General features: G+C 40.1%; 1 long non-coding RNA gene and 1 pseudogene across 1 annotated transcript; both read left to right on the plus strand.

The window, feature by feature from the left end:
• The first annotated feature begins 9,452 nt into the window (after window positions 1–9,452).
• LOC109273018 (uncharacterized) lies at window positions 9,453–14,036 on the plus strand. The gene is made up of 3 exons (XR_002082707.2): window positions 9,453–9,647; window positions 10,974–11,254; window positions 13,679–14,036. It is a non-coding gene; the product is annotated as an uncharacterized LOC109273018 (long non-coding RNA).
• A 290-nt stretch (window positions 14,037–14,326) lies between these two features.
• LOC109272690 (rhomboid domain-containing protein 3-like) lies at window positions 14,327–21,401 on the plus strand (annotated as a pseudogene).
• The last annotated feature ends 50,688 nt before the right edge of the window (window positions 21,402–72,089 follow it).

A 72,089-nucleotide genomic window follows, 5' to 3' on the forward strand; every position in this document is an offset into this window, starting at 1 on the left:
TGCTTTATTGTTCTGGTCCCAATCTTCTGCGGATGTAACATGAAGAAAAGTAACAATAGATGAAACTGGCATGATGTCACTGTCAATATATGAGCCAAACCCAGGGGACTCTTTGTGTGAAAGGCAGGCCCGTACCCCAGGGAAGCTCTCAGCCCTTGCTCCTTGACCCTGTGCCCTTGTGCAGGCACAACTTACACAACTATGCATGGCAGCCCTGGACCCTCACAGTCCCTCAGAGGTGCCATGTTTTCTCTTGAAGCAGGAATCCGTGTCAGGCTGGAGCACTCCCTACACCTCCTCCAGCCCTTTGCTTGTCTATTGCACACTCACCTCTTAGGTGTCTGCTTAGACATCACTTCCTTGAACTGCAGCCTGGATTAGATGCCTATTTTAGGTGCCCCCACTTTACTGCTTCTTGCCTGTTCTTTGGATCTTTCCAAAGATTGAAAGCTCCAAGAGGCCACTGATGGTATGTTTCTCTTTCTTCAGTGCTGTCCACAGGGCTGGGCACAGAGTGGACACCTGGCCAGTGTCTGTGGCAAAATGAAGGGAAAGGTGATGGGAAAGGAAGGTGAAAAAGAGAAAGAAGAGGAGACGAAGAGAAGGGGAGGGTGGAAGAGAAAGTGGAAGGGGAAGAGACACAAGGAGAGAGAAGGCAAAAGGAAGAGAGCCAAGAAAAAGGAGAGACACCCAGCAAGGGGTGGGGGGGGGGAATTTGGCTGCCCTGGAGGTAAAGCAGGGCTTCTCCCTGGGCCCTGCCTGTCTCTCTGGTTCTCTGTTTCCTCCTAGCTTCTCACCACCATCAACACCACAACTTAATTAAAGTCGGTCTCTCCAAAAGAACTGGCTTGACCTAAGCCTCTTCACCGATGAAAGGTCTTCCTTTCTTGCCAGGTCTTTCTTCTCTCCTCTCCCAGAACTATGTTCTGGGATTTCTGTCAACAATATCAAGGCCTACATCTAGGGTGCGGGCTCAAGCCAGCTAAGACCCCTGGTCGTGAGGGTCTCCTCATTCAAGTTTAGTAAGATCCTTCTCATCCATGGGGAGCTGTGTAGGTTGGAGACTAAATTGTTTTCCAAGCTTATTCAAAGTGCTTCCTTGGGAAAATGTCCTCTTCCTGCCAGAGTTGGGGCTCACAACTGTGACCTCCTATTTAGTGATATGTTCTGGAAAAGGGTTTGGGTTCTGAGATTTCCTACCAAGTTGCTGAGAGAGAAATGTGCTTGGTTGTTGGGAGGTTGAGAATTGCATTTAAAATTTCATTTGTGATTTTTTTTAAAGTTTATTTATTTTGAGAGAGAGAGACAGAGAGCATGAGTGGGGGAGGGGCAGAGAGGGAGAGAGAGAATCCCAAGCAGGCTCCACACTGTCAGTGCAGAGCCTGTTGTGGGGATCAAACTCACAAACCCTGAGATCATGACCTGAGCTGAAATCAAAAGTTGGATGCTTAACCGATTGAGCCACCCAGGCGCCCTTCATTTGTGATTTTTAACTCGGAACAGCGTTACCTGGGAAGCTTGTTTAAAATGAGTAGTCTAAGGTCCCAACCCCATAGATTCTGATGCAGTGGGTTTGGAGAGGGCCCTGGGTCTCTGCCTATTTAACAGTCATCCTCCTGCTTCATTCTGGTGCAGGGTCACAGGGCCCTTGGGGAGGAGTCTGGCAGGAGTAGGGCCGGGGGAGGCTGTGGACTGGCAGCTCTCAGGGCAGTTGAAAACTCTGTTGCTGACTTGGATCCCACCGGGAGCAGAAAAGAGGCCAGTAGAATTTCCACGCATATAGTATCGGGGAAGTGACACTGGCCATTTTTCATTTGGTGGCCAGTTCTTGGTGCGTTTGGATTTCCTTGTTTGGGCCTTCCTTTTCTCTTCTCCAGAAGGATTCCTTCTTGCTAGGGGCACTGTCATTGGGAATTGGGCCATACCACATTCTCATTACCTTCTCACCTCTACCAAGGGATGGATCCTGCTGCTTCCCAGAGAGGACAAAATGCTGAGGGGTGAAGCAACTCCACGCTGAGCTGGCTTCTTCCATGGAAGCTACAGCCTAGGCAGTAAGTTGGCCACTTTGTTGGAGAAGGGTGTTGGGAGGTAAGATGCCAAGGATCCTGGTGGCAGTTCATAATCCTGCACTGACAAGGACAGACTGGGCAGGGAGAGGGGGTGGCAAGGAACGGTGGGAGGAGGGAAGACCCAAAAGTGAAGCAAGCAGGAGCAAGAGTCCCTACATCCTAATCTCCTCTCAACTTCTGACGAGCTGTGGGACGGGTACCAGCCCTTGTTCTCAAGGCTTCCCTTCACTCCTGCGAGTCGGAGAACCCACCGCTGGTGAACTCTCGGACTGGAGTTGTTTTTTTCCAACACTTGTCTTCTCTGATGCAATGCTTTTTCTTGTGGTTTGTTTCCCCCTATTGCACATTCTCCCCTCCAGCTTTGTTTCCCATTTCCTGGAGACTGCTCTTGAACTAGTGAGTTCTCTTAAGAAAGTAACTTCTTAAGAGTTGTGTGTTCTTCCACAGTCTATTATCCGGTCAGTTATTCATGACTTCATCTCTTTACAAAAACCAAGAGAAGCGATCACACTACGTGGACTTGACTGTAGGAAAGCAAGTAGAACATTCCTCCGAGGCACTGCCTCTGTGGCGTGGGACATGCTACCAATATGTTTTCTACCAAATCTGTTCCTGCTGCCCCAGCTGGTTCTTTACCTCTGCCCCTGGGGTATTTTTCATTTGCTCTTCCCTCTCTGCTTCCCATGGCTCCAGTGCTCTCCTGCTTCATTTAGATCTTAGCTCAAATGTTTCCTCTTTAGAAAGGTTTTCTGCATCTGACACAACTCTCTCATTGTTCTAGATTCCCCCACCCTTCCTTATGTTTCCTTCAGAGCACTTTAACCAGTGATTCTTTTTTTTTTTTTTTAACGTTTATTTTTTATTTTTGAGACAGAGAGAGACAGAGCATGAACGGGGGAGGGTCAGAGAGAGGGAGACACAGAATCTGAAACAGGCTCCAGGCTCTGAGCTGTCAGCACAGAGCCCGACGTGGGCTCGAACTCACAGACCATGAGATCATGACCTGAGCCGAAGTCGGCCGCTCAACCGACTGAGCCACCCAGGCGCCCCTAACCAGTGATTCTTAAAATCAGCTGCAAACTGGAATCACTTGGGGTGTTGGTCAATCATGTGGATCCCCAAGGTCCAATCCATGGTATTTAATTTGTCTGTGGTGGAGGATGTGTTTTTTGTTTTTGTTTTTGTTTTTTAAAGAAGCCCTCCAGGTAATTCTTATGTGGAACCAGGATTGCAAACTTCAGCCTAAGCATTATTATATGTTTGCTGTTTGTCTCAACTACTCAAAAATATAGTAGATTGAAAAAAAAAAAAAGGGGGAGAGGGAAACAAATTTCTTCCCAAACTGTATACATGCAATTTGAAGTATTCCCATCAAGAGATGGGCTGGGCTGAACTTGTGATTGGCTTTGGCCAATAGAATGTTGTAGACATGACACGGTAGGACATCTGAGGCGAGCCTAACTGGAGGAAGAAAAGCTATGTGGAGCAGACATAAGGTGTCCCAGTGGAGGTACTCTAGACCAAACAGCTGATAGCTAATACCACCTGTCAGCTGTGAGTCAGGCCATCTTAGACCATGCGGCCCCAGTAGAAGCACCAAATGACTGCGGTTACATGAGTGACTCCAGGCGAGACAAAAAGGACAGCCGAGCTGAACCCAAATTGCTAGTCTACAGAACTGAGAACAAATGGTTACTGCTCTAAGCCAGCCAGTTTTGGTATCACTTGTTATGGAACCACAGATAATGCAGAATGTAAGCTTCCTGAGGGCGGAGACTGTGGGTTTTTTTGGTTGTTTGTTTCTTTTCTGATTTAAATTTTTTCATGTTTACTTAGTTTTGAGAGAGAGACACACACAGAGCATGGCGGGGGTGGGGAGGGTGGGAGGGGGGTGGGAGTGGGGAAGAGAGAGATGGAGACACAGAATCCAAAGCAGACTCCAGGCTCTGAGCTGTCAACACAGAGCCCAACGCAGGGCTTGAACCCACAGACTGTGAGATCATGACCTGAGCCAAAGTTGGCCGCTTAACCAACTGAGCCACCCAGGCGCCCCTGCTTATTTTCATTACTCTTTCCTCATTACCTAGATCAGTGCCTGTCAGGGCAACTAGTAGGTGCTCATTATATATTTTCTAAATGAATCAATGACATCTGATAGACCTTTACAAAGGGCTGTTTTGCACTATGCTAAAAGTCCAGTTGTCAGCATAAAGACTTTCCTAAGTACTTAGACTCAGATAATGAGAAAGATTACAACTTGTCTCTTCCCCCAAGATATCTCTTAAGCTGCTACGGTGAAGCTGTCCGTTCTCAGTGGGTTGTTTTGTGAAAGGATTCTTTACCCTAAACCTTTGCTGACTCAGCAGATCTGTTTTGTTTTTTTTTTTCTAAATCCTCGGCTCAAACACTTTTTAGTTCAGAAATAATATAGACATTGACTGCTTTCTCCAGTCCTCTCCTGAGAAGAGCATCAGGATAACCAAGGGTGTGAGGACCCCATGCCGCACAGGAGGCCAGGGTTGGGGGCAGTGGAGAAAACATTTGTGAAAAACTGGTAATCTGGCTGGTGACACTGATTCAGTTACAGTCCCTATTATAAGCAAACTGGGTGTTTGTTTAATAAGCTCTATTCAGAAACCAAACAAGCTGTCATTATAAGTCCCAGCGGGAAGAGGACTTATAAACAGGTGTCATCTTATTTGATATCACAAATAACACTTAGAGCACCACCTATGCACTAAGCAAAGATTATGTCATTGAATTCCCAACAACATTGTATGAGAGGGCTTGTCATGAAAAATAGTTTGTATCTGGGAGAACAGGTACAAGGAGATAAAATAATTTTCCTAAACCTCATAGTTAGAGGAGTTCAAATCCCAGCTATGTCCCCAGAGCCCACTGCACTCTTGACCTTTACCCTATGTTGCCTCCTTGTAACAGAGAAAATGACAGAGTTTAAGGTCAGACATGAATTGCATCCTGGGGCAGTCTCTGTTTAACTAGATGTCTTTGAACAAATCATTCAACTGCTCTGAAGCTGAATGTTCTCATCTATAAAATGGGCTTAAGAATCTGTCCCAACAGCTCATGCGAGGAGTAACGAGAATGTGTGTTTTGGTGGCTGGCACATAGGAGGTACTCCACAAAAGTGTGCCCCCTTCATCCTCCTATGATTCAGCCTTCTCTGAAGGGAACATCTTTCTTAATCTCCTGTGTGGTACTTAGGGGGAACCCCAAGGCTTGCCCTTATTTTGTGCTGCTTAGAGATTTTTGATCCAAGAGTTTATGTAAATCTTGCAGTTAGTTGGCAGTGAGTTTGTTAACGCAGAAAACTGAGTTTGACCTTTTGTTAATTTTTGCCCTTATATTCTCTAGAACATGGGTTTAGTGCTGGCATCCAGTGAGTGCTTGGTAATGACTACTGATGCCTCTTTTGGTTAATAAGAAAATTAAAAATTTTGAATATAGAAGGGTGCCTGGGTGGCTCAGTCAGTTAAGCATCTGACTTCAGCTTGGGTCGTGATCTCATGGCTCGTGGGTTTGATTGAGCCCTGCGTTGGGCTCTGTGCTGACAGCTCAGAACCTGGAGCCTGCTTCAGATTCTGTGTCTCTGTCTCTCTGTGCTCCTCCCCAACTTGCTCTCTCTCTCACTCTGTCTCTAAAAAAAAAAAAAAAAAAGAAAGAAAGAAAGAGAGAAAGAAAGAAAAGAATTTTGAATATAGAGAAATGTACGACCACCTGATTCTGGTATCTCTGGAGGGTGTTTTCTGTGTATGCTGGGCTCTGTGCCAGACTTCAGTCTAAGTGGGGTTTGTGATCAACAGTAAGGACCACTTACTGTCACCAACAGTAAGGACCACCAACTGTCATCAGCAGTAAGCATCCACTGTCACCAAGTTGGATTCTTATGATACATGTTAGTCTTTGCAGTCAACTTGAGGAGTTTCACTGATTCTCCTAGAACCAACAGCTTTATCAGTAGGGATACTGCATACTGTTAACAGTGAGCAACAGTTACTGGGCTCACTGTGGTAGAAATTTTATAGATATTGCCTTTTTAAATGCATACCCCAATCCTAAGATGCAGGCAGTATTTTTATAGTAGAGGGAACCAAAGTAAGGGAGGGTGAATAACTGGCCCAAAGTCACATAGCTAGGAAGGAGCAGAGCTAGATTTGAAATATGTCTCTCCTACAGTTTTTACTTTTGTTTTTATTTATTTGATTGTTTTATGGGCTCTGCTGGTATTGGGCTCTTGTAGCACTCCCTTTTCCATTCTTCTGTAACTTCCTAACCCCCTCCCCTCCTGGTGGGTGACACCTTCAATCCTGGAGGTGAAAGCAGGAGCTTGTAGAGCTGGAGATGTCCATTCATGTCTTTGCTGAGAACCGTTGTGTCAGCTCCTAACTGACATTATGGTAAATATTTATTTATTTGCTTATTTTCTTTCTCTCCTTACTAGAACGTAAGCTCCAAGAAATGTTTATTTTGTTAAGTGCCATATCCCATTGTATAGAGCAATTCCTGCCACATAGTAGGTGTTCCATAAATATCCCTTAAAAGAATCCATTGTTGATTTCATAGTTTAATTATCAGAGAAGCCATCTTGCTTCCAAGCTATTTGGAAGCACCTCACACCTCCCTGCTCTCTCCCTAAAAATATACATCATCCCTACGTTTTATCTTCATGAGATTGTGCTTAACTGGTGAGATCACATATGTGAAATCATTAAGCACTTTACATGTGTGACTATCATACAAGCAGGGTCCTTAAATGTTTCAGTCTCTGCAGAATTGTAATCTGAGAACCCAGTCCAAAACGTAGAATATTCTAATAGGAATCTCAAATTTTTACTTATGTCCCCTGAAGAGCATTAAATTTGATCCAATTCATCATCTATAACAATGTTTCTGAAAAGCAGTTCTTCTCTCCTTAATTCTTTCCTACCTGCTGTTGCTCTGGCGTCCCTGAAGTTTTTCTTGATTCCCAGTTCACTTAGCTTTTCTCCCGTCCTCCCTCACCACCGCAGGCCGCTGGTATGTGGACTGAGCCTAGTTGCCTCAGTCTTCTGATCTCTCCTCCAGCTTCTCCCGCATGCTATCGCTTACAAGCTGTGTAACCACAGGCAGGTAGTATAGACTGTTTATGTCCCAGCTTCTTCATATCCAATGTGGGAATTTAATCCTGTGAGCAAAATGCTATGAGGATTAATGAGTTCATACTTATCCAGTGCTTAGAACAGTGCCTGGTACACAGTAAGCACTCAATCTTAGCTGCTATTGTTATTAGCAGTAGTAGTCAAGAGTAGTAATAGTATCATCTGTCCTTGATTTACACTGCTAAGTGTCTGAGAATCAATGGACTAAAGTGGAAACTCTAGACATAGGAAAGGGAAGGTATAAATCTTAGCAAGGTCAAATACCTATGTCTCTTTTTGTTTCATCTATGTATGGGGAGAGTGTTGTATAGGGAGATGTGGGGAGAGGTGGAAACTTCATTACAAAATCCTGCACCTGTCAAACAGACACCAAGTATTATTAAGCATTTAGGTGTTAGAAAAATTCTCTTTGTCCTGCAGTTCATGGTACATATTTTCAGTTTTGTCTATTCTTTAAAATTATTCCTCTTTTTTTTTTGGACCATCCATCTTCAAATCTTCATCCATTTTAAATCTTCATCTAACACCCTCTTGAGACTCCCTGTTTGTACTGTCTGACCTTCTGTTTTGATTTTCTTCTTTCATTTTTATAGCTTTCCATCCGATCACAGTATTAAGTCTCCCAGCGACTTCTGAAGGTCTCTTCTTGGCAATTTTCTTGCCATGTGATACCAAAAACGTCCTGAAAGGCCTCTGTGGCACTGGAGAGAGGCAGGATGAGGCCAAGCCGGTCTGTTTTCTTTTCACCTGTGTTCCATGTTCCAGCAATGACAGGGCACAGGACAAACCATGCAGAGTTAATTTCCTGAGTTGGGGCAGCCGGCAATGCCTAGTGCTGTCCGACCACATCTGCGAAACCCACCAGAGAAATGGTGTGATTGCTATGCGCATGAGGGAGGCAGAGCTAGGAGACCCAATTTGGTCTGAGCCCAGGGTGGAGACTAGATGAATCTTAATTTGGATAATTGAGTCTGTCTGGGTTCTGTTTCCAATATATAAATTAGAAGCAATTTAATGGAATTTAGCATTTCAGGTTTAAAAGATATAGTCAGAAGAGGGGCTAGGATTTTTGCATTATGAACCTTGAATATCCTATTTCTCTAATTACAGGATTTCTTTTTCCAATCATATTTTGCTCATAACTCAAATTCTGTCTTGCTTTAGAAGGAGTCATGATTTAAGAAAACCCAAAGTTACAAATAAGATAAAAGCAGAAAGTGTTGATTTGCTTCTTCATTTGATTCTAAATTTTATTCTAACTTTTTAAAGCTGCAAACTCTCCTGGGTGCCTTACAGATCTGTTTCAGAGCATTAAGTCCCTGTTCAAGTCTTACAGGAATTAGGGTGGTGTGAAGGAAAGAACAGGGAAACTGAAATCTGAGGCGGTAGGAGCCACTGCCAATAGAAGCTCAAGGTGAAATGAAGATGAAAATGTGCCTGAATTTTAACTTGACACAAAAGGGAAACACAGGGAGCTCTGGGGGGGGGGGGGGGGAGGAGAAGAGAGGAGGAGGGAATTTAACACATATCCTTGTTAATCTTGCAGGGAGAAGTACAGCCTTTAAGGCTCCTCCTGCTAATCTGATGAACTTTCAGAGAAGCTCACATTTTCTTGAGGTCTGGGGGCAGGTGGAGGGGAGAAAGAGAGAGATAGATCTTGGTGAAGTGCCCCAAGGATGCCCAACGAGATCTGTTTCCCGAGTCCTCAGCATGATGGGTAAGACCATCATGCCCTTTCTCGACACCTTCCCAGGTATTTCCTGAACGTTTTACTGCATTGCTCTGCCCAAGAGGCAATAGAGTGAGGTGGTTAAGAACCTAAGTTCTGTAGCCCATCAACAGGGATTTGAGTCTTGCAGACATGGATGACAGTTTGTATTACTTTGGTCAAGTCATTTAAAATCTCGGATCAGTAAGATGGAGGTATTAAATACCTCACATTACTCTTAGGAAAATTCAGTTCTTCCTATGAAGCACTTAGCATAGGGCTTGGTATTGGATAAGTGCTGCCATTTTTTGATGATAATAATGTTGGCTATTAATATTAATTTCCCCTGGAAAATGAGGATTTTTCGTTGACAAGCAGAAGTTTCGATGGTTATGTCTAAGTTGGGCGTTGGTTTGCAATCCCATTGACCTCAGGTGGTGTTCATGCATCGAATGGAAATCTGAGCTGCAAAACCCCAATTCCTCTGCCTGTACCCACCTTTTGCAGGAGGAGGATCTCTGTCAAGATAATGGTGCTTACACTGCCACCACGGAATGAGAAGCAGGTGACTCACTACTGATCATCTGCTGCTCACTCACTTCCACTGCAGATGAACTGTGCTCCCCACAAATAGTTGGCTCCCAGCACAGAGCAATGGGGACTGGTTGGAGAGTGAGCTCATTGGGAGCCGAGACAGAGCTGAACTTGGTAAGCCCTGCCCAGCAGAAGCCAGTCTCCATGCCCCTACTGAAGACTCCCTGTATATTCCCTCTTCTGCTTGTGTATCTACTAGAGTCAGACATACTGGACCACAAGTCCACTTACTAGCTCAATGAAAGCCATGAGTTCATCTGTGAAATGGACGTAATAATGGTATTTATCTTAATGACTTGTAGTGAAAGTCCAATAAGATCTTGGCACAGTGTAAAAAATTCAGTTAATAGTAGTAAATCTTGTGTTGGTCATTTGGCTCGGAGTTCCCCTCCCCTGTCTTCTCGTCTCATCTTCAGTGTCTGGCTGCATCCTCCCCAGATGACACTGGTCACAGTGAACACCCCTCCCTTCATTTCACTCCATTTCTTCAGGCCTCAGCATTTGTGGACCTTGTTGCAAAAGCGCTCTTGTCTATGGGTTTTATGATATCAAACATTAACTTACTAAAAGTTATATTATGAAAATGTTCATTAAGTAATGAATTCACTCACTTGCTCAAAAATAGGCATTGAATATTGGCTTTTTATGCACCCTTCTAGATGTTGATGGTCTGGCGATAAACAAGTAAAACCTTGCCTTCATGGAGCTCACATTCTAGGGAATGAGACAGACACAGACATAAAAATGTCTACAAAAACAGGTATACAATTTAAAGAATGAGACAGACCATTTGGTACCTACCTCTCAAGGGAAGACACAGAACATTTTCTCCTAGAAGCATCTTATGTGTCCCTTCTCAGTCACATCCTTCTCCATTTCCCCTGATGCCAAAGGAAGGAATCATCTTGGCTAGTAGCTTGTGTCCCTCTAGTTTTTCCACCTATGTAATGAACACTAAATATTATTCTATTTGTTTTATTTTTATATTTCAATGCCATGTAAATATATGTATCACCTGCATTTTTTTGTGCCTTACTTCTTCCACTCTATGGTATATTTTAGGGTTTATATTCATTGATACCTAGAGTTATAGTTCACTCAGATGTCATTGCTGGGTAGTATTACTTTCCCACACGTTAGGTGTACATTCTACTATTGATATATATTTGGGTTATTTCACTTAAAATAATTATTAGCTTGCTTCATTGACCATTCTTGAAACTGGCTCCAGGTTCCCAATTGCAAGAGTTATTGCAAAAGGGAAATTTCTGGATCATTGTCATCTACTTGATAAATTTCTAGAGGATGGGGTCTCTTCTCTTGGGTGCTTATTATTGCCTCCCACAGAGTGCATGGTCAAAGCTGGTTTAAGGGAAACATTGGAAGGAAATTGGTTAATATTGAATTTCATGAGTTTCTGGTTGAATTTGGCCTTTACAGGAAGAAGTGAAGTGCAAGATAAATCATCCATAGATTTCATTTCCTGAATAAGAAGGAAGCTTTCAGAAGAAGGGAATATGAAAGACGCAGGTCTTTAAAATAGGTGGAAGAAACACAAATCGGTGTGTCGGAGGAGAACGTCGGACTGCAAACTTAAGGCCAGAACCATACGTTCTCATCAGTGACGGCAATAATGAGGGGAGATGATGTTCGCCTCAAGTGCGAGTTGGGGATTGAAGGGAAGGTGCATAGAGTGCTAGTCCCACATCACTCATCATATAGTAAGTGCTGTGTCCAGTCTTGTTTTGTCCTTGGCTTTCTAGCTTGGCCACTGTGAGGCATCTGGCTCATCTCCCTGTATCTGAGTTTCTTTATCTGTGAAATGCCATCCACGAAAATAATTCAAGTAGCCAGGCGATGAAGTTTAAAGGAGGTTCCCTGGTATCTCAAAGTCACTATCATTGGTAGGAAGTTGTGGGATTCAGCAAACCAGCAAAAGGAAAACATGCCTTTTTTGCTGACACGTCGGCATAGGCTCCAAGGCCAAATCGGGAGCAGGATTACATTCTGCATCCACTGATTCCTTACTGTTGGGCTATTCAAAAAATTCTTCATGTTTCTCTGGTCAAGAACGGTGGGGCCAAGTATCCCTTTCCATCCTGGTGCCCAGATGGAAAGCTTCAGAGTCCCTCCTGCCCTGGGTACTGGACTGGGGTTTCTGGCACCAGCAGCGGCAGCAGACTGCAGGCTTCAGGCAGCTCGGAGGCAAGTTAAGCCATCCACGCAGCCAGGCAATAAGGAAGGGATTACAGGGATTGATGGAGTGTGCAGAGAAGGCCTCTGGCAGAACAAAGTGGAATCTAGAGGATTCGCCAGGCCGTGCAGAGCATTTCGCATTCGTGATCCAGGTCAAATGGCAGGGCTGCCAAGGTTTGCTGTTGCTATGGCTGTGCCAGCACAGAGGAAATAAACCTGGCTGGCTGGCCGCCTGAACCCACTAGAGTCCCCCACCTTGAGGTGCGGTGTTGAAGAGCTCTGAAGTCCCCATTGCCCTTGCAGAGAGGCCAGCAAATCATTTCCTCCCAGAAATGGGATTTCCTCAGGGGAACTGTGTCCCTGGTGTTCCACGGTAGGTGACGTGCACTGACCAGGCGTAAAAAAGCTGCAAGTTGGCTTAGAGGGATTTCTCCCACTTTGGAGCTCAGAGGATGGATCCGAAAAGTCCTTCTTGGACTCAGAGTACCTTAGGAGCTTCACAGATGGGGTATCTTGGCTTCACAGATGCTCTTTAGGCACTTGCTCTGTTTGGAATAAGCAACAGAACAGGTTGGCTTTCAAAGGGTAGCCAAGGCCTGGTTGAAAGGCTCTCCAGATGGTGACAGGGTAGCCAGCAGCAATCCCAGCATGAAGCTCTGGTGGCTTAAGTGGCTTGAATGTGCCAGATCACAGGGCCCCAAGAACACCAACCTTCTGTTGCCTCTGCTCTCTGGAAAGTATGATGGGTTCTCCCTTTAGAATGGAGGAGCTTATTCTCCAGAGCCTTCTGCGGCTCCTATAGAATGGGGCAATACTTCCTTCATCAGATGGGCCAACAAGATTTATAGATGGTTAACAGGAAAAACCATCTTCAATGAAAGAGGAAGTACTCCTGTTCAGCTCCAAGACCCTTGGCCTTTGGGTTTGCTCTATGAGGCATCTCTTTGACCCCTAGGACTCAGCACAGCAGGACTTGACTCCCTCAGCCTCAACTGTCCTTCCTTAACGTCTCCCACACTGTGGCCATCAGGGAGGACCTCAACACTCCAACTCTCACACCTTTTCCAGGAAGTGGCCCCCATGTTGCCCGAGGCCTCTTCTACAGGAGCAGTTAATGCACATTTGGCATCCTTCACCACGCATGTCTGACTCTGGGGTCAAGGGAACATGGGGGTAGGTGGACCGTGATCTTAGGGGTTAAAGAGAGTGGTGACAATTCTGGTTCTTCTGCTTCCTAACCATGTGTCTTGGGCAAGTTACTCAAAGATAAAATAGAAAAAGACTCATGAGCTTCAAGGTTGTTGTGGGGATTCAATGAGATTTTCTAGAGGGAGGAGGGAAGAGAAAGGAGAGACAGAGAATGAGCTAAGCATAGTACCTAAGTGCCTAGATGGTAGTAAGTGTTTGATAAGAGGGAACCATTATTATTCTGATAGGAAATGCTCTTATGCACCATGCAAATTTTTCAATGGTTTTAAACATTTTCAAGAGGACTCTAGATTAAGGACTGTGATCACAGATTATCAGATCCAATAACCACTTATTTTAGATTAGGAAAGTGAGGCTGAGCCCCAAGAGAAGTGACTTTTCCGCAGTCAGTTACTTAGGAGCAAAGCCAGAGCTGGGACCTGGGACTCGACTCCAGTGCTCTCTCCCTGGCTATTGCCTTGGAAGGTGCCAAGCAGGCCTCACAGTGTCACCTACCATCTGCTAAATGACGGTGGTTGGCAAAAGATTCTCCTTACACTGCAGGGAACAAAAAATTGCTCAATTCATTTCCTTGTAGACAGTGAAAATCTCATTCAGAAGAAAAATGGGAGTGTGTGAATAATCAATCTGATGCCACCCTGATGTACCTAACAACCCTCACAGAGGATGGCCTCAGTGTAATAAGCTTTCTGTGCCTTTGGGCTCCATTTGTGCTGGACATCTTCTGTTTGTCTCTCCAGATCTGCTCTCCACTGTCTTCACCCTGTTCACTGTCCCTGGAGACTGACTTGTGTGGACCACACCAACAGGCACCCTTGCACTTTGTCTGATGGTTTAGTGCAGCCAATCAGGACCTCCAAAGGGAATCAAAGAGAGGAAGGGAAGTGACGGTAAGGAATGACTTCCCTTCTCATCTTTCTGTAGGGCCTCCATCTAGCTCTGCTACCCAACGCAAGGTCACTGCTCCTCACATGGTGACCAGTTCTAGATGACTTTTTCCTTCAGGATTCACACAACTCTTCCTCCCTCATCTCTTTGGGCTTAGGGGTGGTGACCCTCTTTCCATATTAACCTTAGGGTGTTGCACCGTGCTTTGTGTTTTTCCTATGCCCCATCCACATCTTTGTAAATAATCTCTTTGTAAATTAACTATCCTTGAATTATCCTGAGTGTGCCATCTACTTTATTTTGGGACTCTAACTGATATACTAGTCTCACATTGTCCAAATCAAGATCCAGCTACAGTGCCCCCAGAGATGACTTGTGCTGGCTAGAGAGAAAATTCCCCATCAAATAACACTTAACTTTCAGAATGTGCCTCCATTCTTGCTATATCCCCTTTAGGTAGCCCTTTTAGGAGCCCAGCTAGAGCTTTGCTGATGGTAGCAATGGGGTCTGATTCATCTTCCATGCCATGGGAGATGTGCACAGTGACAGAAGTGACAGATAAAGAGATCGATAAAAGTGAATAGAAGCAGGGGGGCTTGGTCATCTGGCCAACTGCAATCTCTTTTACCTTGTGAACTTCTTGGGGCTCCTTTCAGATTTCTGACATGAGCTGAGCTTCACAAAAATGACCTGGCCTGAGTCTAAATCCTATCTCAATAATTAGGAAAACTGAGTCATTGAGATGTCGAGATATAAACTCTCATTAAAGTTGGTAGAAAAAGTTGATGTTGAATTAAGAACTATCACGGAATCCACAATCCATGATCTTTTTGTTCTTACTCTACATTTTCCTCACTTAGTCTTCCACAAAAATCAAGATGGTGAGCTGAAGACAAAAAATACATTTTAAAAATGTTAAATAATTATTTTTTGTACTTACAAGTATTTCTTTGGCACCTACTATGTGTCAGACACAATCTGGACCCTGCTCCAACCTTAGCAATGGTTACTAAGAAAGAGATGATCACTCTAGTCAAGGAACATAGAGTCTAACCTTGGGCAAACTATGGCTGCAGGCTGTTTTGTTAATAAAGTTTTATTGGAATGCAGGCATGCCGATTTGTTTATGTAGTGTCTATGGCTGCTTTCCAGCTACAAGGCCGAGTTGAGTAGTTGCAACAGAGATTGGGTACCTTGCCAAGCCTGTAATATTTACTGCCAGCCTTTTACAAAAAGTTTTCTGACTCCTGTCCTAGCCACATACCTTCCCAGTACATGGTACCGACGTAGACACATTTTTTTTCTTTATCGTTAGATCAAGAGACTCTTCACAGCTGAAAAGCATTGCCATTGTCTTGATAGTAGGAAACAATCCTCAGTGGATTATTTTTAATCTTTGCCTCTTAAAGAATTTGCTGAAATTTCTAGAGCTGTTGACATAGGAACATGTTTTTTGCCTTTTTTTTTTTTTTTTTTTTTTGGTGGAGCAGTGTGAATTCAATACACCTGTGCAACTGTGCAAGAAGTCTCAAAGGGGAAACTATTCTGATGCACGAGGGGTAGGGGGAATGGATTGAATAGAACCTTGATTGCTCCCGTTCCAGAATGTGTCATCTGGTTTTCTGCTGCTCTTAGCCTTCTTCTAGATGCACTTATGCTGTGAATTTCTTTCCAACTTTTTGTTCATAAATACTTGAAGAAAAGAAATGAACTCAGAAATTCCTTTTAACTGTTTCCCTTTCATTGGTATTACACAGCACAAATCTGTGGCTGTGGGACTCTCTGGGATTGAAGCACAGTTAGATTGAAGAGCGTAAAAGCCTTGTGATGGTCTGGCAGTGCCCACCCTCTGTGAAGCATCTCTAAATAACACTCAGAATGACATTTAAATAGGTGCAAACCGCTTTCTCTGGGTCCTTGAAGGCTTACATTGTTTATCTTGTTCTGGGAACTCATCTGGAGGATTCTTAAAATTTGAAAAGAAAAGAAATGTAACTGATTCTCCAAGTGAATAGGTGGGTTTTGTTTTGTTTTCATTAAAATTAAAACATGAACAAAAGAAGCTGGGGCATTCTCTAAAGATAAGGAAAGGGAAGGACAAGGTTGTAGTTTTTTCTAGGAAAGAGAAAAACGCAAGGACAGGTCTAGGCATATCTGTAAGAAAAGCTGACAATTCCTACTGTGATTTACTCAGTGTCTAAAACCAGCTTATACATAGTCTTCTGGACCATGCAGACAAAATATTATAAATGGAAATTAACCCAATCCATGGGTAAACTTAAGACCTCTAATCATCTCAGTTTATTATCTAAATGATCAATTCAATCCAGAAGGTATTTACAAAGGCCCTCCTGTGTGATAGGCATTGTAAGCACTCCTAAGAAAATATAGCAATGATACAGGTAACAATACCTTCCTCAGAGTTCACAATCTAGTGAGAAGGATAAGAAATATGGCTACACACACATAAAACACAGCACTGTAACTTAATTGGCACACATACTTTAAATCGCTGTAAAACCCAGTGAAAGGCAGAATTAATGAGAGATGGAAATAATGCAGAAAATTTTTTGTTGTTGGAGCTAAGCCATGGGATAATAAAAAGAGAGGAAGATATTCCAGTAGATATAACAGTGTGAACGGAGGTAAAGACTTAATTGAACACTTATGTATGGTTGGATTATAGAAAACCAGCTCTTTGTAAAAAGGTGGAAAAGGTCACCCAGGATTTTAAATGCAGTGTGAAAACGGAAAGTCATTAATCCTGAGAAGTGGATTGACATCCTTGAAGTTTCTCTGTAAGCTTGAGATGGTAGCTGTGTATATGAAAGCCTGGAGAGATAAGAAATTGAAGATGGGGAAGCCACTTAGATGGGGACTGCGATACTCTAGGTAAGACAAATGTTTTTATAATAATGAATGGAGATGCCCTAGGCCACCTGGGCACCTGTCAGAATGTGAATGAGAAGGAGATAAGGATATGCGTCTGAATATGTGAAAGTGATTTACAGAGAGGGCATCAATATGGGGAGACATGTGGCAATGTGTGTCCCAATCCAGATTGCCGCTAATGAAGATAAATTAACTAAAAAATAAACACATTTTAGACCTTAAATACTGACCTATGTCTATAAGGCCCTTTAGGACCTAATTCAAGAATGCCCCTCCTCTAAGAATCTCCTAGCTTTCAGAAACAGGTCTTACATTTCTTGTGCAATTAGAATACAAGCAATTGTAGGAAAATTGGAGAAAGAAGGCAATGTCTTCTATGCTTTTGTTATTCACTAAATATTCTAGTATAGAGCCAGGCTACAGTAAGTGATTACTATATGGGTGCAAGATGAATCACCTTGATAGACAACCTCTGCAAATACAGGTCATATACACATCAAAGCTAGCTGCTTAGAATGGGGAAATGGGGAAAAGAGAGGTTCTCCGGGGTCAAGGAGATAACCATCAGGCCTATGTGGACATAGCACAGGAGATTTCTTGAAAAATTTGAAAGTCATTACAGTGGTGGTAGAGGGATTCTTAGGGGATTGGAGGCTGGAGCTCATGCCATGAGGACATCAGGGTGCTTTAAAGCTGCATAGAGTTGAAGTGGTTACAAAATTAAAACCTAGAAGGAAATGACACATATGAAGTCCATTCTGGTGATTTTAATCAAAGGGGAATAATTTTTATTTACTTGTGGGTTAATGGGAAAACAACTTGAGGCATTAAGGAGCGGTAGGATATGTTAACCCGGGCTCTCTTCACCAAATACTCTTGGGGACTCGTTAGATTGATGTGACTGAAGGTTAGGAAACTGTAAAATTAATTATTTTCCAACACTTTCCATCAGACTAACGCCGACGCAAACACACACATTTGGTTTTATTCGGGGGATATACAAAAACTTATACCTCAAATGCACATATTACTTAATGTTGAAATATTAGAAGCATTCTTACTAAAATCAGGAATAAGATAAGTATGGCTATTATGATCACTACTACTGAACATTATAATGAAGATTCTAGAATAATGCAATAAGACATGGAAAATAAGTAATAGTCACTAGACAGAAAGAGACACAGCTGATATTATTTGGGATTTATAAAAAAATCTAAGTAGTTTCTCAGGTAATCTTTGATTTTTCTATTAGAACTCAAGAAAATTCAGCAAGTTTGATGGATTCCATCTATCACTTATTTCTACACACCAGGGACAGTTAGTTATAAAGCATAATTTTCTAATATTAACATGAAGAAAAGTATAAAGCTTACTGGGAGACAGAAAATAAGTCTTGATAAAATAGAAATATGCCATGTTTGTATTTAGGAAGACTCAATAAATTCTTCATAAATTAATCTAAAAATTTAGTTGCATTCCCAATCAAATTTCTATGGGACTTGACAAATTAATTCTAAAATCCTCGTAGAATAGAAAATGTTACGTGAGTAATTTTTTTTTTTTTAAAGAAAAAGAAAACAATGTTGGGGATAGGGCTTGTTAGACATCAAAATATACTATACAGCTGTGGTAATGTACCAAGACACCGAATTGGAATAGAAGTAGATAAAAAGGGATCAGTGGGACTCAAAAGAATTCAAAGGTAAATATATTCTAGAGATAGCATTTCATATAACCGAGGAAAGAACTTGGGACAATTGGCTAGCTGAGAAAAAGGAAAATTAGATCCATATCTAAAACAGTATACAAAATTAATTGTAGAAGGGCCCCGGGCCTAGAGCACCTGTGGACTAACCAGTGGGGGGGCAGGGGAAGGGGTGGGACACCTGCTGGTGGGCGGGGTCAAGCCCAGTGCCAGGCGAATGGGCCGCGGGCTCTTGGGCTTTGCAGGGAATCTGGAGTCCTGACTCCCAGCCCGGGACTCCACCTGGCATTCGCGGGGCGGGGAAGGGGGGAGCGTAGGATGCTCTGAGCACAAACAGCCCCAAGACTACCCCTGACACCTTCAGCCAGGCGATGCATGCCCAAGGCCACTCCCCCCCCCCCCAACGCCCCGCCTACTGTGCCCAGCGCTGCCTTTAGACTCCTTCCTGGTGCTGCTGCTGCTGCTGCTGCTGCTGCTGCCGCTGCAGAGTCTGCAGTCTTGCCTTGACCCCGAACTGCTGCCGGACCCTTGGCAGGCACACGGGCTGCTGACTTACGCCCTGGGCCGCTCGGCCCTACCCGGCCGGCTCCTGAGCCTGCTGCTCCCGCCCACACTGGGTTGGTGGCTGGAGAACCACCTGGGCACGCGGCGGTTCCTGCGTGCCTCTGCCCTGCTCGCCCTCGCTGCTGGGCTAATAGCTGTGCTGCTGGCACGCCTCCGGGTGTCCAGTGCACTGGTGGCTGCGGCTACATGCCTGTCCCTCTGGCCCTGTTACTGCCCTAGACAGCCAAGGGGGGGGGGGGTCCTGCCCCCATGACTGCTGCCTAGATACCACTGCTCAGCGGGAGCCACCCTTCCTACAGCTCTTGTGAGTCCTCCTTGCTGGCCTGGGCTGTGCAGCCGGGGCCTCCCGGTGGCTGGCGCTCTCTGAGCAGTGGCTGCGGGCAATGCAGGAGGGCGTCTTTGGCAGGGCCCCGGCCAGGTGCTGGTCAGACTCCTTCTTACCCCAGGCGGCTTGGCCAAGCTGCTTATCACCCATCCTTCCATCCCTAGACCTCCTTACATGGTCACCCTTAGCCTCTTGTCCTGCAGTGAAGACTCATCCCAGCTCCCTCCCTGGCCTGGGGTCTGTGCAGCAGACCTGGGTGGGCTCCTCAGAGGTGGGCCTGGCCCAGCTTCCGCCCAGAGACCCTGCTGTGGGCGGCCCTGGATGAGCAGATGCCGCAGGAGGGGATCCAGGCCTCGCTCCTTGAAGAGCCCGCCCCGTGTCCTGAGAACCCCTGCTCTGGCTGCTTAAATCTTCCATCACTTCTCTGGGATGAGGTGGGCGGGCAGGGGTGGGGTCTCCTGGCTCGGGGTCTGGAGGTAGCCTTGACCAGTCCCTCCCCGTGCCCCACATCCCACAGGCTGGAGCACATGGGCTTCCTCACAGAGCAGGCAGTGGTCGCACTAGCAGCCACAGGCCATGTGGAAGGTGCCCTGTCACTGCTGGTGGGGGGAAAGGCGGGCACTGAGGTGCTGGTGACTCAGGGCAGGGGCAGCTTGCCCACCCTGAGGGCTCCGGTCCCCCCAGCACACGCAGGCCTTCAGGTGACAAGAAGCTTGGCCTATGGGTAGGTAGCCCAAGCCCAGCCCTCTCTGCTGAGAGTCACAGTGGGGTGCAGGAGAAGCCCCCTTCGGCACCTCCCCCTTGGCAGTGTTTAGAATAAAAACCAGTTTACTTTTCAAGCCAGACCTTCTTGGGGGCCAAAAAAATTAATTCTAGATAAGTGAGAAATAAAAATGTAAAAAGCATCAATGTAAAAGAAGAACATACAGGAAAGAATTGACACTAGATATTGGGGCAGAGATTTTTAAATTAGATACAGTTTGAATAACTGGACGGTACAGAAATTATCTAGCAAAACACATTAACTAAGTTAAAATATAATACATGTATGTTGCAGATATTTTCTTTCAGTCTAGCAGGTAAATATAAAAAAGTTAAAATATAAAAAGTTTCTATTGATAAATAAAAAGATAAAGAGGCAAAGAATATGAGCAGGTAGTTCACAGGAAAAGAAATTCAAATAGCTGGAAATATATGAAAAGATATGAAACTTCATTTATAGGCAGAGACATACAAATTAAACAAGGATGAAATATCAGTTTTGCTCCCATAAATTTGGAAGACAAAGGGGAACAAGTAGCAGAAGAATAAGGAGCAGAAGACAATGGAGACTTCTACACATTATTGTTGGTGCTAAAATTGATCGATACAGCCTCTTCTGGAGAAGAATTTCACATTGTTTATCAAGATTTAATTGGCAATTAGATTTAAAATAGTATTTGCCTAGAAAAATATTCCCATGTGTACACAATGTATTATAAACATCATAATGTTGTTTATTACATGACTAAGTAAATGTCCATCAAGTACAGTTAAATAAAGTGTTTTATCTAGTCCATGGAATATTATGCAGCAATGAAAAAGAATGAGGTACATTTATATGTACTGCCATAGATCTCTAAGATATACTGCCATCTGAAAAAAATGATTTTATAAAATAATGCACAATATAATTCCTTTTATGTAAAAACAAGTGAACAAAAATATATAATTCTAAATATAAACATATATACATGTAATGTATAGAATAAGATCTGGACATATGTACACCAAACTGTATAAAATTATATCTCGAGAAGCCTGTGAGATTGGTGTGGCAAAGGGGCTCTATTTGTAGAATTATTGATCTGATTGACTATTTACAAAAATGTATGAATTGATTAATTGTATGATTAACAATAATAAATAGGTAAAAACTAAAGCAAAAATCCAAGCATACAAGCACACAAGATTATATCTCATGCCTACAAAAAGCTTGATCTAGGTTTTTTTCTTACATTGTGTAATTGCACAATCCTCCTTCCCAGCAAACTTCTTATTCTCCTTTTTAGGATTTATCCTTGGAAATGTCAATGCCAGAGACTAATCCATTAGCTAATTAGGCACATTTCTGAGTATACAACTACCTTAAGGGATAAAAGATGCTGCATCTCAAGTCCAGACCTTGGCTAATATGCAGATCATTAACTCAAGCCTGATTAATTAAATTTTGTGAAGATATATAGAAGAGCCCTTCTTATTGTTTTTAAATAAAGTGCTAAAAATTTCAGCTCTTCAGTGATCTGAATTTATTGGCCCATATTAGCTTTTCACCAAAGTTTTACATTATCTTGAGTTCTCTATATAACATTGCTTATATCACTGGCTAGAATCTAGCCTTTAGCCATAACCAATGGAAAAGAATTGGACTTTTAATTATATAATCAAACAAATAAGCCATAATGGATACCCTGAAAAAATTATTTTTTCTCAACATTTTCTCTGGAACACAGAAAAGTGATGAAAAAATCATTCATGGTGAAACTGAGCTGAAGTAAAAGGTATTTTTGTGCGGATGTCTATTCTAAAACATCTTGGTGGGTCACCTCCTAATTCCCACTCCTTATTCAACAAGTATTTCTTAACCCTTTATGTGTCAGACACCATACTAAGCCTTGGGGATATAAGCCTTATGTAAGACCCTCTTGCCATGGTGAGTTTACAATCTTGAGAGGATAAGACCATGAAAACACGAAAATGTTGTGTGAAATGTGCTGTGATGTCCTGGAAATACAGCATCCTAGAAGGGGCTTCGGAGGGAGGGGGATGGGTAGCAAATCTGTGCTCTAGGGGATCAGGAACGGCTTCTTTGAGGAAGAGAGATTCAAGACATGCAACCAGATGCTTGAAAGATGAGTAAGACTTTGCAAACCAAGGGATGAGGGGTACAGGAATTACGGCAGGCATGCCCTGTGCCAGGCACTGTGATGGGCACCTGGCGGCCCCACCCTCACAAAGGCTTGCCTCCCATCTCCCCTTTCCCTCCCAGGCTAGAATTCTTCCGCATGTCCTCTCCCCATTGCCTCTGGCCACCATCACTGACTCCTGAGGCCGCTCCACGTACACCCCGTCACCCATCCAGTAGACGGACAGGCCCTGGACTCTCTTCTCCGTCTCCGGCTTCTTCTGTTAGCGACTGGCCGTCCTCCCTCACCCTACCACCCTCCAAATGACTGCAAAATAACTGACAACACTCCAGGTTTAGGTAATTCCCTTTTCAGCCTCAGATTCTTGTGCACCAAACCTGCTCTTGTAAAAGCAAGGGTGTTTATCTTCCTGAGACTGTTCTGAGATGCTAAATCATCTTAATAGCCTCACTTACTGTCCTTGCTTTCATAACCACGCAGTCAGGAAAACCCTCCCCCAACAACCTTTTTTCTCCTGCGGTCTAGGAGACACTTTTTAATTTGCAATTGAATTTGTCATAATTTGCCCTTCTTAAGGGCTACACTTCACTAGGGAAAGTTCCCTAGTTTATTCCAACAACCGCTTATAGTGAATAGTGTCTATTATACTAAGGAGTTTTCCAGAATCCTTACTTTTATGATAAGCAGAACTCCCAACCACCCTTCCAGCACTCACCCCCTGCCAGTTAAAATAAATACATATGCATAAAATATGCTGAAGGAATAAATAAATACGTGTGCTGGAATTTGGGCATCTGCTTGATAATTATTCAGCAACGTGACTCAGCGGTTTGGAAGGAGGTTGGGGGAGGGGAGAAAATGTGCCCTTGTCTGAGGCAGAGAAGGAAGAGAAGAGCTGAGGAAACTTTTATCTCTCCTTCCTCAGAACACTGGGAGTTCTTCTGGCAATTATTTTGGCAATTTTCTTCCTACGTGTTAACTAAAGTTTAAGCTCTCCCACACCGGTGGCTGTACTGCATATTTAATTGTCCCCAAATATCATCAAACATAAAGCCTGACAGTTAGTGGACAATTTTTGTTCATGATGATAAGAAAAGTGGAGAGAAAAATCTTAAGTAAAAGAGGTAAAAGTATACGTGGGAGGAAAAAGGCAAGTGCTGATATGACAACTTAGATCTTTCAAAATGTATCAGAATATTTTCTTTTAAAATAAATAGCTAATACTCAAAAGTATTGCTGGATCGTATGGTAGTCCTTTTTTTCATTTTTAAAGGGATCCTCGTGCTGGTTTCCACAGCAGCTACACCAAGTTACCAATTGTGAACAATGGTGTAGAGAAGTTCCCTCTTCTCCACCTAACACTTGTCCTTTGTTTTTTCTGATAACAGTAGTGAGGGTCAAGACCCGCTGCCCCCAAATAGGTACTGATAAGGGAGCGTGGGACAACTGAGGGTAAACAGGCTGGCGTGCGCGCGTGCGCGCACACACACACACACACACACACACACGCATACCCCAGGTGGAATATGTGTGATGCTCCTCGGACACTCCTGGCTATGCAAGAAAAAAGGAAAGGGGTTTTAAGTGCTTGCCATGGTGCCGTGGGGAACTAAGGCAAATTAAATTCCCTTACTGCCTACAGCCCACTAAGTCCTTGAAACAGGCAGACTGACCTCTCTGTAGAAGCCCAGCTGCCTGATGATGACACTTTGCTAGGGGCAAAAGAGAATCTTAGCTTAACAATAGCCTGACCTCTCAAGGATCCTGTAAGTCTACTTCCTTTATCTCAACTGCCCCAAGAAATATGCTGGCAATCTTACTCCAAGCTTATGGCCCCCTGATATACATCTGAAGGGTCTCAAGACTGAGGTTTGATTAAATTGTAATAAATGGCATTTCCCTAGCAACAGCTAGCCCCTCAAGGTCCTGGAAACCTTGCTTCCAAAATACCTTAGAGACTTACGCTGTCCCTGACCCTCTCCCAACCTGAGGCTATATAATGAGTTACCCATCACAACCCCAGTGCAGCTCTTTCTGCCCATGTGTCCTGTCTCTGTGCTTCAATAAAGTCACCTTTTTGCACCAAAGACGTCTTCAAGAATTCTTTCTTGGCCGTCAGCTCCAGACCACCCCACCAGCACCCCAAAACTTCATCAGGTACCTTGGCATACTGAATATTTCAAACTGAAAGAATTTGAGAAATGGTATATGTAAGACCAAATTTCTGACCTTCCCCTGAAGCAGGTCACAAAAGCCTCTGGTGAGAGGTCACCCTCCCTAACCCTAGAGAAAGGAAGCATTTCACAAAGACAAAAGGACACAGGGAGGAATCTGAATGAACAGGCCTTGCTAAATTTCCTTCAGTTTACTATACTTAGCTTGCCTTTGTCCTCTCATATTTTTCTACAACTCTTCATCAAACCTAGCATAGAAACTCAGGTTTAACCATTTCTTTGGGTCTTCATTTCCTTATGAAGCTTTCTGTTTCATGTAAAATGCATATGAAACAAATTTGTACACTTTTCTCTTGTTAATGTGCCTTTTGTCATGGGAGTCCCAGCTGAAAATTTAAAAGGATAAAGTAAAATGTGATTTTTTCCTTCTACAATAGCCATCCTGACAAATAGGAGGTGATCTTTCATTGTGGTTTTGATTAGTATTTCCCTAATAATTAGTGATGTTGAGCACCTTTTCAAATATCTCTTGGCCATTTGTATGTCTTCTTTGGACAAATGTCTATTTTAGTCCTTTGCCCATTTTTAAATTGGAAAATTTACATATTTTTCTGTTATTTAGGTATAAGAGTTCCTTATATGTTTTGAAAATCAACTCCTTATCAGATATATGGTTTGCAGACATTTTCTCCCTTTCTGTTGGTTGTTTTTTTAAATCTGTTGATTGTTTCCTTTGCTGGGCAGAAGGTTTCTAGTTTGATGAAGTCTCACTTGTCTATTTTTGTTTTTGTCACCTGTGCTTTTGGTGTCATATCTGTGAAATAATTGTCAAGACCAATGTCATAAAGCTTTCCCCCTATTTTCTTCCAGGATTTTTTATAGTTTAGGATCTTGTATTTAATTCTTCAACCCATTTTGACTGGATTTTTGTGTAAGGTGTAAGATGGGGGTCTGATTTCATCCTTTTGCATGCGGTGATCTTCTGGGTATATATCCAAAAGAATAAAAATCAGGATTTTAAAGAGATATCTGCACTCCAAGTTTCATTGTGGCATTATTCACAATAGCCAAGATATGGAAACCATCCAAATGTTTATTGGCAGATGAACAAAGAAAATGTGGTATATAGATATAATAACATAGTATTTAGCCTTAAATATGAAGGAAATCCTATCATTTGTGACCACACGGATAGACCTGGAAGAGATTATGCTAAGTTAAGTTAGTCACAAAAAGACAAATGCTACAAGATTCCACTTATAAGAGTGAAAATATATAAAATAGTCAAACTCCTTAGCAGCAGAAAATAGAATGGTGGTTACCTGGGAATGCAGGGAGTTGTTATTCAATGAGGGCAAAGTGATACAAGATGAGTTAAGTTCTATAGATCTGTTGTACAACATTGTGCCTGTAGTTAGCAATCTGGTGTTGATGAAGTTTTGGGGTAATGGTGTGGTTTGGAGCTGATCGCCAAAAAAATATTTTTGAAGAGGTCTTTGGTGCAAAAAGGTGGTTTTATTGAAGCACAGGGACAGGACACGTGGTCAGAAAGAGCTGCACTGGGGTTGTGATGGGTAACTCATTATATAGCCTCAGGTTAGGAGGGGGTGAGGGACAGGGTAAGTCTCTAAGGAATTTTGGAAGCAAGGTTTCCAGAATCTGGAGGGGCTAGCTGTTGTTAGAAAAATGTCATTTATTATTGCTTAGTAAAACCTCACTTATGAGACCCTTCAGATGTATATGGGGGCCATAAGCTTGGAGTATGATTGCCAGCATATATCTTGAGGGAGTTGAGGTTAAGGAAGTTTCCAAAGGAATTTTTATATGTTAAAGTAGACTTATAGGATCCTGGGGAGCCAGGATAATGTTAAGCCAAGATTCCCTTTTGCCCTTAGCAATGGGTCATCATTAAGGCAGCTGAGGTCCCAGAGGAAGGTCACTGCCTGTTTCAAGGACTTGTCAATGGGCTGTGGGCAGTAAGGGTATTTAATTTTTCATTTGCTGTGGTTTCCCACACCACCATGGCAAGCACTTATACCCCCTTACAGCTCAATGAGGGTGATATTAGGGCTCCGGGAAACAGAGTCTACAGGTTTCTGGAGATTAGGCAATGGATAAGATTGCCTTTTTCTTGCAGTTTACTAAGTTATCTGTAAACTGAAGGAGACTCCCGTCCTACATGACTGCGATCTCTATCAGTCAACTATTTGCTTTCTTTCCTTTCCCTTGTTCTTGGGCAGCCAGGAGTGTGAGAGGAATATCACACATATCCCACCTGCAGGGGTGGGGGTCCTAGCTTATACTTTGCCCTCAGCTTGCGTTATGCTCCCTCATCAGTGTTGTACATTGAAAATTTTAAGAGAGTAGATCTAGCGGTTCTTACCACACACACAAAAAGCAAAGGTACATAAGGAAACTTTCAGAGGTGATGGATATGTTTACTACCTTGACTATGGTGATGGTATCATGGGTGTACATGTTTGTCCAAACTCATCAAATTGTATACCTTAGATATGTGCAGTTTTTTTTTCTATCAATTACATCTCAATGCAACTATGAAAAGTTAGTTAATATTTTTCATCTGTAATTTAATAGGGGGAAAAAGTAAGGAACTATTAACCTAAACCTTGACATAGGCAAAAGCACTGTAAGATGGGACTCTAAGTGGGGAACATAAATTTCTTGCAAAAGAAAATTACACCTTTGAGGGGGTGACATTGAAGTCACATTAAATGGTTTATGTCCTTTGATCTAGGAATTCCATTTCTATGGTTTATCCTAAGGAAATATTTAGTTAGTATTAGTATGTGGTTAGTGTTAATATAAATAATACTGAGATAGTCGGTATGATGCGGACCTATTTACTGGTCCTAAAATATTTATTTCAGTGTTATTTATAATAGGCAATATTAGAAAAGAGCCAAATGTTCAACTCAATGGGAATGTTTGAATAAACCAGAGGACATCTACTTGATTAGAACTTGTGTAGCAGAGTAGGGTTCACAGACCCCTGGTGGATGAATTCCACAGCTGCACCTTCTAGTTTACAACTTGTAGGGAGGTTGCTCTCTTGCTTATGTTTTTTTTATTTGGAAAATGGTTATAAAATCTCTTTCCTAATACGGTCATTGTGGTATCTAGCTAAGACTAGACCATCATGCTTGGAATATGGCGGACACTTCATAAATGAGAGCTATCATTATAGAGCCATTAAATATTCATAAAGTCTGCATAAAAGCAAGGAAGAAGTGTTTATGCTATCTTAAAAGTCAAAGAATGTAGGCATTCACATTAAAAAAATAACGATGGTAAATACAAAAGATAAGGCTGAAGGATATACAAAAAATATTAAGTGAAAATATATGATTAATAGAACAATAGTGAACTCTTTGTATTTGTCTTCTGCATTTTCTAAAATTTCTTTAAATAAGTGAACACAATTTTTTAAAGAAAAGCCTCTTCATTTATTGAAAATAATCCATCCCTACTTGTTCTCATCCTTTTGGTGGGTGACCTTTCTGGGAATCCACTAAATTAGTGCTACTGGTAGAAGTAAAGCATGAAGTGTAGGGATCTGTTCTGGGTGGTAATAAAAAGAGCACTGAGACTTGAGAGATTTAGGTCTCTTCCTGCTCCGTGACCTTGGAAAAGTCACTCAACTTCTCTGACCTGTTATTTCTTCCAGGAAATGGGAATAACAATACTTGTCTGATACACATCTCCTAAACTAACAAGAATACCGTGCACATAAAGACTTCGAAAAATGTTAAGTGCTTTACAAATGTACATGACTTTGTGTTTCAGGTGTTTATCTTTTCAAAGATTGAACTCTACTCTTTATCCCTTTTTTTTTGCTGATGAAGTCAACTGAGTCGGAAACCAAGTTTCATCATGTACCACGCCCACTTTCATTCTTATTCTTTTCTTATCTCTATCTCTTACAAAGAAAATCAATACACAGATCTTACTTAGTATTTGTTTTCTATTTTTTTTTCTTCTTTCTAAGTGAATTTCAACCAGAAACATCTGCTGTCATATTAGGAGTAGAGACTAAGCTTGATGTGACTTTCTCAATTTAGATATTTAGGATGATCAACTTTTGCTTTTTGAATCATTTGCTGTTAACTGATCTTACAAAACCAAACAAGGGGCAGGAAAGAAGAATGTAAAATACCATGGCCAAAGGAAGTCATTACCCATTAAGTCACAAGTGTCCAGGTAGAAAATTGCATTTATGTCATGAGTAAAGCAGTAAATAACACACTTGATGACTGGACAATCATTTCTAGATGTTAGTCTATACTTCCATGCCAAAAGCTACCAAATAAGTAATCCTGAAGTGCTCGTTATCTCTAAAACCAGACACATAGCTTTGTTCATCAAGAAAACATTTGTCTTTGTTTTTTTAAAAGAAATTCTAATTGCCACCTCAAAGACACCATATTTGGGGGGGACTTAGAGTATTACATTTTCATTTTCCTTTGCCTGGTACATCTGCCTCTCCTTAATCTCTGTGTCTACATTAATCTTCACTCTTTGCCCAAAAAAATTCTCTGATGTCAGTTTCTCCTAACTGACGTCATATCTGAATATCTTTCTTCTTGAATCCTCAAACAGAACAGATAGTCTGACCTTTTCTGTATTTAATTAACAAGGGTAACTTTTAAAACAGGAAAAATTCACCATATTCAAAAAGTAGTTCCTTATTGCATCTGTGTGAATAAAATACATATATGTCTATATTGTGCGTATATCTATATAAGTGACATTTATATTTCTTCAAACCATCACTTAGAAAAAAGTAGTTATTTCATATTTAAGTCCTTATGAAGTCTCTTATGTTAAGATCTGTCCTTCTCCCAATTATTTGATTTTGAATAGCAAAGAATTGCTTGGGGAACATAATGGATTTTGACTTTGGCTGCACATTTGGATTGCCTGGAGAACTTTTAAAAATTTCCACATGCAAGCTGCATCCCAGACCATTACATCAGAACCTCTGGAAGTAGATCCAGGCATCTGTGTTTTTCAAATGTTCTCCAGGTGATTCCAATGTACAGCTAGGTCTGAGGATCACTGATAACTGAAAATAACCTTAGTACTAGGGTTTGATGTTTATAAAATTTATCTGCGGAAGCAGGGATTCAACAGACTTAATGAGTATTCTTCAGAGGAAAGTCTTCACCATTGCAAATAATGTCTATTATAAAAATATATTTCTAACATCATTAAAAAAAGATCCATCGTCATAAGTTGTGGGATTCCCAAATATACATCTATAGGATAAATGAAAAGCATGCTCTTCTGTTAGTGGGTTCTAGTGGCATAGGACAAAATTTCCAGTGACAGAATTATGCACAGAATCAAACAGTGCTATAGTTGAAACAACTTAGTCAGCAGTGAATATGATATGCAAGAAAACTTTACTAGATGATTCAAAAAGGGACTCTAGTGATGATTAAGACATTGACGTCAAAGTTGCATGTGAAAAGTTTGAATCAAATTATTCCATGAAATTTGAGAGTAGAAAAAGTCATATTTCTGGATCACTATATTAGGTAACATGAATTTAAATACCTATTGTAAGTAAAGTAAGAAATGAAATATTGATTATTCCAACCACATCTCTAAGCACGAATAGATTAAAATTCACCAAAAAAAATTATCAGTGGGAAAATGGAAGGACTGCTTTATATTTGGGGTCTACTTATTTTGTTGTACTTATGCTATTTTTTTTCACTTGCTGACATTAATCTTAGAGGACAGAGACTCTCTCTTATTGATTTGTTCTTAAATATACCCAAATATATGCATAGGTTTTGTGGGAACAAAGGCATACTCAATTTGGGTAGCCCTTTTTGCAGAGCAAAATGCAGAGTGACCATGGGACATTGCTAGGACTCCTCCCAAGGCCATGCAGGTGATGGACCCTGAGACTTAAGCCTCATGAGCTTCATGGGAAATTCATGTCTGTATCCACCCTAGTGCTTAGCACCAGTGGCTGGCTTAACCAGGCATTGCACAGATATTTCTTTCTTTTTCTTTTTTAATTTTTTAACGTTTATTTTTGAGAGAGAGAGAGAGAGAGAGAGAGGAGAGAGAGAGAGAGGGAGACACAGAATCTGAAGCAGGCTCAGGCTCTGAGCTGTCAGCACAAAGCCCAACAAGGGGCTCCAACTCATGAACCCTGAGATCATGACATGAGCTGAAGTCGGACATTTAACCAACTAAGCCACCCAGGAGCCCCTGCACAGATGCTTTCTTAAGTTGCATTGCTTTTCTTAGTCAAATCATTCAAAGATGATTTAGAGCATCCCTTGTTGGTCTCTATTTTCTAAGAAAGCAGAGGCAATTTCTTATTCTGGAGTAGAGTGGTCAGTTAGCACAATGCTGGCAGAACATTAAATGGCAAAGACGGATGTAATTTCACTAGTGAAAACTGAGCAAGAACAAATGAAGAGTCCACATCTGAGGGAAGGATGTGGCAAATCATGTTTGGGCATTGGAGCTCTTGGAATGGAGGTGAGGAGGCATGAAGCATCTGGCAATATTAAAAGAATGTGGTCCAGTAAAGGGATTTCCTGTCTGGAGATTCCTATCTCTTGTAGAGTCAAAGGACTCATTAGAAACAGTTTTAGGACTGATAGTTTAAACTACTGAATTCTGTGTGTACTCTTTTCAGGCAAGGTTATCATCTCATTCATCTCAGTGTCCCTAGCGCGTGTCTCATGCTGCTTGGCCAGCACTAAAATGTTTATTGAGTCTGCAGCAGAAACATGAATGTAGTCAGGGAAGATGGTATCATTATGAATAATCAGGTTCTGCATTTTAACATGACACGTAATATTAATAGCTGGGCGTTCCTTATTCTCTCTTCAATCTGGAAACCCACTGAGGGTGTGGTAGGAGGGGAAATAGCCCCTGAGAATGGGCTGCCCAGATTGGAGTCTAGTCAGACCCCAAACTCAGGAATACTGGGTCTGGCTACATTTTCTGGGCAGAAGAATTTGCTGAAACTTCACAAAAGTTCTTTCATTTCACTATTGGCCACTTGGGGCCTTTTGGCCTTTGGGTAGAACTTTAAATTTCTAACTCAATAAACTGGAGGTGTGAAAAAAAGAAAACCTACCCGTCTTCCATACACATTAGAAGGTCACCTAAAGTTAACACCTGAAACCACTTAAAGGTGACTAAGATTCTCATTGAAGATGAAGGCAACTGAGGTGATGAGCTGGTGAGGACTCATGCAGCCCCCGGAGAAGGAAGAGGGGCAGATAAGAAGCAGCAGCACTAGAAGAAAGAAAGATCAAAACATACTAGCTACATGATGAGCAGCAGGAAACACTAATGATATACAGATCCGAGGAGCCCTCTTGACATTTCACAGCAGTCCTGAAGCCAATAGACAACATCCTCTTGGGAATAATCCTTTCGAGAACATCAGCATGAAAAGAACACAAATATTCTCCATGCTGGGGAAAGAGAGGGGTTTTAGGGAGAAATGGGATATATAACTTAAATCCCAGTATGAACTCTGGTCCATGCACATAAAGCATAGCAGCTCAAAGGGAGGGGACTGAGAGGTGGGCTCTATTTCTGTCCCATGTGATAGGAAGGCTTAGGATGATATCTATCTACCTCACTTTTGAGCAAGGATGGTTTTATGGGGAGGACACTTCTATGGTCTTCTTCTTGGAGCTGAAGCAAAAATAAAGTCAAACACTAGAGATTTCACATATATACAACTCATCAGGCAGAGAACCCTTGATAAATTCTATAGTCTTGCTCTCGTAAAACTGTAACGACAGTGACAGCTGCTTCAAAATCCTTAGTGACATTTCCTGGAACACAGACTGCACTCTGAGTTGAAATTTCATTTGACACATTTTAGGCCTGGTGGTTTTAAATGAGGGAGAAAAAAAAACATGTTGTTAAATATTACTGCAAAATTTCACTTTGCTTAATGGCCAATAAAATAACATAGTGTGTTCAGGTGGCTCAAACTTCCGGTTTGACCATCTGGCCTGATGAATATACCCAACATCTTTCATCTTTTGTTGGCTTTCTCTCTACTGTCTACTGGTGAGTATCTGGCTGTCAGCATAATTAGCTCCTGCCTGAAATCTGCTTAAAGGAAATGTCCTGATACATATCCAATAATACCCTGGGAGTAAAACAAAAACAAAAACAAGAAACATCATAATAGAAGGGACTTCAGGCAGTCAAGAGTGTTGGCCTTATAACTTGAAAAACCACTTCAGAAATATTAGTATTTCTTATTCAAACAAAATGGTCAAAAGAGACAGCCACTCATTTCTTCTACAGCATTGTGGATTTAGCGCTAAGGAAAGAACACTGACGTCTTGAGTAAGAGGGCCTTGAATTATCAAAGAAGGAAAATGCTATTGAAAAGCTAGAAGAAGCTACAAAAATAGTAAATCTGGCCGCTTAGACTGATGGAATAGAATTTCCAGAGAAGATTGACAATTGAAAAAACATGAGTCACCATATGGAACACTTATAGACTGTCTTGCCTCAGAAGATGGGGTACACATATAGAAACAGTCATTTTGAGGTTTCAAGCCAAAAATGTTTCTCAATTTTCCTTTTTTCTTCTCATAAGAACATTTTGATCATCTCTTCTTATGGTTTTTTAGAGTTTATATGCAAACAATTTGAAGAAGTAGATAGCAAATGCATAACAATTTTTATTTGGAACTCCTCTAGACATAGTTTTCCTTAAAATACACACACACACACACACACACACACACACACACACGGACAGAAAACTCAATGACATATATAATGCAACTCTTTTCAGGATAGGAAATAGGCATGGAAGAATGCAATTCCTGAGATAAAGGAAAACTTACAAAATGAGCCCCAAGATCACCCAGCTGTCTCCTGGGTACAATTTTCTGACCTCAACACAATGAACAGAGTGCAGCTGGTTCACTAAGGGGGAAAAAAAGCTTAGAATTTAAGGCAGCTAAAAAAGCTATATTCTGCAAGGAAAGAGGAGCTGCATCCTGCAGGGGTGGTGGTGGTGAAAATTGGCATGGAGGTTCCTTGTGCATCCTTGGTTGAGGTCTAGGCTGCCCATGTGCAGGGCAACATTACATGGAGGCATAAGAGAAAGTGGCTGTTAATGGCATTGGGAAGGAAACAAAGATTCTAGACCTCAACAGTGCTAGAAAACATTGGAGGTCCAGCCCAGGTAGAATGGATAAACTTCATCAACACTCCAACATCTGGTTAAGACACCAGGAAGACTTTACCTTAAAATTAACGGTCATACTTTAGAATAAGGCTCCTCCCAGATCTGCCTCAACAGAATTTAAAATAAAAGACTGAGGGGCACCTGGGTGGCTCAGTTGGTTGAGCGTCCGACGACTTCAGCTCAGGTCATGATCTCACAGCTCGTGAGTTTGAGCCCCGCTTCAGACTCTGTGCTGACAGCTCCGAGCCTGGAGCCTGCTTTGGATTCTGTGTCTCCCTCTCTCTCTGCCCTTCCTCCGCTCATGCTCTGTCTCTCTCTGTCTCAAAAATAAGTAAACAGTAAAAAAATAAAAAATAAAATAAAAGACTAAAACAAAATTAGCAGCACATTAGGAACTTTTGGAATAATATCGAGACCTTATCAAACATGTAAGTAGAGTCTGAGAAGGATGAGAGCAAGAAAGCAGTACAAAAACTTTGAAAATTAGTAGCCAAATATTTTCTATATTTGTTGAGAAACACTGATTTACAGATCCAAGATGTTCGGTGAATCCACAGCAGAAGAAAACACAAAGAAAGCTACACTTAGACATATTAAACCTAAACAGAAGAAATTTAAAAAAATAAAGAAATAAAACATCTTGAAAGCAGAGAAAGCATTATGGATACAGGGAAGCTATGAGGATGATGGTGGACTTCATCAGAAACAATGAAAGCAGGAAGATAATGGAATTGCATATTTTTAAATGCTGATAAAGAAAAATCTGATATCTCATATTCTATATACACAGAACATATCCTTCATTAACAAAGATGAAATATAGATATATGACAAAAATAACACAAAGAATGTGGGAGTGTGTAAATATATATTATTATTTTGAAGTACCAAATGGGAATTGAGGAGAAGAAAATGAGAACAAGCAGGTGTGAATTGCGAAGATATTGTGAATTACAATATCAATTTGTAAATAAATATCCATACATTAATTTTGCATACTTTTAACCCCAAAGTAATGAGTACAAATAGTAAGTTATAGCTAAAGATACAGAAAGGTTACTAAATGGCTCACTAAAAATAGTTGATTCCTTGCAGGGGGGGAGGGGGGGGGTGGTATGGGAAAGGAGAAAAGAAGAAAAACAAACACATTGGACAAATAGAATAGAAAACAAATAGCATGATAGTAGACTTTAATAGAGCTATATCAATAATTACATTAAATGTAAGTAAACTAAAGATTCAAATTAAAATGCAGATACTTGCAGGTTAGATCAAAAAGCAGGCCCCAATTATATGCCCTACACTAGAAACATATTTGAAATATAAATCCACAGATGATTTGAAAGATAAGAAATGGAAAAAAGATATATCTGGCTAAAGGTAAGCACAAGAAAGTAGTTATGGCTATATTACTATTTGAGGAAGCAGTTGTCAAGATAATAAGTTTTACAAAAGAATGCATAAAGATGGACATTTCATAATGATTAACGTTACAATTCACCAAGAAGACAAAATATTTTTAAAACATTAATTTACCCAATAAGAGAGCAACAACAGTCATGAAATCAGAAATCAAAAAAAGAATAACAAATCTGCCATCACAGCTGAAGATTTTAACATAGTCTCTTAGGAGTGTTACTATAGTTGATATAATAAGTAGGTGAAAAAAATTGGTAAGGGTATAAAAAAATTTTAAAAATGCTGTGAAACTTGACCCAGTTGAGAAATTTGTAGAACATAATACCCAAAAATCACAGAAAATATGTTCTTTACAAAAGTACATGGAGTATTAATAAAAACCATATACTTGGCCATACGATAAGCCTCAGTGATTTTTAAAAGACAAAAATCTTATAAAATATGTTCTATACCCAAACATAGTTAAATTAGTAATTTATAAGAATATAATACCTCAAAGAGTTTCTAAATATTCATAAATTTAACGACCTACTTCTAAATAACTGATATGTTTAAGAAGAAATCTTAAGGTGAATTAGAAAATATTTTTAATTGAATAGTAATGAAAATACAACATATCAAAAGTTCAAAAGTAACCTGATTAAGGGCATCTATGAAAACTTTATAGCTAATACCATCCAAAAATGGTGATATATTGAATATTTTTTCACTAAGCTTAAAAGCAAGGCAAATATGTTCACTCTTATCATTTCTATTCACCATTGTATTGGAGATCCTAGCCAGTTCAATAGGCAATAAAGAAGTATACAGATTACAAAAGAAGAAATATAACTGCTTTTATTTATAGTATAAATATCTATGTAGGAAATGCTAAATAGTCTTTAGAAATAGCTATGTGAATGAATGGACAAATATAATGAAGTCACAGAACACAAGGTCATAATACAAAAATGGACTATTTTCTACATATTAACAACAATTAAAAGTTTCTTAAATTATATTTACAATACCATAAAAATATCCAAACGTGCAAAAACCCTACACCAAAAATTGTAGAACATTGCTGAGCGAAATTAAAGAAGTTTTGAATAAATGGGGAAATATATCATGTTCATGGATTGGATGATATAATATTGTCAATATTGTTAATTTATAGATTCAACAAAATTACAATAATAATTTTAACAGGCTTTTAAAAAATTTTACAAGCTGATTCTCAAATTTATATGGCAATGCAAATGGTTTGGAGAAAGAAAAATGAGTTGGAATGCCTGCATTATATGATTTCAAGAGTTACTACAAATCTACAGTAATGAAAGCAGTGTGGTATTAAGTAAATATACACATTTAGATCAGTGGAACAGAACAGATATTCTAGAAATAGATTCACACATATGGTCATATAGTTGATTTTCAGCAAAGTCATTAACAAAATTCTATACAGAAAGAAAATTATTTATTCCTGTGAGAAAAACACAAACCTCAGCCACTCTCTCACATCATACAAAAAGATCAATTCAGAATGGAACACAGACTTAAAAGGAAAAGCTGAACAATAAAATACTTGAAGTTCAAAAATACCGTAGAACAGGTTCTTAACTACAGAGAAAAAACTGAGGGTTGCTAGATGCGATGCGGGTTGGGGGATGGGCTAAATAGGTGATGGGGTTTAAGGAGGGCGCTTGTGATGAGCACTGGCTATTGTATGTAAGTGTTGAATCACTAAATTGTATGCCTGAAACTAATATCACATTGTACATTAACTAACTGGAATTTAAATAAAAAGTTGGAAGAAAAAAAAAGTCTCATGATGAACTAAGGAAGCCAGGTGTAAGACAGTACATATTGTATGACTTCATTTATAAAAAGAGAATAACAGGCCCCAAACAAGCAAAGCACTCAGAAATAGATTTCAGAATAGGAGTTTCCTATGGGGTAGGCATCGTCGGGAAAGGGACACTAAGACTTTGAGGTGGAAATGGGAAGTGTTTTATATCCTGCTTTTGCTAATGGTTGTGTTCATTTCTATATTTTTCAAAGCTCATTGATTTGTGCATTTCAAATGTGGGCTTTTTATTGTTTGTAAATTACATCTTAGTATCGTTGGTTTTAAATAGCTAATTTAGAATGTTTCCTGTGGAAGAATATAAACGAACCTTACTTCTACAAATCTCTTTGGCACTTCTAAGTCCATCCCATATTGACCCCAGAATTCATGGAGACCATTGAGCTTAATCTTTGTGTTCAGTGTAGTTTTCCAACACACTCCCAATGACTGTAATACAAGATACAGATAGATAGAAAGACAGATGATAGATAGATAGATAGATAGATAGATAGATAGATAGATATTTGTTAGAAAAAATGGAACACTGTCAAAAAACCAAAGACATTGGGTTTATTTGCCATAAATTATCGATCATCATTTACATGGGCCTAAAAGCTGTGAAATAAAAAATAGTACTTTTATTAGCTGTGTTTCATGGCTCCTCTTTGGTGGAAAGAGAAGAGAGAATCATGTTTTGGAAATTCCAACAAACATGTCATCATAGCATATAGTTACACTGTGATAATAATATAGCCCAAAGCAACGTGAAAGACGGCCATTCTAAGCTGGTTTTCTATCAACAAGAAACTGTGGAGATAAATCCATTCTAGTTGGTGAAGTAATATGTAACAATGGGAGGCAGGTTGAGATTGGCTGGAGGGAATTATTGCCAGGATTATCCTCTTTTTTCATTGACTTTAACTTTACCATTCACATGTTGTTTACAAATGAATAAAATTAATCTGGACATGGGATAATGGTGGCTGGAATTGTATTATGGTTAGTGGCTGGACTGTTTGCACTTGAATGTCAATTCAATTCCCACCAAGGCTTAGTGAGAAGTGGATTTAGTGACAGATCCATCATCTTGGGAACAGACAATGGCAAATGACATTAACAAATAACCAATACAAGGTTCAGCAGTTTAAAAGGTTTCCGTTGGCAGAGAAAATAGAAGGAAAAGGGTGGGTTGTTTTTTATTTACTTGGACTGTGTCCAGGTGTCCAAGTACAGGGCAGTACAGAGTTCCACAATCATAGAGGACTGTTGATGAGTGAATTTCAAAAAGCAAGTATTCAGGTTGGCTTCAGCAAGGAGGAAGATCAAATGTTTATCTTGCAGATGATTTGCCTCATCTCAAACTCTGAAGCCTGAAAAGCAGGCCGGGATTGCTTTGGGAGAGCGTTTTGCAGCTGACATTTTTCTGGCAATCAGAATTGCAGTTCATTTGACCATTTGGACTAGAGCTCAGCATGGACAGAGATGAATGAAAAGCGAAACTTTCAGAGTCTTGTATTAATTTTTTCAAAGGCACATGTTTGTCCCTTAGTGGGGTATAAATATTTCCAGAACTGTTTCTTGCTTAATTTGGGGTGGGGGGTGATAAAGGGTAGGTGTGTAGGCATTAGCAATTGGGTGGAGACATGCTCTACGTTTTACCCTGGAGCTTATTTCTCTGCATTATTTCTTGGACTAGATCCCTATGAATATATTATTATATGTTTTGAGAGAATGAATATCTTGATGAATAAATATGAGAAATGCAACATATGTTTTCCCCTTTTGGTATGTCAGAAATGAAGTCAGCATATAAGGGTCTCTTTAAGAAGCCCTGCAGTAAGGAAATCTGTTTCCTTAACACTTGTCACCATTCTTGAAGGTCCCAATATCTGTGCTAATTTTTGAACAATATCTAGACTCTTTATTTCTTTAACCTTCTCATCTCTAGTGATCTTTTTTTTTTTTCCCCTGCTCCACCACATTTTCTTATGTTCAAACCCTTGGACTCTCTATTTTAAGCATATCATTCTCTGACCACCACCTCCTAACTGTCCAGCTCACCTACTTCACAATATCCACTCCAAAAATTATAAATGAAACTATGCCATTAGTGCGTTAGTGTAGACCTGTGTTGTCAGGGTCCCAACCCAGCATTTAACAGCTGTAGGGATGTTCGCAAGTCCCTTAAGCTTTCTGTTCTTTACTCACCTTTAAGAGGTAAACAATAACAATACACCTCAGGGTTGTCGTAATGACTCAGGAAATACATATAAAATGCTTCAAACAGTGCCCCAAAACATGGCATTTGCTCAATAAATATGAAGGCTGTCCAATCCTTCGAGTTAAACTCTCTCTCTCCATTCCTTCCCTTCTACATGTTCTTACTTTCCTCCTTAGCTAGTGTAAATTCCATCCATCCTTATAATTAGTCCCTTCTGAACGTGTTAAGTCCCTCATTTGATTATTCTCAATATATATGCACGTATGTTGCAAAGCCCCAACCTGGTTAGAACCAACTACCGTCCTCATGCCTTCACCTGAACAACTGCTGGAGGAAACCACCGAGAGTTCTGATGCTTCTCAATTGCAATTAATAACTGAACATCTCTAATGAGTTCTTAACCCCACTTGGCAATCTAACTATACTTTTCCCTTCCCCAATGATCAATTTCATGTAGTCTCCTTTCTTCTCCCACCTTTGTTGCCACCGTGGACTACTTCTTAGCTGACAAGTTCATTTCATGGGTCACTGAGAAAGTAGAATAAACCTAAGGGAGAGGTATTTTCCTTTCCAGTGCCAAGTCCACTGGCCCACTTGCCAACTTTTTTTCTCTTCTCAAAATTCAGAGGCCAATGTTTGCACTTATAATTGATAGAGTCCCCTCTGGTCTCCTTAGATACTTGGAACCACGACTGCTCCATGTCTTTCCTGTATCATCTACTTCTCCCTCTCTCTTGGATCCTTGTCATCAAATCTAGTGTTTCTTCTTTAAAGAAAAATTTAAGAACTTTCCTTAAGACCCAGATGGCTTCCCTGGTGAATTCTACTAAATATTAAAGGAAGAAATTATACCAATTCTCTACAATTTCTTTCAGAAGACAGAAGCAGAGGGAATACTTCCTAACTAATTCTAGGAGGTCAGTATTGCCCTAATATCAAAACTGGAAAGAGACATTACAAGAACAAAAACTATAGACCAATATATCTCATGATCATAGATGCAAAATTCTCAACCAAATATTACCCAAACAAATCCAACAATGTATAAAAAGAGTTATACATCATCCAAGTGGGGTTTCTTCCAGGTATGCAAGGCTGGTACAACATTTAAAAATTAATTAATAGAATTCATCACATCAGCAGGCTCAAAAAGAAGAATCAACAATCATATCAATAGATGCAGAAAAAGCATTTGACCAAATATAACACTTATGTATGATAAAAACTCTCCGTAAACTGGAAGTAGAGGAGAACTTCTTCTACTTGATAAAAAGTATCTACAAAAAACCTATAGCTAACATCATTCTTAATGGTGAGAAACTTGAAGCTTTCCCACTAATATCTGGCAGGAGGCAAGTTTGTCTCCTCTCACCAGTTCTTTTTAATATCATACAGGAAGTCCTCATTAATGCAATTAGACAAGAAAAGAAAATGTACACAGATTTGACAGGAAGAAATAAAAGTGTCTTTTTTTTTTTTTTTTTTTTTTTTGCAGATGACACGATGGTCTATGTAGAAAATCTGAAAGAACAGATAAGAAAACTCTTGCAACTAATACAAAATTATAGTAAGGTTGCAGGATATAAGGTTAATATACAAAAGTATACCTATATACCAGCAATGACTAAGTGGAATTTAAAATTAAAAACACAATACCATTTACATTGGCACCAAAATAATGGAATAGTTAGGTATAAAGATTAAAAAAAAAGATGTACAAGATCTATATATTTAGAAAACTACAAAGTTCTGAAAAAACTAAATGAATAGATATTCCATGTTCATGGACAGGAAGATTCAATAGTATTAAGAGTTCAGTTCTTCCCCATTTAATCAATAGATTCTTTGCAATCCAAATCAAAGTCCCAGCAAGCTGTTTTGTGGATATTGATAAACTGATTGTAAAGTTTGTATGCAGAGACAAAAGACTGAGAATAGTCAACACAATACTGAAGGTGAACACAGTTGGAGGTTGGACACTCCTGGACTCTAAGAATTACTAACTATAAAGCTATAGTAATCAAGACAATATGATATTAGTGGAAGAATAGACAAATAGATTAGTGGAACACAATAGAGAGCCAAGAAATAGGCCCATATATAGTGACAAAGGACCAAAGGCAATACAATGGAGCTAAGAGTCTTTTTAACAAATAGTACTGGAACAACTGGACATCCACATGTAAAATCATAAATCTGGACACAGACCCTACACCTACCACAAAAATTAACTCAGTATAGATCACAGAACTAAATGCAAAATGCAGAACTATAAACTCAGAAAATAACATAAGGGAAAACTTAGGTGATCTTGGCTATGGCAATAATTTTTTAGACACAACACCAAAGACATTCTCCATTAAACAAACAAACAAACAAACAAACACACAAACAAGATAGATTTTGTTAAAACTTAAAACTTTTGCTCTTCAAAAGTCAATATCAACAGAATTAGCAGACAAGACATAGACTGGGAGCAGATATTTGGGAAAAGACATATCAGATATAGGATGTTTATACAAATTATACAAAGAAGTCTTAAAACTCAACAGTAAGAAAGCAAACAGCCTGATTAAAAAATGGGCAAAAGAGCTTAACAGAAACCCCAGCAGGGAAGATATAGAAATGGAAAATAAACATATGAAAAGATGTCCACATTATGTGCCATCAGGGAAATGAAAATTAAAACGATAGTTAGATACCACTACAAACCTATTAGAATGGACAAAATCCAAACACTGACATCACCAAATGTTGATGAGGATGTGAAACAGCAGGAAACCTCATTCACTGATGGTAGAAATGCAAAATGGTACAGCCACTTTGAGAGACAGTTTGGTGGTTTCTGACAAAACTACACATATTTTACCAGATGATCCAGCAATTGCACTACTTTGTATATATCCGAAGGAGTTGGAAATGCATGTCCACACAAAAACTTGCACAAGGATGTAGCTTTATTTATAATTGACAAAAAGTAAAAGCGATCAAGCTTTCCTTCAGAAGGTGAAGAGATAAACTGGTACATCCATATAATAAAATATTTTTCCATGCTAAGAAGAAATGAGCTATCAAACCATGAAAAGACATGGGGGAGTTGTTAGTGCATATTGCTGAGTGAAAAAAAAAAAACCAACAACCTGAAAAGGAGATAAGACAATGTGATTCCAACTCTAAGACATCCCAGAAAAGCAAAACTATGCAGAGTGTAAGTGATCAGTGGTTGCCACAGGTTGGGTGGGGGGTAAAGGGATGAATAGGCAGAACACAGATTTTTTTGGGCGGTGCAAATACTCTGTGTGATGCTATTATGATGGACACGTGTCATTATATACTTGCCCAAACCTACAGAGTGCACAACACCAAAAGTGATCCCTAAGGTAAACTACGGACTTTGGGTAGTTATATTGTGTCAATCAACATTGACATTGTGTCAATGTTGTCAGTCAACATTGTCAATCAACATTGGCGTCAATGCTCATCAGTTGTAACAAATGTTACAGTTCTGTGAGGGATGTCCATAATGGGGGAGTTATACATTTGTGGGGGCAGGGAATATATGGGAAATCTCTGTACTTTCCTTTCAATTTTCTTGTGAACCTAAAAACTGCTCTTTAAAAAAAGTGTTTACAAAACCCCCCAAATTTCTCTCGGCCTACATTTTTCTCTAGCTACTGTCCTATTCTTCTGTTCTCTTTCACAGTACAACTCTTTTTTAAAGCATTTATTAGGATAAATATTAAGTATGCCTAAAAGTAGGATTTTATAATGAACCCCCATGTACTCGCTATACACATTTAAAAATTATACACTTTGGTCATACTTCCTTCATTATTACTCTTTTCATTTTTTGCTTTAGCACTTTAAAGCAAATATCAAACTTTATGACATTCAATTTCTACATATTTCAGTGTGTTCCTTAAAAATAAGCGCATTTTAGGGATGCCTGGTTAGCTCAGTTGGTTAAGCATCTAACTGCGGCTCAGGTCGTGATCTCACGGTTCTGGCTTAGAGCCCCACATCAGGTACTGTGCTGACAGCCCAGAGCCCGGAGCCTGCTTCAGATTCTGTGCCTCCCTCTCTCTCTGCCCCTCCCCCACTCACATTCTGTCTCTCTCAAAAATAAATAAACATAACAAATTTTAAAAAAAAGTGCATTTTATTACATGACCATGATAATGTTACCACACATAACCCACTTAACAAAAATTTCTTAATATCATCTAATATCTAGTTTTAGATTCACATTACACTCAATTATACCCCAAATGTCTTTTCATGTTGGTTTAGTTGAGTAACAATCCAAACAAGGTTTTTACATTGCATCTGATTTTATCTCTTACATAGTTTAGTCTTACGTGGAGTTCAGTCTGGAACATATGGTTTTTTTCTATGCCATGGACTTGTTAAAGATTAGGTTAGCTGTCCTGGAAAATGCCCCACAGAGTGTAATTTCCAGGAAAACTCCACTCCCTCATCTGCTCATCTGCCTTGAACCTTTGGGTTTCCTACTTTTATATCCCATGAAGACAACGCCACGATGTCCATATTAACACAACCAATATGTGTGTCTCTTTCTTCACTTGATCTCTCAACATTGCCCGGCAGCTGACCACTCTCTGCTTCCCAAAAACCTCTCTTCTCTTGGTTTCTGAGATCCACACTCTCCTACATTTCTTCCCATCTCAAGAATAGCTCTTTTTGTCTTTTTTTCTGCCCTTCTTGGACTATGTCTGATCTCTAAATACTGGAGTCCCTCTGGGGTTCATCTTGGTCTCCCTTCTCTTTTCTATCTTCCCTCTGTGCTTAGCCAATCTCATCTAGACCCATGACTATAAATATACAGAGAAAAGGTACAGAGAACGTGGAAGACAGTCATATCCTTCAGGTGGCTGAAGCCTGGCATACATGCATTTCTTAAGGAGGAAGTTCAGAAAGAAGGAAGGGAGGAAGGCAGGATCTCAAACTTGGGAGCTTTAAAGATTGGGAGGAGGATTTGAGCTTTTATTCCATTTGCAGGTGAGACTCATTGAAGGAGACAGTGCTGGCAACTTTGGTGACTCTAAGGGTGTATGTGGGGCGTGCTTTAAGGGGTCAGTTTCAATAGGTGTGCATCCTCTTTGGGAGCACTTACAGGCACGGTGACAAGTGTGTATACTACAAACCCTGTTCATACTCCCTTTGCCCTTGTTTTCTTCACCCAAAGCTCTTTCTTGATATTTTCTACAGAATTTGTGGGCCTGTTTCTTATCGATAGGTCAGTCTTTGAAGACAGAGACAAAGATTTTTAGGTTTTCTTTTTTAAAAAAATGTTTATTTATTTTGAGAGACAGAGAGAGAGAGAGAGAGAGAGAGAGCATGCATGCACAAGCCAGGAAGGGGCAGAGAGAGAGGGAGAGAGAAAATCCCAAGCAGGCTTGGAGCTGTTAGTGCAGAGCCCGATTCAGGGCTCAATCCAATGAATCGTGAGGTCATGACCTGAGCTGAAATAAAAAGTTAGACAATTAATCTGCTGAGCCACACAGGGGCCCCTAATTTTTTGAGTGCTCCATTCTGGGTCGAACACAATGTGTTTTCTCCAAAACTATTGTATGTCTTAGCATTTATCTTATGGGTTTTTCCCTAAAACAGGAGTGCTAAGGAGAAGGGAGAATTTTTTCTCTTGTTTATTTTAAAGATTTCTCTTGTGGAAGAACAAAATGTGTACTTAATGTGTATGCCACATGTCCATGAACAAAGAAAAATAACAAAGGAGAGGGAATGCAAATCTCCCCTTGCTCCCCGGGCACGCACGGATCCACGCATGCATTCTACCACCTGGATGCTCCCAAATTGTTTTAGTTCAGTGACATTTGTTTATATTGGGAGAAAATGAGAGATGCATACATAGCTAGTACTTATTTTGAGAAACAATGTATGCCATTTGTAATATGTAGTGGGAGCCTCTTCACTTTCACAGGAAACCCTGTCTGGGTCTCAAAGATGAGACTTTCATGAAAGAACCTTTATTAAAGATGCTTCACTGGGAATCCAACTTCCAGGACAGAACCTGCAGAGGGGAATCCTTTGTCCCTAATTGTATAGATGCGGACTCTAGTGCATTTATTTTTGCTTTGGGCTATGAGCATATTTCTTTAAGAAGAAGTAGGGGAGGATAGAATACCCAATAACTCCAGTAAGTGACTACATCAGAAAGACTAAAATCAGGTTATTAAGTCACAGTGACACAGAAGTGGCCTAGAAACAAGCAGTCTATAAATTCCTACCTGGAACTGAGCTGAGATGGGTTAAAAGCAATTATGTGATTTCATCTGAGGAGGGAAGATGAATTAATGTTCAAGGCTCCAGGAAGAAGAAGGCTCCACAGAGCTCAAGATCATCCCATGGCCGGGTATGCATCTCAAAAGTCTTCCGAGGACGTTGGCTGGTTCCTTTGGCTTAAAGGATCAGAGTATTTCAAGGGAAAAGAATAGAAATTTCCCAATGATGCCAGAAGAATGAGAAAGGCCTTGTGGTTAAAAACACAGGATTTGAAGACACTCATTTCTGGGTTTGCTGTTGCCTATGGGTGACTGTGGGTATTTTGCATAAGCACTCCGTGTCTCAGTATCTGAGAGGGAGGGAGGGAGGGAGGGAGGAAGGGAGGGAGGGAGAGAGAGAGAGGCACTCCATGCCTCAATATCTGAGAGGGAGGGAGAGAGGGAGAGAGAGGGAGAGAGAGAGAGAGAGAGAGAGAGAGAGAGAGAGAGAGAGAGAGGTGGGGGTTGGGGGAGAAGTATTCTTACCCAATATTTCTTCATGTTTACTAAATGTTAGTTTATTATTTTACTGTTTTTCTGTCCTGCAAATCTAAATTCCACAAGGAGGTAGACACGGGGTGTTTTATACACTGCCATATCAAAATTCTGAGCTTATATACCAAGCCCAGAACATGTTAACACTGAATACATTTATGTTGAATGAATAAATGAATGTATGAATAGGGCCGCTCTTTGTGTTAAATGAGTCCACATTAAAGTGTTTAGTAAAGTGCTTGCCACATACTAATGTCCAATAAATGGCAGCCTAACCTTTTGCCCTATTTATTTCTTCTCCTTTTTGGAAAGGGACACAGATTCCTGGCTAAATACTTTGGGAGAAGATCTCTGTTTATGCCGTTTAATAGTGACTCAATTCTCTGATCTACAGTGAGGACAGGGATCCAACATTTTCTAAGCAGCATCTAGGAAAACACATTTTCCCATTTCTTTTGAGTCCTATTCACTCACATCTTTTTCCTATTCACACACTCTGCTCAGCCTTGCCTTTCACTTTTGCTTTGACTCTGGACCCTGCCAAGAATCACTTGGGTTTTCTCTTGTCTCTTCCAAGTCCGAACACTAGAAGGGACCATCTTAATCATTGCCTCCCCTGTGAGGTCCTCCCTGCCATATCCCTCCACCAGCAGCTTCTCTCCACTGTTAGTTTGTTGTCTTGGCAGATGTTCAGCACAAAAGATATACTGCCTGGGCGTTTCATGGCAAACCAGCACAAGCCATGAGGACTGAGGTCTGATCTACTTGGAATAGAGACCATGCTGTTGATCAACACTTACCGAATTCCTACCCAATGCCCAATTCAGTGTAGGGTGCTGGGATTGAGACTGATAATGTGTTAGGAACGACTCTGGAAAGACAAAGCCCAGAGAGAGTTCTGCTGCTCTGGGTTTTGGCTTAAAAAAAAAGAAAGAGAGAGAGAGAGAGAGAGAGAGAGAGAGAACTCCAAGTTCTAGAGGCTTAGCCCTTAATTCACTGAATCTGTGTGCATTCTGTTCTCTGCTGCAAAAGCTTTAGTGATGCACTAGTCCAGACAGGCTGTGAAATTTCCTCACAGACATACCAAGGAGCTTCTGCCACCTTGTGTGCTGAGAAGACATTGCAGTCTTCTGGGATGGGAAATAGGGAGTTCATACTTTTTACCTTGTGAACTCCATGAATTTTCTAATACAGTAATGGTAGTCAACTTTTCTTTTGAAAATTGTGCAAAGTTTTTAACAGAAATTTTATATAGAACCCCCATATATAAAATAGATGAAAAGTAAGTTGCTCCAGATGGTGTATGTTCTGGGAAAGATTGGAGATCTCAGAGCCCTGCCTCTTTGATCTCCCTTTTTTCCTCCAGAACATCGCTAATGCCCCTTCAAGAAACCCAGAGTTACTCATCCATAATGGAGAATCCAAGACCAAAAGCAAAACAAACAAAAAACAAAAACCAAAAAGCTGCAAGGGTCAGGCGGGGTGTTTTTATTTTGTTTTTGTTCATTTTTTTAGGTGACCTTAACAATCCTTTAGGGAAGCATAACTGACTTTTTATTTTATTTTGTTTTATTTTATAATTTTTTTTGAGAGACAGAGAGTACAAGTGGGGGAGGGCATAAAGGGGGAGAGAGAGACAGAGTTTGAGAGACAGAATGAGAATCTTAAGCAGGCTGCATGCTCAGCACACAGCCTGACACAGGGCTTGATCCCACAACCCTGGGATCATGACCTGAGTGGAAATCAAGAGTTGGACACTCAACCGACCGAGTCACCCAGGTGCCATGGGATTGACACTTACCCTGTGAAGCAGGCTCTGATATCCCCATTTCCCAGATGAAGAAACTGAGCCAAAGAGAGATTCAAGATTTTACCCATGGCTATCCAACTTTTCACGGGTTGAGACAAAAAAGAAAAAAGATTGACTCCAATGAGAATCTCATGACTTGGGAAAAAAGTGGATATTTTGCCTTCATCAGAGCCTGAAGCCTTGTATGTGTCCCAGAGATGGGAAGCCTGGAAAATAGTCCTCCTATTAGAGTTGGTCATCTGTGGATGATAAACAGTGGATGCAAAGCCCAACTCTGCACTGTTTCTGCCTTTCAGATGCTCAGATCTGCCAAGTACAGAACCTGTTCTTTGATGAGTGCCCTGAGGAAGGGCACCATTTGGGGGCTCCAGTAATGCAATCATTTTTAATCAGCATTTAATGAGGCTATAAGCAGCCTCAGCTTACCTCTGTTGCAGAGAGGCAACTACATATAAACCTCAATTACTCAGACATTTAAAAATCAATTTCAAATAAAATGTCTAGGTGATGGAACTGAAGGGATGAGAAGGATCAGGATGTGTGCACAGGCCTGGCAGGTCTTGTCAATAAATTGAGGTAGACAGATCTGGTAATGTAATAAAGGTGGCCCATCTTGTGCCCCTCAGGGTTAACAGGAATAGGTCTTATCTCTTAACTTCCCAAAGCACAGGAAGATTCCAACAACAGAAAGAACAGAATGCAACACTGACTTCTGCACATTCAAGCTGTGATGGGAATGTTAGCTTTATCTTATTTTATAGTTGTGAAGAGGAAAAGTAGCCTTGGGCTACCCCACTCAAAGTGCTTGTCCCAACCTGGCCTCCGTCTGAACCACCAAATCAGATACACTACTATTTCTATAGATCTTGACTTTTTTTTTTTTTTTTTTTCCAGCCATATTTACTTATCATCCCCATCAACATGCTGGTTATTTAACTCAATAAAGTTTTATTGAGCATGTACCCAGTGGCAGGTACTGTGCTGAGCAACATGAGGATACAAAGGTAAGGAAGTTATAATCTCTGCCTCAGTTTACAGGGTGGAAGAAATGAGGTCAGTTCCCTATCTGATCAGGGTTTATGGTCTTGCAAAACCAAATCACTTGTATCTTTAGACATGGCAGGCTCTCTCGCCTATAAGTCTCAGCCAATGTGGACAAGAGGGGGCTTTAGCCTTTCCTTTGATTATACTTCCTCCAATAATTTCTTTTATAAACTTTATTTGCTAAAGCTAGTAAGAATCAAATGTCCATTACTTTCACTAAGGAAACAACTAATACACAGGATAGTACCATTAAATAATAATAATAATAATAATAATAATTTAATGAGGAAGTATTAACAATAAGTATTGTGCTAAATATTAGACTTGCACAATCTTTTTTACTACCCAAATTACCTGATGAGGTGGGTCTTGCTATTATCTTAGTTTCTACATTTTGTGCATTAACATACCTTATAGGGTTATTTTATGGATTAAATGAGGTATGATTGTAGTGGCACCAATAGGGTTGGCTTTCTAGGACTACTATCCCTATCTTGAGACTTATCACCCTTTCTTTTCATGTTGTATTCGACGGTGTCCCTTGTAGTTGCCGAAGTATAACTTTCCAAAAGTTAAACACATGACTCATACAAAATAGAATGAACATGAATCCAATGTCTACTCAACTTACTACTTAATGAAGGGATCATTAGGATGGCAACTCTGGTTCAAAGGAGAATTTGAGGAAGGGAATTCCTCAAATGACCTTAGTTAGTAGGTCAAAGGGATACTGAAATGAATTTGTTGGTATGTTATGAAACTGATTAATATCTTATAGAGCAATAAATCTGTAGCCTTCTGGTTATGCTTTCTACCTTATAAAAATCAACGAGTAGATATATAACTTCAGAGTATCTGGGCTCTAATCAAATAGTAAATAGCAAATTCAAACATAAGTACATTATTCTAGGTCAGGGAGCCAGTGAACTTTTTAACCAGCCAGACAGTAAATATTTTTGGCTTTCCAGGTCATATGGTTTCTGTTGAAGCTACTCAATTCTGAGATTGTAGCATAAGAACATCTTTAGATAATATATAAATAAATAGATGTGGTTGTTCCAATAACACTTTATTTATAAGACCATGTGTGTATGGGTCAGAGTTTGCCCATTCCTATCTTAGAGAATTAAATAATACTTGGTGAGCTAGTTAACGTGTCAGGTGACATTAAGGGTGAAATTATCTTATTGCTGTACCTCTACCTTTTGATTCCTTTTTCTTAACAGCACTAAATAACATGAATGGGCCCCCTGGATTTGCTGATGCAGTGTTCCTGCCCCCCTCCCCCAACCATGTGTGTGAATATAGTGAAGACTTGATGTTTATTCTCATGGACACTATTCTCCCCCTGCCTGACTTCATCACTGTAGACTAGACTACAGTTCACACCTGACCCAATCTCCAAATTTGAAATGGGACAATGTGATTCATACCTCAGGCTGTTGCTTTCTTTAGTAGAAGAAACATAAGCTCTGGGGCTGATGAAGGAAGTTATTTTCTGCCACCTCACTTGGAAAGCAGGGGAAGTGAGGTCAGAAGGAATCCACTCACTGCCTCTCTGGGCCTCAATTTCACTATCTACACAATGGGAATAACGTACCTACTGGGTATGTAGTTTAATGTGATAATGTGTGTAAAGAACCCAGCTTGGAGCACAGCATATGCGCTGGAAAGATCACTTCTCGTATTTTGAAGATCCCTCTTCCTGTCTTTCCCAAGTGACTCCAAATGACTCCAAATGGCTTTACCGTGACGCAGGGAGATGCAGATACCACAACTCTGCCTCCTCTTTGCTTAAGTTCAATGCCCTTCCTTTTATTTCTGTTTTATCCCACTGTTGGCCTCTAGCCTTTGAATTTTACTCAAACTGTTTCCAGTAACTTCGTGCTTTATAGTTTAGTAACCAAGCTGACTTCTCTATTTTCTTCTGTGAGTGAGGAAGGGGGGGTCGTGGACAGGATCAAGTGTTAGATGGGCTGTAGTGTGGCTGAGTGCTTTAAAAGAGATTCTCTTTAGTCCTCACAACCACCCATTTCTAGGGACACTGTTATCCCTATTTTATAGGTTAGGCTCACAGAACTTTAAGTTACCATCCCAAGACTGTGGTCCTGAAAAGTGTGGGGGGCTGGATTCCAACCTGGGTCTAGCTGACCACAAATATAATCAATGCTTTTATCCACTATAACACACTTTCATCACAGTGCTTTCAATTTGGTTGCCATTTTGCCTTTTAGCTACCTCTTTCCCTTTGGCAAAACTAATCCTCTGGGGCCTGAAATGAAGGAAACGAACAAAGATTGTTCAGTGCTAAAAGTCAAACAAGAAGCTTTTAACATGATGTCCTCAAATACTTCAGCACCTCATATCCCATTTTTCATTTTTGAGCAAGTCAATAGGCAATATCTCCATCATGGATGTCTCACTTCAGGGGATGTGCTCACCAGTAATCTGACTGGCCCTCCAGAGAACCATCAGCTCTGAGCATGACAGGAATTCAGGGGCCAGAATTGGCTAACTACAGGATGTACAGCCAGATCATCCTAGAAAGGTTACATCCATCAAAATGCAGCTATGGTCCTTGCAAAGAACACGTCTGTATGTGGGCTTATGAGAATACCATGCCCCCAAATGACCAGCACCAGCCACTGTAATAAGAAAGAGACAATAGGACAGGGGAAAGGTGAGGAGGTGAACTTTTTGCAGAGGATACTTGCTTTTGGCTCCCTGACATTGTAACAACCTACCTTCTTTTTTCCCCTAGTTTGGTGAGCTATAGATGACAAATAACATTGTATTAAAGTGTAAAACATAATGATTTCATATATGTATACATTGCAAAGTGATTATCTCCATACACTTATTTAATATCCATCATCTCACATAGTTACAAATGTTTGTCTTGTAATGGAAAATTTTAAGATCTACTGTTTTAGCAACTTTCAAACAGACAACACGGTATTGCTAACTACCTGCTTGTTTTTTAAAGAATCATGGTAGCTTGAAATCAAAGCTTCTCTTCCCTCTGTCTCCATTACAGATCTCGGTCTTTCCCCCAGCTCCATGGTGAGTAGAGCACAGTCATGTGACCTAAACTGGAAGATCAGATGCTCACCACTGGGACGTGAATCTCAAGAATGTAGCACGTCTACACAGGAGTAGTTAGAGATTAATTATAGGAGCTACAATAGAGCTTAAAGGCTTTTTGAAAGTGCCAAGGTTAGTGGTAGCAGTCTACAAAAACTGTTTCTGCCACAGGATCTTAATGGTGCCCCAACCTCCCTTGGTTTTTCCCCAATCTTTGAGCTCAGTTCTCCAGGCCCTCAATGTTGTGAACTATCCAAGAGTTTTCTAGGAGATTTTTGTTACTTTGTTAGCCTAATTTGGCTTCCACAGCTGGCACCAGAGTACTCTGAGTGATGTGCTCCTCCATATCCACCAGCAGGGCTTGGACTCCTTCATATATTGTTATCTCTGTTCAAAGGAGATTTCTCCGAGACGGACTGTCAGAGTTCCTACTCAATTGGGAGAAAAGGACAAATGGCCTCAGAACTTGATTTATGTAGAACCTTAGCACTAAGGGGTTAGGTTGGCTATTCCTCTATTTTTACTAATCCACTAATCTGAGATATACGTGCATATAGGAGCCAAGACAAAGACTTTCTTCCTGTCATCAAAAGATAAGTTTCAATAATCTCATATCAAAGCTCAGATTATTTCTTTCATAGGAATAGAAGGTCCACAGAATGAATCGGGTCAAATTTCTGCTCCTGTGGTCATTAAATAAGGAAGCAAAAACTGAGTTACGTAGTGCTTGCATTTGTTCGAGTGTGTCCTAGATGCTATGTAAAATGCATGAGTATAAAGTGATAAGGGAAGCTGATACTGGATGCTCGCGCTATTGCATTCATCCTTCAACTCTGCACAGTGAGGTAAATACTATTACACTCGTTTTCCAGTGGGGAAAAGAGGGTCACACAGACAGAAGAACTTGCTCGTCCATAGAGCTGGTAACTGTGCAGCCAGGATTAAAAGTGACACCAAAGTCTATGCATTGTCCACTCTATCAGCTTTGGAAAACCTGAAGGCACCGTAGCTCGTGAATTCAGTCACAGGTGAGGCCATTCTGGCCAAAGAGGAGTCTACTTTTGCCAAATAGTGCAAATGCATCGTAGGGATTGTTTAAGTTACACTAAATTTCATTTCAAAGGAGTTCTTTTAATGGGTACACAGAGTGCCCATCACATAGTAGGTAGTAAAGGAAATATTGAATTGGATTCAGTAACTTCTGACTGGTTAAGAGGCAAAACAGTAACAGACGTAGAAATAATTAATTTGGGCTTTTGTGTGGTATTTTCCATACTTCTCAATTTGTTTTGCTGTTTGGCAAAAATAGAAGTCCAAATTCTTTCTGGGCTGTTTCATAATTGATAGATGAACTTGTTCTAATTGTTGATCCATAGAGAATGGTTGGAAATACCAATACCCTTGAGGTTAAATTTCCCAACTTTTGTTGTGGAAATATTTAGTCAACTAATGATCTCCTCCACCCTCTGCTGTTAGCTTTGGCAGGAACGGCATCCTTTGCTTTTAAAGGAACTTGAAAATAATCCTCAAGGGAGATAAATACCTGTCCGAAGCTTCCAAAAACCTGGAATGAGGATGGCAAAACATGGAGGAAGGAATTTAAATTCTTTGCTAAAAGAAATTTAAATTCTTTGCTAAAAGAAAAATGAAAAAACAATCTGTAAATGCAAATGTCCATCTATGATTTGAATGAATTAAGCAGAAAGAAAAAGCACATCCAGAGACTCAAAGGCCTGGTTGGAAATTTTTTAAATGTGGTCTCTGCCAAGTAAGGTCTAAGGAGCCTGAATAATTTTTTATTTGAGTCTGCTGGTCTCATCTACCCATCCATCATCCATCATATATCTGTCAATAATGTATATTGGAATTTTATTGAGGAGAACACAAAGATGAGAAGATATCTTTTATCTTCAAAGAACTTCATGGAAACAACACAATCTGTTTTTTTATGTTGGTTTTAGCTAATATTTACTTAGCATTGACTATGCAAGAGGCACAATGCTTAAAAACAGGACAGATATCTCATTTGATTTTCACAACTATCACATAAAAATATTATTATACCTTTTTCCTTTCAGGAAACTGATACAAAGCAAGGTTATATAACATGTACATACAGTGGGCTAGTGGAAGATAAATCTCCAAACAAACCCATCTGACTCCGAAGTCAATGGCATGCTTTTAACTTCTTTCCTATCCTGTCAGCTTATATAAGACACAAACTCAGATCATGAACAAAATCATTGTCCAAGGTTTGGCTAAAAGTAATAGTTAATATTTAGAATGTGAAAACTACAGTTGTCATAGGGTATGTGTGTGTTTCCTGGGGGATTACTGTAAACTCTTGGATAGGGAACTAAGGAGGAAAAACATGGGTCAAGAAAGGCTTTATGGATTCTTGGCCATACATTAGCTCCGTAAAATATAGGTTGAAGGAGAGTGTCCTGGTAAAGAGAAAAGGCATGGAAAGAAAAATGTCTCCCAAGGGTTCAGGAAGAAGAAGGCCATATAGGCAGTACTAATGAAGAATGGGTATCTTGTACTCAAATAACTCAACCCTCAGCAGCCAGAATCCACATCTGCCATTTGAGAGTGATTCCTTTTGGATATCCGGGGTTTTCAGTCTTCGTGCTATCAACAAGAAGAATGTCCTATTAAGCATCATCACTCTTGGGGGGGGGGGTGTTAATCTAAGCAATTGGTTCTCAGCTGTAAAATTAGGGTACTGGCAGGGAGAATGGGGCACAGTGGCATGCTCAGTTGTGGACTAAGACAAAGGTAGGAACAAAGTTAAGAGGAACCAACAAGGGCTGCTTAAGGACCCCAGAGGCCTTCGTCTTCCTCCTTCCCTTGTCCTTGGGGGAGTGGGGGAAGTATCCATTCCTGCCTACTTTTGAGAGCTGTAACTAGAATCAAGTTTGCAGATATGGAAGAAGGCTGTCTACCAGGAGTCAGGAGGCCTTTGAAAGAGGATCCATAACCAGCAGAGAAAGAGATGAGAACAAATACACCAACTCCTCTTTCCTCCTGCCTTCCAGTGTTCTGATGCTGTCTCCATTGACCAGAGGACAAGGAAACACAAGTGAAGCAGGTCAAAGAGACACTCTCCCAGGGCACAAAGTAGGATGAGAAGGATGGAGAAAAGGAAGGATCTGGAAAGGAAATGGAGAATGGCCAGCATGAAGGCCTACAGTGGTGAGATGGGACAGAAGTAATGTGTTGCTAATTGCACTTAAAGTAATGAAACTTGGGCTCCTGGGTGGCTCAGTCGGTTAAGCGGCCGACTTCGGCTCAGGTCATGATCTCGCGGTCTGTGAGTTCAAGCCCCGCGTCGGGCTCTGTGCTGACATCTCAGAGCCTGGAGCCTGTTTCGGATTCTGTGTCTCCCTCTCTCTGACCCTCCCCCGTTCATGCTCTGTCTCTCTCGTCTCAAAAATAAACGTTAAAAAAAAAATAAAAAAAAATAATAAAGTAATGAAACTTGCAAATTATTTCATTTTGTAAATTAAGGCAGATTCAACATTATCTCCTCAATCGCTTTCTCTTACTCACCTGAATTTAGATTTTCTTCTATGGTCATGAGAGAAAAGGGTGGAGTTATAATTAGCTGGGGGCTGGGAATGATCTATAACCCTTTGTATCCCCAGCAGTGAGTCTAACATGTGAGTGGCATCCATCGTGTGTTGTGTGGGGAAAAGATGGAGTATCATTGTTTTAAGTCAACCAGACAGCCCTGTGATAGGAACTGGTACTTGATCAGACTCCCTCCCAGGCACTAGTGATGGAGGAGGGGAGGGAGAGCAATGAAGCCAGAGAGAGAATATATAAACAGAACACTGGGAAAGGAAAAAGGGAAGGAGAAGGGACAAAGATAAAAATGCAACAATGTTAATATTTTGTGTAGAGCTGACCCTCTTATGTTAATAAACCTCCTACCTCCAGACCTAGGAACATAAAGCCATTTGTAATGGGAGGAAAAGAGGAGCATTATGCCTCTTTTTCTGTTTTTGAGAAGATAGTTTTCTCTCTCTCTCTCTCTCTCTCTCTCTCTCTCTCTCTCTCTCTCTCTCTCCCACACACACACACACACACACACACACACACACACACACACCCCTAAGAGTAGATTTTTAAGTTAGAACAGTAATGCATCCAACTTCCCATTATCATTAGTAGAAGGCAGGGAAAGGGTTGTTTGAAGAATGATTCTCTCCCTTATCTCAGAATCAGCCTGTTATGCAGAGGGCATGCTGAGTGAGGGTGGCAGAAATCTCCCTCTGGGCTCTGAGAACATATGTTCTCCAGGGAATTTGAGAGAAGGAATCGCCAAAGTGCTGTGTTTATGCTCATAATTATCTCTTTCCCTATTAAAAGATTTGCTCTCAGAGATTATTACTGGCTGGGTATAGAGTATCTTCTTGAGGCGATTTTGAAACAGTCTCTCTCTTTCTCTGCACGCACATGCACCCACACACTTGCATACAGAGCTGTACATGGTAGTACTCGGAATGAAATTTGAAAACTGAACTGAAGCACACTGTGGTAAATTAAATGGAGCAAACATATCCATGGCAAGACTTGAAAAAAATGTTATATTTTTCCTAGAAACAAACAACTCCATAATAACAGAACTGAAAAAGAAAAAAAAAGACAAGTAAACTAAAACTTCTAAGTCTGTCTCAGTGACATGGAAAGTCCACTGAAGTTTTTGTAAGAAGCTGTTACCAAAATCCTAAAAATCCACTCTGAATTCCAATGATCTATTTTCCATTCCAAGTTGTTACTTACTGGGGCAGCATTTCCATTATCCTTGTTGAGCAATGGCTTATAGATGAATAAGAAATTTAGAATCCAGTATTTGAATTCAGCAGGCTGTTTCCAGTAAGTAATTTGAAACCCAGGAAATGCCAAAAACATAATTACTAATCCAAATAGCCCTTTGTATCTGCATAAATAAAAATGGGGATCAAACTCTGGTTAATAGAGATCATTTCCTATCATGCTCATATTCTCAGTGTTGTGACAGGGACTGCTACAATTGCTTTTTACCATTATATTGTCACTGTCATTTGAAACACCCTTAGAGGAGAGAAGATGATTGACTTGGAATGTATTAGCAAGGTAGATCGTCTTTCTTTGCAAATATGTGGTCTACAACTTGGGGAACACCCTGGAGACTGTTGGGAGAGTGTCCCCCTAGCTTTTCCTGGGATTTTCATTCAAATGCCAGTGCTTTCAGTAGGCTCTCTTCGTAGGGAAGAAATCTAGAGTGTTCATTTAGGACTCAAAAGGGTGGGGAGGGACATGGATTCTTTCTGTGTCTCTTAGTTGAACTAATGCTCTAATCACAACCACTGGTCCCCTCACTGTGATTTCCCCAAGGTAGGGGTGATTCTGTTTCCTCCAGACAACTTGTAAAGTTCTTGAAAGACCCCGGAAAACTGAACCATACTTCAAAATCCCAGGAACCACTAAAAGGACTGTGGGTCAGAGGAGTCAGGTTCTGCAAATACAGTGTGAATCAAATCTGGCTCCATACCTTTCCCAGCAATTTCAACTGTCTCCAATGTCTCCAATAACCCAAACTCAAAACCTGGGTCTGCTTTGATTTTTCATTCTCTTTTAGAACTCAGTGATCAAGTCCTTATCACTGCATTCAGCTGCTTGCAATAGATCTACACCAGTGAACCATGGGACACTAGGGAAGCATTATTGATTGTCCAAATAACACTCATTCCATTTCCCTGCTTTCTTGCCGGAGAAGCATGTCCTACTCTAGAGGCTAAAAGTGCCACACCTTGCTAGACATGGGCATGAGACCCAGCCATGGCCAATGCATGAAATCTGCTAGGAGTCCTCTAGGAAAGGTTTTCTCCTCCCTACGAAAAGAGACATATTACATATACTTAAGAATGGTTAAAATTAGGGGCGCCTGGGTGGCTCAGTCGGTTAAGCATCTGACTTCCACTCAGGTCATGATCTCTCAGTGTGTGAGTTCGAGCCCCGTGTCTGGCTCTGTGCTGACAGCTCGGAGTCTGGAGCCTGCCTCAGATTCTGTCTTCCTATCTCTCTGCCCCTCCCCTGCTAACGGTCTCTCTCTGTCTCTCAATAATAAATAAATGTTAAAAAAAATAAAAAAAGAATGGTTAAAGTGAAAAGGATTGACAATATCAAGTACTGGAGAGGATGGGGAGTAACTGTACCTCTTCCACATTGCTTTGAAGAACACTTTTCCAGTTTCATATGAAATATAGAATATATGTTCATCAGGAACATTGGTCTATAATTTTCTTGTGGTGTCCTTTTCTGGTTTTGGTGTCAGGGTAATGCTGGCTTATAAATTGAGTTTGGGAGGATTATCTCCTCTTCAGATTTTGAAAGAGTTTAACAAGGATTGACATATTAAAAAAAAAATGTTTGTTAAAATTCACCAGTGAAACCAGGGGGTCCTGAACTCTTCTTTATTGGGAGATTTTGACTACTACTGATTCAGTCTCCTTACTCATTATTGGTCTGTTCAGATTTTCTATTTCTTCATGATTCAGTCTTGGTAGGTTGTAGTTTTTAGGAATTTATCAGTTTCTTCTAGTTTATCCAAGTTTGTGTGTATGTGTGTAATTATTCAAAGCAGTCTCTTACGATTCTTTCTATTTCTGTGTAGTATCAGTTCTGAGGTCTCTTCCTCCATTTTGGGTTTTATTTATTGAAGTCTTTTTTCTTTTTTTTTTTCTTAGTCTAGCTAAGTATTTCTCAATTTTCTTTAGCTTTTCAAAAAATCTGCTCATGGTTTTGTTGACCTTTTCTATTGTATTTCTGGTCTTATTTCACTTATTTTTGCTCTGATATTTGTTTTTTCCTTCTTTTTTGCTAATTGCGGTTAGCTTGAGTTAGGTTGTTCATTTGAGATCTTTTCTCTTAATGCAAGCCTTTATTGTTATAGACTTTCATTTTAGAACTGTTTTTGGAGCATCTAACAGGATTCAGTATGTTGTGTTTCCATTTTCATTTGTTTCAAGTCATTTTTTGAATTCTCTTTTGGTTTCTTCTTTGACGTATTGGTTGCACAGAAGTGTGTTGTTTAATTTCCACATTTTGTGAATTTTCCAGCTTTCTTCCTATTATTGATTTCTAGTTCCATATTATTGTGGTTTAAAAAGATCCTTACTATGATTTCAATGTTAAATTTGCTAAGACTTGTTTTGTGATCTGTCCTGGAGAATATTCCATGTGCACATAAGAATGTGTATTCTGCTGTTGTTGGACGGGACATTTTGTATATGTCTGTTAGGACCTTTTGGTATGGTTCAAGTTTAACATTTCCTTGTTAATTTTCCGTATCGATGATCTATCCATTGTTGAAAGTGGGTATGAAAGTCCCCTACTATTTTTTTTACTTTTGTATATTTCTCCCATCAGATCTGTAAGTATCTATTTCTTTAATATATTTAGGTACACCAATAGTAGGTGTGTATATATTTATGATAATTATATCTTCTTGATGAATTGACCCCTTTAGCATGATATAATGACTTTTTTTTTCTCTTGTTAAGATATTTGGCTTAAAGTCTCTTTTGTCTGTTATAAGTAGAGGTACCACTGCTCTCTTTTGGTTTCCTCTCTCATAGAATACATTTTTTCATCACTTCACAATGAGCCCTGTATGTTATTAAAGCTAAAGAGAGTTTCTTATAGGCATTGTATAGTTGGGTCGTGCTTTTTTAATCCATCCATCTACTCTATGTCTTTTGACTGAAAAATTTAATCCATTTATATTTAAAGTAATTACTGTTATGTAACGACTTATTAATTCCATCTTATAAACTGTTTTCTGGTTTTGTAGTTCCTTTATTCCTTTCATTCTCTCTTGCTGTCTTCTTTTGTGAACTGATAAATTTCCATAGTTGTATGCTTTGATTCTCTTTTTATATTTTGTGAATCTCTATCTTTTGTGATTCCCTTCTTTTTATCTTTTGTGAATCCCCAGAATTTCATATATTAAAGCCCTAACCTCCATTGTAATAGTATTTGGAGATAGGGCCTTAAAGTAGGCAATTGGTCCTAATTCAATGTGACTGGTGTTCTTAGAAGAAGAGCAAGAGACACCAAGGATGCCCATACACAGGGGAAAAACATGCGAGGATGCAGCAAGACGACAGGCACCTGCAAGCCAAGGAGGAAAGCCTCAGGAGAAACAAACCTGCTGAAACACTGGCCTTGGACTTCCAGCCTCCAGAACTGTGAGAAAATAAATTTTTGTTGGTCTGTGGTATTTGGTTATGGAAGCCCTAGAAGACTAACACAAGGCACCAGTATAATGTTTTCATTAATCATCAATGCTTATGCTGTTTTTAAAGATAGTGCCAGCAGATCACCCACGGTGAACTATCTAGTCTCTAAAATTATTTACTAGGCAACCAAGTCATTTTCATAATCAGAGATGAAGCTTAAACACATAGCTATGGGGGAAAAAGAACAGTGATTGAAATTTATGTGTAGATACAGGTAATTTTCTTGAGAACAGTGGGGATAAAGACATTGACACTATGTGTTCATACAAGAAGGGATTCTGAAGAGGTATATGGTGTGGGAGGCAATTAATGGCACTGAAGATAAATTTTTATGAGTTTTCAAATCTACCATATTTTCTGGCTGAAGTTATGGTTAAGGATTATTGTTTTTGTTGTTCTTTACAGCTGTGGTTTTTAGAAAGATTTAATACAATAGATGGAAGCAGGCCAGTAAGCAATTTTTTGGGGGGATATGTTTCTTTCTCCAGACCATTGCATAGAAAATTATTAAAAGTCTAATTTGGATGCATTTCCTTAATCTTAAAATCTTTGACTTATTTGGATACAAGAATTCTGTGTCAGGATAATTATGAGTGTATTGTTTTATTGAAGAAGCTAAAAATGAAGTCCAAATAAGCCAGAAGTACTCAGGTAGGCCATTCCAGTTTGGGGATCCTGAGAACTGCTGTGTGATTGCTTTTGGGCAAAACAATCCTAAGAAGTAAATTTATATTCTGCAGTTGGCTTTGCCCTGAAGTCATTCCAGGGTCTAAGCAGCAGTTTGGGATCTGCCTGGGATTAACTGTTTCACACTTTCTCCTGGAGACCTGCTCAAGTGTTATAAATCATGAGTAAACTCCACAAACATGCTCTTTCCTGGAGAACTGGGAGGGTGTGGAGAGTGGATGAGGAAGGACTATGCCAGGAAGAGAGTCCTCACCATAACTTGACCATGGTAGCATCCTGATCTTGGACTTCCAGCCTCCAAAACTGTCAGAAAACAAATTTCTTTTGTGTAAGCCACCCAGCCCATAGTATTTTGTTATTGCATCCTGAGCAGACTAAGATATATTTATTCCAAGAGAATGGTTTGTTAGACCCTAGATTCTTGATACAAAAGGGAATGTTTCTGAATTCAAAGGCTGTCTGCTAACATTTGGCGTGTTGATTTTCTGTTGATGATTAGTTGCTAATGAAAGCTTCTGAGGAAATACCCATTTTAGTTGATCTGAGCATGTACTGCCCATGTTCTTTATTACTTGCAGTAACACACAAACTGGGAGGAGGAAGGATGTATCAACGTGCACACTGGGGATGATATCACACCACAGACACTGACCCATTTAGGGTCACTGACCAATTTGTACAGGACTGAGTGGGTTCATGGGACATGGGACTTTCAGTGATAAAACCAGGAAAATCCTGGGTATACATGGACAAATCAATCAGCCTAACTGGGCCAAGGTTTATCTGTTGGAAGACCAAAGGTGACATACAATGAGGAAATGGAGCATTTACTGAAACATAATTAGAGCCCTGGACTAGAGCCTCAGTCTAGTCTTACCATTGTGTGCCTTGGATAAGTTACTTCACTTCTCTGTGCCTAAATTCTGTTTTCTATGAAGTGAAAGACTAGATTACTTCTAAAGGATGTTCCAGTTCTCATATACTACCTTTTTTGATTTGTGGATTGGTCTGTCATTTGAGAATTGGAAAGGTTCGATTGTATCAATCCAGAAAATAATCTGAGAAAAGGAACAGAGCTCTTAGCGAGGTACAAAGATATGCCTGTGTGTAGGGTACTGCCTTCATGAAGCTTATTATCATCTACTGCAGTAGACAGTAAATGAGTAAACCAGCACTTGTCAGTGCTGGGAAGGAAATAGCTAATTGTTGTGATAGACAATGATTGGGCATCTTCTCAGAAGATGTAATGTTGTTTTAGCTGAGATTAGAAGAACCAGACATAGGAGATAGAGAAGGTAGGGGGAACAGCAAGCACATAAGAGCCTTAAATGGCAGATATGAAGTTAAAGGAACAGAAAGGACTGGAAAGAAATGAGGCTGGAAAGCTAGGCAGGGGCTTGGTCATGCCAGGCTTACAGGCTATATAGGGAGTTCAGGTTTTATTCTGAATTTTATTCTGTGGAGAGAGGCTAGCAAAGGCTTTGAAAACATATCAGAGTTACAAGAACTGACTAACCTTATTCATTAAATTATTATTGTATAATTATGGACTATACAAATAATTACATGTAATAACAATATAATATAGTAGTAAGCACATAATGTTCCTCTTCCATAAGTTTTAATCAGATGAGAAGAGTGTCCAAAGGTTTGATGCAAGTTCAGGGGCTATATCTCTACCTCATCACTTTGAACTTGATTAGCATCCACTTTAGCATGACTTTCATGGCAGAGGACAAAATTAATCTGAGGCTAAAATTACCTAAACCTGCTCCTTTGGGAACGGAATGTTACTTGGAACATATCCTTACAATTAAGATTAATTGTTATTGATGCTAAGACAAATGTTCTTACTGGCTGCATCTTCAATAAAGTAAAACACAAATTGCTTTTCCCCCTTCTCGCAGTGCTGAATAGCATTTGAACGAGCACTCAAGGAGATATTATCCCCAATTTTGGATCTTGACGAGAGTTTGAATTAATGGAGGAAAGACCACAAATTAGATCTGCATTGGTTTAGGGTTTATCTCCCACCTATTCCAAAAGCATTTGAAACAGCTTCAAAAATTAAACACTGCACAAAATAGAGCAACAAAGGGAGGGGGAAAGAGGGTACGAACCTCTTCAACTCTCTGAAGAGAATGACTTTACAGTAGATGAACTCAATGACTGAATTCAGCCCTTGAATTTTCTGGAACAAAAAAGGGACAAGAAGGAAAATTGTGGTTTGCATGATGGTTATTATCTGATAACAAGAAAACATCAGATTCGCTCTACAGAGACAAACTTTTTCTTTGAATTCCACTGACAGAAGAATTTATCCTGTAGATGTTTGTATAGAGGACACTGAATATCTAGTGGGCAATACATTCAAAAAAACTTTGAAGAGAAGAAGACAGTAATGTGATTAAAAATAAATGTTTTTTGGGCCAATTTTCAGTAAAAGTTGAGAGTGGTAAAAATCCAGAGACATTTTTGTAAGAAGCTGAAGTATTATGGTCCAGGTACTTTGCTTTACGACAGGGACTTCTCTTAGAGAACCTGGAAGAAAGAAGACATTTCTTAACATGTCCTTTAGACCATTTCTTGTAAATTGCAGCTGCTCCCCACAAGCCTTTGGTAAGGATTGAGTTGCAGTCAATTTGGGAAAGTACAAATCTCAGGAACGCAGACAGACAAGACTATCAGCCAAAGTGAACTCTGAATGGCCAGTCATGAAAGAGGACGAGTTGGCCTGCTGACGTAGAAGGTGAAGATGTGGACCAGCTGTCTCATCCAGAGCTCATCCCACTTCATCACAGGCTTGCTGGACAAAGACTAGATTTTTCTTGGAATGGAGGTTTGAATATTCTCAAGAATTTTTACAAATTCTTTGTTATGAGTCCAGATTTTGATCCTCTGGCCCATAAAGAAATCTAGATATAAAGGGGAGCATGACATCCTATTGTGGGATATAATTTCCTGGGGATGTCTACTGGACTTTACAACTACTATCATAGCTACTTAAGTCGAATCTATGTAGTGTCTCTATAGTTTTTCATTTTTATATCTTCTCTCCATTGTGTTCTAATTTGTTTGCTTTTGTGGCTTCATAAACTCAAAGGCTAGGTTATGTCTATTTCTTCTTTTTATTAGAATTATTTACTATTAAAAATTAAAATTCATTAAATATTAATTGATTCTTCAGATTATAATCTGATATATATGTGTGTGTGTATAACCATTTTATACCTTTATCATTACTGTGCTAATTCTTTACAGATACATAATCTATTTGATAAATTAATGAATGGCTCTTAACACAACTGGAGAAGAGAATTCTATAATCTCTTTTGATGCTATTTTTTATGAAGATCTCTCAGAACTTTTCCTTTGGAATCATTAAGAATAATGTGTATGTGTGCGTGTGTGTGTGTGTGTGTGTGTGTGTGTGTACATTTTTACTCTGCTATGTAATATATCTAATACTTCTAGCTGCATCAGTCTGAGGTAAATTATATAGCATCAATGAATTATACAGAGTATTGGTTATATTGTTGACCACAAAGTCAACTATACCAAGCTACATGACTCTCATAAGAGAACTCATTCTTGAATAAACTCTATCTGCTTGGATATGGGCAATTTCTAGATGGAGTACTTTGGGCCCATTATTAATGTCTGCAGTTGTTCAAGATGAACAGATGCCCTCTAGATGTCCAGAGCATGGAAGGCTTAGCACAATCTCTGTATGCATAGGTACTTAATAGATATTTATTGAATAAATAAGTGAATGAATGATGAGAAATGTTTATATATAGCTATAAAATAGGGCTGAATATGAATATGAATATGATCCCCTATAGAAGGGGTCATATTTAAATAGAAATTGAAGGGCAATTATAAGTATAGACTATGGAGGTAAAGAAAAAAAAAAAAAAGCACAATGATTATTGTCCTTATCTGGCAGCCCCAGTCCCAGGCTTACACTTGTAAGGGACTCTGCCACCACTGTCCAGTGGTGGACAAATAAGCCAAATTATGTCAATTATCATTCTACCTTACTTTAGCTACTGGGGTTGAGACACCTTGAGGGTAAGAGACAACTTATTCAGACAGGCCAATCAGGTTGTCTCTCCTAAGAACTAGAAACTTGGAGGCATAAAATGAGGAGAGCAATCGGGATTAATTGGGATGGACTCATATAGGAGATAGCCTCTTAGAAGGCCCATGGGCTACTTTTGCTTGGAGCTCTGAGCTTCCTTGGCACATAGCCTTCCTGACTCTTGATGGCCCAGTTCTTCCTTTGAGTCTGTGAGCCACCCTTCCTGTTAATACTCTCTACCCCCATTATGTTTCTTTAGTCAGTCCTCATTAATTTCTGTTGCTTGCAACCAAAGAATTCTTAATTGATACAACTAACAGGGAGCAACACAAAGAAAGAAAGGGCAAGAAAGTATTCTGTAAATTCAGAAAGATGGAGTATTTCAGCAGGAATAGGATATAGGGACATAATGGGATATAATGCTGGAGAGACATAGAAAGTGATCCTGTTACTGGGGGCTTTTTCTTATTTGAGTTGGGATAGACAGATACCAGGGAAACCAATAAGGGCGCATTAAGGCCTTCTGGCAGCAATGAAGGTAAGAAATTTCTTACTGGCGCTGGTAGAGAAAGAATATATAGAGGGGAGATGTTGTGAGGGCAGTAGATATAGGAAGTTTGTGATGATGGAACCAACCTAAGGAAAAAAATCAAAAGGGATACTGAAATTTTGAGTTTTGGTGCATGAAAGAAAGAGTGGTGGTCCAGAAAGATAATTTAGACAAGAAGCTGGCCAAAGGAGGAAGATTATGGGTTCAGTTTTAGATGTATTAGGTTTGAAGCCTTATTGGTTTGTCAATGAATAACTTATAGGCAATAAACAGTATTTGTATTGTTGATAACAATTTTAAGAAGGAGAATAGGGATGAGATGGAGAAAGGAGAAGGGGAGGAGAAGAATATCTTAGTCACCAGTTAGAAAAAATGGGATGCAGCTGTCCCCTTCAAGGCCAATATCCAAAATGGCTGAGTTCTGGAGTGCCCAAATGCCAGTCACGTCTCCCTGCAGTGTTCACACTAAGAGCATGACATGGCAAAACCATTAGGCATCTGAGTTTGTAGCTCTCAGAAATCAATTGCTACAATTCAAATGTAAGCTAGAATTGGCCTCATGTACCTTAGCCCACTCATGTGCTTTGGTGGCTGAGTCAGAAGAGGTTCTGGCATGAGCTACAGGCTGTGTCTAGAATTGACTCTTGCCAGAAGTCACCAGAAAGAAACCCTCCTCTACTCCATCCAGAGGTTCAGACCCTGTTTCTTGGAGCTGGAGCTCAGATGCAAGGGTAAGCCTGAAGACAAGAGGTCCTACTGCTGCTGTTGCTTCCTCAGAGTGGAGATTGGATGGTGCCTCTTTTCTCAGCCTGTTGTCTGTACGGCCAAGCTTTCTCTCATCTCAGAATCCTGGCCTGAGAAAGAAGTAAGTCCCTCCTACCTCCAGTCGCATGGATTGCCAATTCCCTGGCCCCAAATTACTATCTTAGTACGAGTGATCTGTTTCCTTCAGGGGAAAATTCCATCCCCACCTGTTTGGATAGTCTTTACCGTCATGGACTCTTCGACTGGAAAATCACAGAGCAGCCAAGGATTGGTTGAGTTCTAAAAATCTATATAATTTGGTGTAATCTAGTCACCTGGTTACAGTTCGGTAGGTCTCTATCGTATACCAATGATCTATGGTGGACATATACATGATATGGTGGACATATACATAGCTTTATGCTCTGAGAACCCTGGAGAATAAGATAATGCCTTTTGTTCCTTCCAACCTTGCCAGTGGCCATCTATTCTGAATATTTATCCTGTGGTCCTAGAGGTGAGCTCTCAAAGGAGAAATGCCAATTTCAGTTGGTAAGTTTGGCAGGGGGGGCTGTCAGTGTCTCTAAATCCCTGCAGAATCTCCTCATTTACCTGGCTGAGGTGAAAAAAGGAAACGCCTCAGTGGGGGTGAATGACTAGTGAAGAATGCTGGGATAGGTCCTAAACTTCTTAGCATCACAGTATCCAGAAAAAAAAAGAAAAAGGCAGTTACTGAGGAGTCTCTCAAAATGATCGTTTCCCTTTCATTACTTGCTTTCCTCCCTCTGAAATGCCCTCAGTGCCTTTCCAAAGTAAAGATAGGAGAGAAAAATAATACCCTTTCCCTTTCTGATATATTAGAGCTGATTTTAGGGTTCTCCAAAGACTCACTGAGGTGAATTTCTCTAGGTAGTATAAAAAGAGCCTTTCAGAAAAGGCACTTACAGATGTTACAATGAAACCAGACACCTTTGCAACCGATTTATCAAAACCCTTGAAGGACCGTTTCAAGGCAGGTGGCAAAGGCAATAATGTTGAACAAAGGGAGTACATCCAGAGGCAGAACTGCATTGCATGTTCTTAAAAAAATATATAACAGTGGAGGGAGAAACAGGAAACCCACGAGGAACCGTTTTGTCCCATTTTTTTTTCATATCACTTTACTGGTTCTGAGCATGAACCAATACAATTTTTAAAAAGCCCATTCAAAGCCAGGTGGAAATAAATAAAGGCCCTCATTTCTTTCAGCTTCTCTTAAGGGTACAGGTAGAATTCTCTTCTGAATTTGAAAGTAATTATAAAGAGTTGCTTTTCTGTTCCTTTAAGCAGTTACAGTAAAAAATAACCTTCTGTAAAAATTGTGGTTTTTGACAGTTAACCAAAGGGAACATCATCTTGGAATAAATGCATGCATCAATGAAAGTGTAAACAACACACATTATACTTCGTATTAAACCTCTCCTGGTAAACTAAGAGAAAGGGGAGTTTGTAGCTTAAGAGAGCAAAGGTACCTGGATGCCTTCCACCAGGACAGCCAGTCCTACAGAAGGACTGAGTTGTGGCAGCCTGCTCAGTCAATGCAGTGAGTCAGCACCTGGGCAAGAGAATCAAGTGAGAGGAGAGGGCTCTGGAAGCCTGCTTGCTTTGATGGATTTGGACAGCTCTCCAGGGGAATTGGGGCCATGTGACTCTGATACCATGCTTCACGCACCACCCAATTCCATGGGAGCTGTTGAATCCTAGTGTTCAAGATGGGATGGCCACCCAAAGCTCATATAGTCCAACCTCCCAATTGAGAGGCAACATGTTAAAGTGGTAAAAACAAAACAAAACAAAACTGGGTTCTAGGGTTTAAATTTCAATACTGTCCTGTAAATGGAATTAATAACTGCCCTTACCTCTTAGGAATATACTGTAAGGATTAAATTAGGTATTTTAAAGAAGGGGCTTAGCATGGTATCTGTCTCATGGTCAATTCTCAATAAATGTTGCCTTTTTTTTTTTTTTTTTACATCCACCAATTTCTACTATATGCTCTGTGCTGGGCATTTATGCTGATCACTTTAGATCACATGTCTTTTTCATTCTTATAAGAGTCTAATGAGGAATTAGTCCCATTTTCAGATAAGAAAATCAAATTTCAAAGACATTAAATAATTTACCCAAGGTCACACCTTTGTAAATGTCATGACTTGAGCCCAAGTCTGGTGCGACAGTTGGCTCCCCAAATCACTGGACTCAACTGTTACTCTTGGAATTACAGAAGTGTCAGGTCTCTCTGAGTCCTTGCAAAGCAAAAATAAAAGGCTGTCTGAAAAATTAAACTTATTACAAATTTTAAATCATGACCTTTCTGGTTTTAGATCCATTATTAGAATACATGAGGCTTTTTGTAACTTAAGCTTTGGCTCAAAAATGACACACATGCAATTAGAATGATGGGTGGTGTAAATAATAGGGAGGTGCAATAGACTGAATTATGTCCCCCCCAAGTTCATATGCTGATGCTCTGAACCCCTAGTGCAACTCTATTTGGAGATAAGGCCTATAGGAGATAATTAAGGTTAAATGATGCCATAAGGGTGGTGCCTTAATCCAATAGAGTTAATGCCTTTATAAGTGGGAGAGACATTAGAACTCTGTCTGCCATGTGAGGAGACAGTGACAAGGCATCCATCTGCAAACTTAGGAAGCTCATATTAGAACTTGACCATGTTGGCACCCGATATCAGACTTCTAGCCTCCAGGACTGCAAGAAAATAAAATCCTGGTGTTTAAGCCACCAGTCTATGGTATTTTGTTATGTACGGCAGCCGAGCTGACTAACATAGAAGTTAAGTATGGGAAACGAGGAGGTAACACAGTCAGATTCTCCTTATATGCACAGACCCTTTCAGATAATTGGAGTTAGTATAGAAATGTTAGCAAAGAACACGAGTTGTCAAGACTGTATACGTACTGTGTATATAAGTGTGATTCATCACAAGTGGAATTTCTGGATCAACAGAATACCTAAACATTTGGGAAAGCAAAGGAACTGAGTGCAGCTGCTTCATTCTTTCTGCATGGGCTGCCGTGACCAGAGCTAAGTACCAAGCACCATTTTGGCTGGAGCAGAGACTCCTGTAGAGGCAGACTGGGAAGACCAATGGCGTTAGGAGAGAGGATTCCAATGACAGAGTCTGCCAGACTGGACAGTTCTGAGTGGTCTGTAGATAATGGGGAATCTGAGGAAATTTAGAGTTAGGTAGAAAATAATGAAATAAAATCAGAGGAGTGTATAGAATACTCTACAAATATCGAGGTCTAGAATAGGCCGTGTTTGCAGGAGATATCAAAAGCCCAGGCTTAGCAGGTGAATATTTGGATTAGAAATGGGATGATTCTGAGAGAAGGGCGAACCTATAGCACAAATTGAATTCAGAGGATGAATGAGAAGAACAATGCACAGGTTTTAGACACACTTGCCAAGTTTTGGAAAAAGACCAATGAATTTATAATGCGTGTAAGAATCTATGTCCTTCCGTGATTTATAATTTTCAAACAACAAAATTCCACCTCAGTGTTTGCCTGACTGTGGTCTACTTGGCAAGGAAAAAACAAGTGTTTGAACCACATTTTAAGGAGAGAAAATTCATTTTCAACCATCCATGCATCCATCCATCCATCCATCCATCCAACCAACCAACACTTGTTAAGGCCCAAAGCCGTCTCGGCCAGGAACTGTGTTAGGTACTGGTGATATGATGAGAATCAAGAGAGATGTGGTTTCTCATGGAACTTACAGTATACTGATCATATTTTAACTTCTTCAAATAACTCATTCTGTGAACATATTTTGTTCTTGGCACCATCCGTTGCCTTAAAAACCACATCCTAGCAAATTTCCTCACAAGCTGTGCATAGACACGTTTATAGCTGATTAACCAATGCAAACAGTAGTTTCTTACTCACGTCTACTCTCTAATGTGCAAGCTCTAGGGGTACCTGTGTAGGAGTTTCATCTGTGGTTACAGAATCACCAGTACCTGGTCTTTCTGTAGCCATTCTCCCTGGGTTTCTGGAGAAGGAAAAGTAAACAGTAGAGTTCCAGTGCTCTCTTAGGTCCTGAGTTTTCTAAAAATCATTTCTCCAGACTGTTTTGCTTTTAATTCAAATTTACATTGCATCGAGAGAGTTAACTTCTGGAAAGCCACTAACAGGGTGACTGCTATGCAGTAGGCAGTGATGCCAGCTAGTGTCATTTTACCAAAAATAGAGCTAGTTATGTCTCAGCTGTGTTAGCACTCCCACCTCTTTGCTGATCCAGAGAAAACCTCTCAGAATTATATAGGAAAAGAAAATTATAGACACCATCTAAATGTGAACTTTTGCCCACAGATTTGCTTATATTTGATGTGGTACGTTTAAGTCACATTAAAGAGTTTCATAGTCTCATACTTAAGATAGGGTACCTGCTGTTTAGAGCAGAACCAAGAGCAGGTAGAAATATGCTTACATCTGATTAGCAAGTCTGAGATTTGCCTGCGGCTTGAGAAAGGCCAAAAACCAGCGCCTTGTGTACTTCTGGCCAGTGAACAACCCCCTTTCTAATACCCATCCCATCATTCATCTGCTTGGCAGCTGGAAACAATTTCCCTCCAGGAGCCAATTGTAAAACTACAGCCTTCTCTCCCAGTTCTAGGGAAATGGGCAAGATTTCGGAGCACAATGCTGGCTATTTACTCCCAGAACTAGAGTTGCCTTCTCAGCCAAAGTGGGTAACCAGCCAGCCATCGCTTAGCTTCCAGGTCTAGCCCCTGTGTGTTGGGGATTTCTGCCTTACCTGCCTCACAAGGCCACCTATGTTCTTCATGAATGATTTCAAAGATACAAAAGAAGAGGCAAAAAGTACAGTAAATGCTCATAAATTACACCCAAACTCAACAATTTCCTAGATTTTGCCACACCAGCTTCATATACCAACCCCTCCTTTTCTGGCCAAAGATTTTAAAGCAAATTTCGGAACTCATGCAATTTCACCCCTTTATACTTCAGTATGCATTTCTAAATCATATAGACATTTTGTTATATAACTATAATGCCATTATCAACCCTAGCAAAATTAACAAGAATTCTTTGATTTCTTTTATGACCCATTAGAATCATATGTCCTGATGATATTCAAAAATGTCTTTTTACAGTTGACTTGTTTAAAATAGTATCCAGATGAGATCTATACGTTGTATTTTTTTTATGTCTCTTAATATCTTTTAATCTAGAGCAGTGCCTTATTTTATTTTATTTTATTTTATTTTATTATTTTATTTTTTTCTATGGTCTTAATGAAGAAAATGGTTTAGAAAATTTCACATTCTCAGTCTTTCTGCTTGTTTCTTTGTGGTGGCATTTCATTTGTTTCCCCATAATCCATATGTCTTGTGAACAACCATTTAGCTCTAAGGGTGAACCCCCAGTTATATTCAGGTTTGACCTTTTATTTCCACAAATACCTCATGGGTGGTGCTGTGTATTTCCTCTTAGCTCAGGTGGGAAACATTTCTGGTTTTGCCACTAGGATCAGTTTAATACTTAAACTGATCCATGGTTCAGATGTAAGAGCCTGATATCTCTTTTGCAAAATTTCCCATATAGTTAAAAATGTTTTTCTTTACTGATAATATGTATCTAAATTAATCATTTCATTACAAATGGCAAAATGTTGATTTCTTAATGCTGTCATTTCTTCAATCCTTCCAAATTTATAACTGGAATTCTATTGATTCTGTAATTACTTTTTTCCTATCAGGTATGAAAAGATGGCCCATGGGTCACCTGGGTGGCTCAGTTGGTTAAGCGTCCAACTTCGGCTCAGGTCATGATCTCATGGTTCGTAAGTTCGAGCCCCACGTCAGGCTCTGTGCTGACAGCTCAGAGCC

The sequence above is a fragment of the Panthera pardus genome, unplaced genomic scaffold (assembly GCF_024362965.1).
Source record: "Panthera pardus isolate Hobbes unplaced genomic scaffold, ASM2436296v1 HiC_scaffold_22, whole genome shotgun sequence".
NCBI lineage: Eukaryota > Metazoa > Chordata > Mammalia > Carnivora > Felidae > Panthera > Panthera pardus.